This window comes from Epargyreus clarus, unplaced genomic scaffold, assembly GCF_041222505.1.
Source record: "Epargyreus clarus isolate Ecla_fem2 unplaced genomic scaffold, WU_Ecla_fem_2.2 ptg000014l, whole genome shotgun sequence".
Classification (NCBI taxonomy): domain Eukaryota; kingdom Metazoa; phylum Arthropoda; class Insecta; order Lepidoptera; family Hesperiidae; genus Epargyreus; species Epargyreus clarus.
The window spans coordinates 2345336-2415267 of NW_027332222.1; the positions used below are offsets into that span (position 1 = coordinate 2345336).

Sequence of the window (69932 nt, forward strand, 5' to 3'; positions counted from 1 at the left end):
CAAGTTTTTGACGAAACAACAGATTCTGTACTATTATAACAAAAAACAATATAACAATCACATTAATTTCATTTTAATATTAAGTGGATGTATCAGAATCAAAAAGAGTTCCGGGTTCGATAACTGGTGAGCCAATAATTATTAATATAAATAGCAGTAGTGTGTACGTTGTGGCAACGCGTCGCCATGCGCAATCGAATTCAATAAATAGTCATCGTTATCTGGAAAAAATCGTAATATTTTATTTTATCATTATGACATATTTAGTTCCTATCACAATATGTTCTTTTCCGCATATTACTTTTACAAAATCAACTATATGTGTGCTGATGAGGCCCTTTGTGGGCTGAGTGGTATGTTCAGGAAAGACGCTTTGTAAACCCACATTCCCACACTAGGATTCCCTGGGTCGAGAGTGCCATGGTCACGTAGATCCGTAACAGAAATGTAAATTCATCATTTAGATATCTGTCTGGCCGGGGATCGAACCTAGAATCCTCAGGAGTCAGACCAGTTTGGTGACCGCTGCGCCACCCGAGCCGTCAAGGATTTTTATTGTCAATTTTGACAATATATTGAAATCAGAATCACTAAAGAAATTGGTTAAATAAATGTGATCTTAGAGTAAACACATTAAAGTGTATCATGCGCTATGAGCACGTACTATTAACTAGAAGTACTAGAACACACAATGATTCTTACTACCTGCATAGAATAAGCCATCTAGATGGATGGATGGACTAGAACATACAATGATTCATACTACCTGCTTAGAATAAGCTTTCAAGTTTAACATTTTGTACATCTCCTTTAGCAACGCTGACATCCGTGATTCGTATAACGACGCAAAACAATTATCCTTTTCCTCTAGGTGCCCTCCGTCCAATGTCAAAGTTCTAGCCTTTAAATCTTATATATAAAATTGTCGTGGCACAATGTTAGTTACCGTACCTACTCCTCCAAAACGGCTTCACCGATTTTCACCAAATTTTATTTACATATTCAGTAGTTCTGAGTATCGGCTACTATCTATTTTTCATACCCCTAAATGATAAGGGTTATTCATCCTTAACATTTTTTATTTATATGTAACACGACGTTTCCCAGATCAGCTAGTAGGTAAAGTATAAATTCAAGCACTTGTAATTATAACCTAATACTTAATCAGATAGACATCAAAACTATTTAGTATAATATATCTTTATACAAACTAAGGACCGATTTAAATCAGTCAACAAACCACTAACTACTTACTACGTTATCAATTTCGAGTAGTAGTTTAGATAAATATAGTTTTTGCTATCAATTGACACAAGCTAATGAGAAACGATGTTTCAATTTGATTACTTAAAGTCTACTCTCTGTCTAGATAGGATTTGTACCTACTTATAGATACTTGTGAGGTATGCGTATTCTTTGGTGACAGGAACCGTCTAATTTCACAGAACAAACACACCCACACCAGTTGTGTCAAGCGTTGTTATGATTAGATTTGAAAGTTATGGTAAGACTGAGACTTACATTACAATGATTACAATTTATGCCATCGTGGTGGACTATGTGTTGGATTGGCTAACTGGTGTGGTAGACCTTACACAAATTTGTGACAGATTTATTACAATCCTATTTCTGATCGATAACAAATGTTCCTGGGTGGCACTATCCACTTATGTACTACCGACAACTGGGACTAATATAACATTATATAGTCATACCTACAATCCCTCCTTGCCCGGGCAAATCATTACAAGATATAAATGAGAATAAAATACTTTACAGACTTCCGAAATGATGAGGAGAGCCTAACAAGCATCAGAGCGTTCTGGGCGGAGTGTTTGTCTCAACGCATGAGTCTGGCTTGACTCTGTGCATGAGAGTTTCCCTTTGACACCAGTGATTGACGATTAATATTAGGAGTAAGCTGTGGTCAAAATTCGTCAGTTAAAAAAGTATAGGCCGCGCCAAACTTATAGTCCGCTTTGAAGTTGTTGCACGCAGGTTTAGTTAGCACATACTCCGTAACTTAAGGACACACCAAGCAGCTATGTACTCGGGGGCGAGAGCGGGCAGCGGAGGGTGCCGGGTTCCGCACTGTCATCGTCCCACTAATATCTACAATTTGCTATTGCGACGCGACTCGTTTATATTTTCGGGGCGGACTAGCAATTTGGCGCGGACTATAACTGTATGAGAAAATCACCTCACTCTCACTTGAATTCCGCTGCACGTGTGGCGATGAAACACAAATTCTACAAACATGCATTTTATTACGAAAATGTATCAGCACAATACGTGAAAAGAACACACTAAAACGACACGGAAACCCACTGCGTATTAATTTCTAGATATTTTGTTTACAAGATTGAACATGCAATCCACCTGATGGTAAGTGGTTACTGTCGCCAATAGACATCTGTAACTATGGTTCCATATAAAACAGGTCCTATGCGAACGATACGTGGTTTCCCCTTTTTTTAATTTTTAACGAGGGGGACCTTCAAAAGATACCCGGTGCCGTGGGAGCGACACAGGGTTATGTGGGATATTTACCGCACTAAAATCCCCACGGTGGCCGTCCTCGGCACTGCGTAGAGGACTCCGGGATCTCCAACGGAACGCACCCGGAGTCCACTTGGCGCGTTGCCCCGTCGGGCTCCGCCCAGGTGAGCTTGAAACTCACCACACCATCCGGTATTCACGACGGTATGCGACCACACATACCGCCGTCAATCCCGGGGTTGCTGGCCGGGCGGGGCGGCGTTGCCTAACAACGGTTCGGACCCAATTTTTCGATGCATGTATGTTTTATTTAGACATTGTTTCGTGAATTCATTGAATTAGCATGAGTTTTCAACCGAACATTTGTTCTATTGAATTAACCGCTCGATCACACATTGGAACCTATATACAGTATCTCTGGTTGTAAAGGAATTAAAATTTGTCATTGCTATGTACGAAGATCAACTTATATTGAGGGTACTGTTACATGATATTTTTTTAATAATATTGAATTAGAGAACGAGCATGCAGTCCATCTGATGGTAAACTGCAATTAATCCTAGAAATGTTAAATTAGATTCCTACCTGAGACCAGCCAATGAATGAATGAATGAATAGAAAGAAAGAAAGAAAGAATTTGTAAAAAAAAATGTGAGCCGTCACGGGACGCCTGACAGATGTGAAACATCGACATTATTTTGTAAAAGTAATATGCAGAAAAGAACATATTGTGATAGGAACTAAATTTCACATCAAAAATTTAAATTGGCTCCAATATATTAGTAAACTCAAGAATCTTAGCTAGTTATTTCAATATATTACTAAAATCATAAATTATAAGTATCAATAATGAATGTTTCACAATAAATGCCACTATGATTAGAAAAATTAATTAATTTTTTAATGTTCATATTTATAACAAATAAGAAAAAACTTTCGTGCGCTGCACGCCATCAGCTGATTTTGAAATACAACTCTGTCAGTCTTAATAAATTTATTCTCTGAGAAGAATGAAATTAAAATTAATTAATAATTTAAAAACATTGTATGCAATGAAATTTATGTGAATTTTAATCTACCAAGATAGTAGATTTTACATTTGCTGGCGCTCAAAACACACCAAATATACGCGTGCTTAATGCACAGATAAATGCATACTTTAATTATAAAAAAATAATTAACTTATTGATGACTTGATGGTGTGTCATAGTGTGATTTTGCTTTCTTTGCAGGAGGCTGATCACTTTCACTCTCTAAATTATCACGGTCAGACATTTTATTATTAGAAAAATAATTTGTTTTCAAGCATTGATCTATAACCTGAAGTTACGCCGCAAGCGGGCAAAACTTGAAACATACAAAATACGTCAAGTGGTGTAAAACGAGTTAAAACGACTCCAGTCGCTCTCGCGCGGCGTATTAATACACACTAATGTCACTGAACACGTTAAACGTCATTATTTTGAATTTTAAGCCTCAAAATGCCTTCTTGTGCAATGCGTAAATGCAAAAATTATGCTCGAAAAAGAAACAAGCTTCATGGAATCACCTATCACACGTAAATAAAGAGAAATTATTAAATTTTGTTTATTTTTCGTGTTCGATCCGCCATGATTACGTGAGTAACCAGAAAGAGACAAAGTATGTTTTTGTCAATGAAAGTGATAAAGACGCAAAATGCATGGTCATAGATCAACAGAACAGAAGTGACATTTTATTGAAGCTCACGATGTTCATAAGTCGTATGTTATAGTTTAAGATCCCACTGCTTAATTTTTATATTAGTGTGTTTTTAGTCAAAATATAACTTTTTATAGTTTATTTTAATAAAATAAAAGCGATATATGGGAAATTCTGTATCCTAATCTCTAAATTTTCTTCGATACCTGTGGTAAATAATAAAAAATATTACCATAAAATTTATATAGGATAGTATACGGTATTTTAAAATTTCTTTAATTGAATAAATTAACCTAAACATAATTTAATAAACAATCTTTGTATAGCCTGAAATTAATCCTCAAAAAGACCACGGTAAGATTCGAATCTTATATATGTATAAAATTCGCATGTCACGATGTTAGTTACTTTACTCCTGCGAAACGGCTTTACTGATTTTCATCAAAATTTATATGCATATTCAGTAAGTCTGAGAATTGGCTACTATCTATTTTTCATATCTCTTAAGTGATAAGGGTTGTTCACCCTTAACATTTTTTTTATTTATATGGCAACACAATGTTTGCTGGGTCAGCTAGTACATAACATTTATAAAATGTACACAACTTTGCAATTAATGGTCGTGTGTAAAATAAAACTGAAAATAATAAACATAAATTAGTAAAGATACTTCGCCGCCTTGAAATTGAATGAAGCCACAAACGGCTTATTAGTAAGTTCTTTTTTTTAATTCTTGACAAATAAAAACATTTTTAGAGAAAATTTACAAATAAATAACTAATACTGCGTAATTTACATAATAAATAAATAATTATTTCAAATATTTTAGGGACATTTTAGCACGGAGACGTGGCAAAACTTTTTTACGCAACTATTTCAATTCTCAAAACTAGGTACATTTTCTTGTTAGGAGTGAGTAATCTTTACTAATCTATGATAATAAATATAAACAATTTTTAAATCGTATATTTTAAACCAGTCGATACATGTGTATAGATACATTCTTTCAAATTATATATTTATATAATAATAATTTATTTAGTTAAACTGTACTATAACATTTCTACGTAAACGATGTACTAAAACTATTATCGACAGTTTTGGACATTTTTTACCTTCTGTTCCATTATTTCATTGTCTTTGACAAGCATGCGTATCAATGGGAAAACCACCATACGTCCCGTTTTTAACGGGACAGTCCCTTTTTTCGATGCTTCGTGCCGTTGTCTCCGAAATGAACCGTTGCCATTGTCAATTAAGTAACAGTAAATATTATAATTATGAAAAAAACATGGGGTGCTCCATTTATCAGTTTTCATAAAGCGCCCCACATTTTTTGCACAATTATACTATTTACTTTTCCTTAAATGATTCCTAGATTGAAAATTATTTTCTACTTTTTAGTTAATTTTATCATAAAATCGTGTTTTTTATTATTTTTAACTATATTTTTTCAAGTAAAAAGTATTTGACATAAAAAAATCCATGTCCCGTTTTGACTGAAGTAATCATTGGTCACTATATTCCATTGTCAATATTTACGTTTGCGTACACTTGAAACGCAAGGTCAAACACTAGTTGTCTTTTTTTATCACATTGTTCTAATAGCTCTGTCCCTTATAGAACATTTGTCTATGTAGTTAAAGGTAAGCGTCGCCACGCCAGAAATCTTTTTTACGTGCGGCTATAGATGTTTCACATCAAAAAAAAAATTGTAAAAAAAATGAATGAATGAATAAATTTATTCATTTGTAAAAGTATGCGTTTATGAAGTTGTTCATACATAGTTATTGTATTCGGCATACTCTACCGGTTGATCCAAGACGTTACAACTGATGACTAAGTAGGAACGCCTCAAATTCGATTCGAACATAATATCACTATACAGCATTACTATAAAAGCGTCAATACTACTTCGGTGTATACTCGGGCAGGCAGTGTTGTACGGGGTCGGGTGGAGTCTCGTCCGTTAGGTAGGAGCTGAGTAGCACGGGAGGACATATCGGCACCAGCCATGCCGCGTCCCGGTCTGATAGCGGACACCGCTTGATATCCGCGAAGCAGACTGTCACGCGTTCGTCCGAGTATGGGGGCCTGTGAAGAATTATGTTAACATTACTTCAACTTGGTGATAAGAAAATATTTTATCTAATGCATGACCAGTGCTATGCATTGCGCTAATACATGCACTAATGCAATGCAATGTACTGGTGCGCAAGTGCAAAGTCCTCAAAACGAAGAGTCCAGTAGATTTGACTCATCATGTCTGGTGGTAGTACAGTACGACCTTCTTTTTTAACACGCTTTTATTAGCTTCAGACGTATGTATGTTGGTATGTTGGTATGTTAGTATGTAACGGAATCTTTGAACATGATTTTAACCCCCTTCAAAACGTCGGATTAACTCGAAATTTGGCATACTTATTAAGGACCGATGACAATTCAATATTTTAAACATTAATAATTTTGTACCATGGTCCTTATCAACATCCTCAGGATTAATGATTTTCGAGGCGAGATTGTTCAAGCACCTTCAGCAAAGTTCATCGCAACTTTAGATTGCAAATAGGTAATTATTGCTATTTAGTTTCAATAGGCGTAGCTTTTATATCGTGATTTTTAGTTTAGAAAATAATAATGTTATTTCCCTATAACTCAAATGTTCTGAAACATATCTATAATGCCCTCTTGTAGAATGATTTTTAGGATTCCGTACTCAAAGGTTAAAACGAAACCCTCTGCGGTCTGTTCGTCTGTCGTTGGGCTTTATCTCTTAAATCGTAATAGATAGACACTTGATTTTTTTACAAACGATGAATAATGGTGGTCGCTATAACGAGAAATACTAAAAATTAATAAATAATTATAGTTCAAAAAACTAAAAAACACGCTTTTATGATAAAATCAACTAAAAAGTAGAAAATAATTTTCAATCTAAGAATCAATTAAGGAACAGTAAATAGTATAATTGTGGAAAAAGTGTGGGGTGCTCCATTTATCAGGCTCGAAAAGCACCCCACACTTTCACGTGGGAGCGACGCTGGGTTATGTGGGATTTTTACCGCACTAAAACCCCCCCCGGTGGCCGTCCTCAGCGCTTGGTGGAGAACTCCGGGATCTCCAACGGAACACAACCGGAGTCCTCCGAGCGCGATGCCCGGTCGGGCTCTGCCCTGCGGGAGCACTTTACGCTCCTCCCGCACACCTGGTGTTTACGACGGCATGCGCCCACATATGCCGCCGTCCTTCTCGGGGTTGCTCTACGGACGGTTTGAGTTCCCACTCTTGCCTCCGGCAACCCCGAAAGCCCCCTTTTAGTCGCCTCTTACGACAGGCAGGGGATACCCTAGCCCTATTCTAGTCCCAGAACTACAGGGACAAGGAGTGTATTAACCTACTGTTTTATCCAGAAATTCCTATGAAACAATCAAACTGAGAGCTAGCAAGGCGTGACTGCTATACCTATGTAGTTAACTAGTATGGTATTACATTATCTAAACTAATATAAGGCAAGTGTATGCAGACTACATTTGGCAGGTAGCCCGGCGTTACCTGCCAACAACGTGACGTCACGCTCAAGTCGCGAATACTAAACAGGATGCATTTAATTAGGATTGCAATTTATTTTTACATGATTTAAGTGTCAATAGTTTAGCACTGCACCGTCATTTTTAGTCACCGCCGCACATACATACATAATGAACAGTAGGTACATGGGTTCCCGTCCTTATAGTTCCGGGAGCAGAATAGAACTACGGTATCTCCTGCCTGCCGTAAGAGGCAACTAAAAGGGGGCTTTCGGGGGTGCAGGCAGCACGAGTGGGAGCTCGAACCGCCTGGCCAGCGAACCCGGGATGGATGGCTGTGATCGCCACCGTCGTACCCACCAAAAAACGGTGTGACGAGCATCCTGCTCCCTGGGTGGAACCCGACGGGGCAACGCGCTAAGAGAAGTCCGGTTGCGATCCTTTGGAGATCACAGAGTCCTCTATGCGCCGAGGACGGCCACCGGTGGGGTCTTAGTGCGGTAAGAATCCTCCCACGGCATCTGATGCCTTTTGATGGTTTCCCATCATTAAAAAAGGTACATGGGTTCCACCTAAAGCCAAGCATAATAGCCTCTCCTCAGAATTAAAATGGTCGCGTCACAAGTCGTTCACACTCTACTCAAACACAAGAGCTCTATCACGCTAGAAAAATGCGTGAAAATACTGTCTACATCTAAATGTGTACCTACTGTATACTGCCAGTAACCGATTAACTAGATCATTGAAATTAGTACTTAACATTTAGTTAAACCTACTAGCTTACTAACTAGCAGAAAATCGCTCACAAAATCGTCGAAGACCGCCCTCTGAATCGAATTCCGAATAGAATTAGAGCACTTCCAAAGAGGAAATAGAAAGTGAGCAAGCGCGCTGGCGCTAATAATTTATCTTTACGAGCCATTACTCGGGCGCAGTCGGGCGTCCGCTTCGCTGTGCTTCGTATTGATGAATGTCTATATAGCGGCTGCTATAGAAGGAAATGAAGGAATAATCTATATTTCTTTTTTCAAGTGCCATGTTTTAGAAAAGGAATGTAAGATTTAAACAACTATTATTTGCGTCCTAGACAAGATATAAACATGCAAAAATGGATGCATTCATCTTCACATTACAATCGATGTTCCGAATTCAGAAGATGTGTGACAACTACAGTAACTGCTGCATTAAATCATCACAGAAATAAATAATATAATATAATAGCTAGTAAATTCGCCGAAAACCGCTCTCTGAATCGAAATCCGAATAGAATTAGAGCACTTCCAAAGAGGAAGTAGAAAGTGAGCAAGCGCGCTGGCGCTAATAATTTATCTTTACGAGCCATTACTCGGGCGCAGTCGGGCGTCCGCTTCGCTGTGCTTCGTATTGATGGATGCGGATAAAGCAGCTGCTATAGACAGAAATGAAGAATATACGGATAACCGTATCAAAGACAACAAGAAATGAATCGTTAAGACGCTCGTTTAATCAGGGTGAAATAATACAAAGCAATTTTTACAATAATGCGTCAGATTTACTTTTCTCCTTTAAATTGAAGAATAACTGCTTGCAGATCTATGTTTACAGCGTATGTAACCATACCGGTTTCGCACGCCGAGGTTTCCATGTTCGATTAAGCTGATTTCTAAATTTTTTTTCTTTATCTTCTTGGATCTTTATGTTTATTTTATTTATTTCTTTACAGTATTACAATAGCGGAGGACCATGCAGTCCATCTGATGGTAAATGGCTACTGGACTTTATGAATGGCTACTACATGGACATCTGTAATCAACCCCAGGTAGGATTAGATGTTCCTACCAAAGGTCGGCCACAGATGCCCCGCTACCCCTGAGGACTAAGCTGGAACGCCTCGGTAAAGTATGTCTTACCCACCACACCCTTACCACACCCTCCAAACCAGAACACAGCAGTGCTTAAAGCTGCTGTTATGAGGCAGAAATAGGAGGAAATGTGGCGGTGGTGCCGCCGGAGTAGAACCAGAAAGTGTTCTACCACCTTAAACAGATACTCAAATTTAAATTTATTTCTTTATTTTCGTGGCTTTTTATGTGTATGTTATTATCACACTTATAACAAATCATACACTTTATGACGGAAACACACACTACGGCGGAAATGAAGTGGCTCGTAAAAGCCCGTCCTTACAAATAGCACTACTTACTTTCTTTAAAACACTTTTCTTTGATTACATTCTGCAAAACGTTTTCGAGCAGATTTTTAAGTATCCCCGTCAAATGAAACGCATTTATAAATCATATTTTTGACATAAGCGCTGACATAAACTATATAAACTATAATGTATGTCAAAAATTGAAATGTAAATAATGCGCCATACATAAAGTGCCTGAATACGTATGATAGCAATAACAGTATAAATGACATTTAAGCTTGCTATTATATTACTTACCGATGTCTTTAAGTGACAAATCCATTTACTGCAAGTGCTACATGCATATAATTTTAATGTCAAGTATCTTGTTTATGAGGCACATCGACCAAATGATAAGAAACTGTAGCAGATGTATTTTTAATATTCGTTATCATAGTAGCCATAAAAGTACTGGTAAATTCATTGTGAACATTTGTTATTTCTACTAATTACGGTTCTATAAATAAAATGATAACCTATTCTTTAAATATTTGTTGTAAAGCGGCCACCTTTACCTTACACCTTTACACCTACTCTAGAAAAAAATCATCTATAACGCATCTATAACGTAAAGCATCTATTACGGCTATAACGAGAGAGCCCTATGCAGACGGACAGACAGGGGAAGCTTAGTAATAGGGTTTTGGCAAAGGGAGATCTCCCGCCGGGCTAGATGTTCATGCCCGGGGAGTGGCCGTGCTCCAACAGTCTCAGTTCGGAGCTTTTATGTTAGCCAGAGTTATGGTTTAGCCAGATGTTTAGAAAACTTTGATAGCGTGATTCAGCGGCGCCATCTCTTGACGAGTAGCGGGAAGTAACTACATCACCCCATTGCTCAGACCGGTGGTCGATATCCGATGATTGTGATCCGTGAAGTCTTTGTCCAGGTTTGCAAGCCTCTCGGAACGCCCTCGTAAGTATGCAGTGAGTCGAGATGTGAGGAAGAACCGAGGCCTCAAAGTTGGGGCGAAGAGAGATGGCGAGTTGGGCTACTTGAGCCGTCCGGGTATTCGCGGAGAGCAACTGGACCAGGCACAGGAAGTGTCTTCATGATGAACTGCGATGCACCTGATGAGCTGCTGAACGGATGCTGTGAAGTTGCAGTCCATTCAGGGAGTGAGGTTGCCAAAAAAACCAGTGTAAAGCTCTATGTAGTGACATTTGTTTGGTTGAATTCGGTGCGATGGTTTGGTAAATATAAGCAAGAACATTTTAAACATTTTTGCCAACCGTTGTGAAACTGACCTACGACAACTCGTGGAGGAAAAGCCTAGTGGAGGAAAAGCGGCCTTTTAATCGAGGAGTCTGGCCCCATGTTCATATCCCAGGCACGCAATATTACGTATTATAAATTAGTTGAGACTAATTTAGGCAATAGTTCATTACGCTAGTCAAATACGGATTATCACTTCACACTTCTTTGCTATTTTTTACAGAACTCTCAGGCGTATTTACAATATTTTTAGTCGCAATAACACACTAATAAGTTCATGATAACATGCAAATAACATCGAAAAATCACAGATATCTGAGATTCTATCTCTAGACCTTCAAAATGCAGACCTAAAATACCACTAGACGCTCTACCACTCTGGCTTTCTCTTATTGTAACAGGAATTATAACTAAAGAAACGAAGAAACTGCAAAATATCTTAAGAAATTCCCTTAATAGACAGATTCCATGTTTTGATGAGAACACACGAAGCTAATGAATATTCACGGAACGAGGAAACTTTTCCGTTAAAAACTAATGAAGCCAATTTACTAATTCGGCAACTTTCCGAGGAAATTGATTCGAGCAACGCAAAAACGAAAAGTAATGTTCCGCCGACGCTTTTCTTAATAGTGATGGACCGTATGGTAATTATGGAGGCATTTCTCGATATTTTTTTAAATATATACGAGTATTATATTCATAAATGAAAACCCTTTGTGGTTCGACTCTGGCGGCACCACCGCCACACCTATTTCAGCCTAATAACAGCAGTGTCAGGCGCTGCTGTGTTTTGTTTTGAAGGGTGTGGTAAGGGAGGCATATATTTCCGAGGCGTTCCAACTTAGTCCTCAGGGGTAGCGACGCATCTGTGGCCGAACTCAGGTAGTAATATATATCTAATCCTATCTGGGGTTGATTACAGATGTCCATGGGCGGCAGTAGCCACTTGCCATCTAAAGGACTGCAGGCTCGTCTGCTACTCCTATATTATAAAAACAGACATACTTAGCCGAGACGTTTCTACTTAGACATCAGCGGAAGCAGCGCATCTGTGGCCGACCTCGGCTAGGACTCTTATCTTATCCGGAGCTGCTGACAGATGTCCATAGACGGCAGTAGCCACTTACCATCTAAAGGACTGCATGGTCGTTTGCTATTTCTATATTATAAAAAATATAATAAATTCCCTTTTTTTCTGTGGATATGTAATACGGATATCTTAATGTATTGGCACTCCTGAGAGACTAATATGATTGCATTCTAAACATGGTCGCAGGTGAATTTCGTGGAGCCTTTTGTAGTCCGACTCTAGAGGTATTAACATTACAGCAATTTCTGCTAAATGCTGTTTTGTTCTGGTTTTGCATCTTTGATCAACTTAAGACTATTGTCTTATTTAGATTTGGACGGTAATGACCTTGCTTCTACAATAGAATATGTTTTGGTGGTCAATAACATGACAAAATACTTGAAGTAACCATCCGATTGACCCATATAGCGACAAGGTCTCTGGCATGTCGCCAGAGGAAATAGATGACCACTTAATTGCAGATTGACTGCGCGCCTAATACGCAAATTAATTCCTTGAAATAGCAGGTTTGCATGATTGCTATTTCCAAGATATATCTGTGTTTGTTACGGATGGCTTCAAAGACATTAATGCTTGTATTATTGTAGAAATCCGAAGTGCACGTGATAGATATACGCTACCCACATCAAAAATATGTTCATTTGCTAAGGAAACATACCCATATACATAATTATCTTATATTATTTTTTTGGCAACACAAATTTATACGAAATCATTCCATGTCATTTGTATGTACATTGTAAAGATTTTTTTATAATATAGGAGTGACTGACGAGCGTGCAGTCCACCTGATGGTAAGTGGCCACTGCCAACCATCTGTAACCAACCCCAGATAGGATTAGATATTCCTAACTGAGGTCGGCCACAGATGCGCCTTTACCCCTGAGGGCTAAGCTGGAACGCCTCGGAAAAGTATGTTTCCGTTACCGCACCCTTCAAACCAGAACACAACAGCGTTTAACACTGCTGTTATGAGGGACAAATATTCCCGTTGAAATCACTTCAGCTGTTCTTAAAATTTTATAAGCAAAATACTTATTGTTTTTGCTTCTCCATATGAATGCCCCATTCCTATCCGAAGCTTAATTTGTGAGTAGCAGAAAGACAAACTGAACAAGCGATTAAGTCATAATAAGCATATTGGAAACGTAATGAGTTTGGAGCAAAATTTTCGCATGTAGGCATGGAGTAAATTGGTAAACTATTATGTTACAGAAATTACTACCATAAGTATGCATTTGATTTCTTTTACAAATTAATTTGTCGTTAACATTAACTTTTATAAATTTCAGCAGATCCTCAGTATTCAATTTCTCTGATTTCATTATTAAATATAAAATAGTAAAAATAAAATGTTGATTAAATACACCGTATTGTGTCCGCTTACATTATTGTTTAATCTTCAATTCGAAACCTTTTTATTATCACAAGGAAAAAAAGAAAAACTACAAAAACAGCGACATTTTTTTATTTTCTCCAGATAGGTAATACGAATAAATACAAATAATAAAGAATCATACTTTTAGACAGGGAGACATACTTTTTCGAGACATTTAAGCTTAGTCCTCAGGGGTAGTGCCGCATTTGTGGCCGACCTCACTTACCATCAGGTGGACTGCATGCTCGTCTGCTACTCTTATATTATTAAAAAATAAAAAGTTAATAATAAAGTGGCTACTGCCGCCCATGGACATCTGTAATGAACCCCAGATAGGATTAGGTATTCCTACCTGAGGTCGGCCACAGATGCGCCGCTACCCCTGAGGACTAAGCTGGATCGCCTCGGAAAAGTCTGTCTCCCTTACCACACCCTTCAAACCGGAACACAGCAGCGCCTAACACTGCTGTTATTAGGTAGAAATAGGTGTGGCGGTGGTGCCGCCGGAGTCGAACCACAAAGGGTTCTACCACCTTCGAAACTAATTTTATAACCGTGCAGTTTGTTTATTTATTTTGTCTGTTTGCAATTATACTGTGTGTTGCAATATTCTTGAATAAAATATTTTCTTTCTTTCTTTCACTTACCATCAGGTGGACTGCATGCTCGTCTGCTACTCCTATTTCATAAAAAAGCCCGTAAACGGAGATACATATAGAACCAGAAACAGGATAGAACTCAACCAAAGTTTTTAGTTAAAAGCAACTTTTCATATTCGACGTTTCCATCCGAAACGATAACTTGCCGCACTTAATTACTTTTCTGACAGGTAATTACGCTGATAATTTTCGGTGCCATTTGTTAAACTGTCCATAGGCACTGGTAATGACACGTCCGATGTTTAAACGGTAATTTCCCAAACTGATACGTCATATTTACTAAATTATGGCTGCTCATTTTTAAGCAAGGTTTCTTGGTTCCATTTTTTTAGTATTTTTTTATATAGTAGTTACAATTGAGGTTGCTGTCCGCTTGATGGTAAGTGGCCGTTGTCGCTCATGGATATTTGTAATGAACTCCAGATAAGATTTGAACCCTACCTAGTTGTATTGCTACCTTTCTTTTTGTTTTCGAGGGGGAAACCTTCAAAAGGTACCCGACGACGTGGGAGCGTCGCCGGGTTATGTGGGATTTTTACCGCACTAAAACCCCCCCGTTGGCCGTCCTCAGCGCTTGGTGGAGAACTCCGGGATCTCCAATGGAACACAACCGCAGTCCTCCGAGCGCGATGTCCCGGTCGGGCTCTGCCCTGGGGGGAGAACTTTGTGCTCCTCCCGCACACCTGGTGTTTACGACGGTATGCGACCACACATGCCGCCGTTCTTCCCGGGGTTGCTCTCCGGACGGTTCGAGCTCCCACTCTTGCCGCCGGCAACCCCGGAAGACCCCTTTTAGTCGCCTCTTACGACAGGCAGGGGATAGTTGTATTGCTACCTAGGACACTGAATTAACCCATTTATTTTTTTTTTTTATTTTAATTAAACGTAAAATATAACATGAAATATATTTTTAAGTATGTTTCTTTTAGCCAAGTCCATTAGAAAGCTTAATTTAATTCCTTCAAGCGTAAAACATTTAATTAACCCACTTCTAGCCGTCAGACAAATGTGGATTCTTTTAAAAGAAAATTGAGAGCGCCAGACATAAATCATGTCCTAGGAAAGAGTTATCAGATCACAGATGTTCAAAAAATTTGCCGCGAAATGAAACTTCAACGTCGAGCAAGTCTGGAGTTACGGAGTAATCGTTTTCCGCTCATGTCGGGTTTCATCTGCTATCTGGGGGCACGGCAGTGCGCTTGCCAATTTCAGTATTGTATTGCATTTAAGAAATTATATCCCTGTACAAACGTTAGGGGGTTTTCTCAAAGAGTAGAGTTTGAAATATGAATGTGGGCGCGCCGGTAGGTAGATCTACAATGGTATCTCGATTCAACTAATTTAACCAATATTTATAAAAATATAGTTAAAATAATTAAATGAATAAGCGTTAATGCCACCATAGTAACAATAACACCCAAGCAAAACACCAAACAGTTCAGAGCACCACCGTGCCGTGCCCACTATTGGACAACTTCTGATCTGTTGACAGTTGCGCGCCCCTTTTTTATACCATGACACAGGTAGCCAATTGTTAATACGGAGCGGTAGTTCGAAATTAATATCATGTGATTTTAAAAAAGGAATATTTATATATGAAATGAATCATTCTCCCACATGAACGCCAGGATTCATGTCGACACTGTCACAAGAAACCAACAGGATTAAGATTTAAATTCCTGATGTCGTGAAAGAGATAAAATGGTATAGTATATATTAAGGTGCATAAATATGTTCTTATACTCTGTGTGAATGATTTTTAATATGTATGGTATAAAATACTGCTTTAACAATTTTTCCTTTGCGCACTTGTAATGAATAGAATAACTTTAAAATGAAGGAAATTTTCATTATTTTTAGGTGTAACAAAATATCAAAAAGTTCTACAGTGATGATAGATGAAATCGCCTTAAAATCATACTAAGACTAACAAAAAAATATGTCTTATTGTTCTCGTAAATATTACATAATTTCGCACCGTTACATTTAACCACTTTTAGTATAATAAAAGGCGTTTGTTCCATTTATAAAGAAATATAGCCTGACTTTGTAATCTTAAATAGCACAAAAAGATCTGGCGATAAATAATACACTTACTTTTATATACATCCGAACAAATAAACAGCCGTTAAAAGTTGTAAAGGAAAAAGTATTTCCATTCGGGCCATTAGGCGGTCATGCGGTGCGACCAGCCCGAGTTTGTAATGCGGTTTACGTTGTATGCGGTATTGTTCGAGATTATCGCCCTTGTTTAAAATTTCTAGACGTAAATGTAGGTTCAATTATTTTGTTATAAATTTGGTTTGTTTGTTGTGTCGTAAAATTGTTTTTATTTAATCGTAGTGACAAAATTTGCATTTCTGTATGTAATGGGTACTACCGCCTGTAGTTAAACGTTGTAAATATTTTTTTTATTCGGGCCATTAGGCAGTCATGCGGTGCGACCTGCCCGAGTTTGTAATGCGGTTTACGTTGTATACGGTATTGTTCGAGATTATCGCTCTTGTTTAAAATTTCTACAAGTAAATGCGGGTTTATTTTTTCTATTATAAGTATGGTTTGTTTGTTTTGTCGTAAAATTGTTTTTATTTAATCGTAGTGACAAAATATGCATTTCTGTATGTAATGGGTACTACCGCCTGTACTTAAACGTTGTAAATATTTTTTGATGTGAAACATCTATAGCCGCACGTAAAACCGATTTCTGGCGTGGCGACGCATGGTATATATATACAGTCTATATGCAGTAGTGTGTACGGTGTGGCGACGCGTCGCCATGCGCAATCGAATTCAATAAATAGTCATCGTTATCTGGAAAAAAATTGTAATATTTTATTTTATCATTATGACATATTTAGTTCCTATCACAATATGTTCTTTCCTGCATATTACTTTTACAAAATAATGTCGATGTTTCACATCTGCCAGGCGTCCCGTGACGGCTCAATTTTTTTTTTTGTTTATTCGGGCTAGTAGCCGGTAATGCGGTGCGACCTGCCCGAGTATGTAATGCGGTTTACGTTGTATGCGGTATTGTTCTAGATTATCGCTCTTGTTTAAAATTTCCACAAGTAAATGCGGGTTTATTTTTTCTATTATAAGTATGGTTTGTTTGTTTGATCGTAAATTTGCTTTTATGCGATTGTAGTGACAAAATATGCATTTCTGAATGTAATGGATAGGTACTACCGCCTTTAGTTAAACGTTGAAAGGATTTTTTTTAATTCGGGCCATTAGGTCATGCGGTGCGACCTGCCCGAGTTTGTAATGCGGTTTACTTTGTATGCGGTATTGTTCGGGATTATCGCTCTTGTTTAAAATTTCTAGACGTAAATGTAGGTTTGATTTTTTTGATATATGTATGGTTTGTGTGTTTGGATGTTTTTATGAGATTGTAGTGACAAAATATGCATTTATGCATATACGTACTGGGTACTGCCGTCTATTTTTTTTTATAATATAGAGTTAGCAAACGAGTATGCAGTCCACTTAAGTGGCTACTGCCGTCAATGGACATCTGAAGAAGGCATGTATCTGTGTCTTTGCTTACCTGTACTTTGGTACCCTGAGGACTAACCATACCATTACCACACCCTACAAACCAGACCACAGCACCGCTTAAGTCTGAAAATCTTCCCGAGTGTTTATAATTTATTATCGATTTTTGTACAAGAAGGTTCGAGCTTCTTAGGTATTCAGTTAGCGCCTTAATTACGGGAACACCTGGCTCAGCTTAACTAGACCAAAATTACTGAGGTCTCGCCACTTGAATAATGTAGGCTCCACAAAACAGGAGTAACGATCTAGATGATTGACGATAGAGAGTATTAAAATTCAGATCTAATTAAATTTCGCTACCCAATCTTGATTGAAAATTCTAGGCAATTATTTAGTTGCTTTCGATAGACAAAATATAATGATGAGGTGGTCCATTATCAAAGTACTTTATTTTATTCATCGTAATAGTATGTTTTGTTTTAGTAAGTTTTTTTTTATAATTCAAGGAGCAAACAAGTATCAGTATACAGCCGTCCATTTGGCATTTGTAACCAACTAAAAATAAGAGATAATCTGTCTGAAGGCAGTAACAATAGCGTTACCACCTCTGGGTATAAGGTGCCTCATATGTAGGTTTCTTAGCCTTCCACCTTCACGCTAGAAATAGGTGTTACGATGGTCCCCGCTCGAACCATACTGATTGCTCAATTGTTCTGAGACGACTGAAATTATGTCATCTGAATGAATGCTTACGAAACAATGGAAACTCAACTCAACGTTCAAGACTCTATTCCCCTACACACATGTATCTAAAGTCAAAATCCCTCACATACAAAGGTTGATCTCATCTTCACACTCGAAAGTACAATGTCACTGACTCGAAAAGAAGACGAATTTGATATTTCGCCGCAATCAGCTTTAGACATAACATATCAATACAAAAGCACTCCTCCATTATCGGTTGGCGTCTATTCAATGCTGGCATCAGACGTAATAATAAACGCAAGAATTCCATTACTTTCATTCTCATTTATTTTGGAAGATGTCCATAAGACTGGGTACTCGTAATAGTGCCTACATGGGGTCATGAAAGCTAATAGCGTTTAATATCAGACTTTTATAAGCAATAACAGCATTAACTGAACCGTTACCTTAACGGCAGGCTTCGACCCATTTTACCAAATGGAGCCCAGATGTCCGGTATTGTGGACCGGCTTGCCACACGGTTCCTCTTCTGGTCTACTGGTTTTTGGATACATATATAGGTACTTATCCCTAATTTTAACGAAAAAAATATGAACACCAATTATTGTCTCACTTATGAATGATATAGCGCGTGAGGTGAAGTGAGAATTAGTAGACTATTAAAAACTAAGAATATTCTGGATAATTCTTAAGTAGGTATATAGGTTTCTTTCACCGCTAAAGCAAGAAAAACCAATTTTAATAACAGAAATTCTAAGAAGTTATTTGAGATTAAAAGCCGGATTCTTTGCCAATATAATCAAATTATTCGTACAATTAGGTTTACTTTTAATTAAATTATATGTCAGAGTCCTGTGCCTACTTGTACAAGTTTGATAAAAATCGATTTCAAAATTATTAGACGGACAGAAGCAAAAAGTCGACAATATTTCTACATTTCATATAATAAGGGAAGGAGCCCAAATTCAAATTTCGTTTCATTGGACACCACAGACAGACATTCAATTTCATTTATTCGTGCAGCCAACCACTACCCTTTCCAAATTCCATCGGATAACGGAAGTCCCGGCCATGAAATTATAATCTTCATTGTTAGTAATTCCGTGAATCCAAGCGGAATTAATACGATCGCCATTCGTTATCCTCACTCTGTTTAGATTAAATTTAGTTGATACTGGAACAATGATTTAGCGTCAGCAATATCCTACTAATATAAGAAATGCGAAAGTTTGTTTGTTTGTAACGCTTTCACGCCTTAAGTACCAAATCGAGTGTTTTGAAATTTTGTACACACGTTTTCCGGGTTCCAGAAAAGTAAGTAAAGAAAAAAGCACTGTTTCCGAGGAATTGAGAAAACAACTATTGTCATTGACCTTTATCACGAGCGAAGCCGCGGGTAAAAACTAGTAGGCTATAAACTATAAATCTTAATTAAAAAAGGAACTTCCGTATATGAACAAGTAACGTCCATTTAATGTTAATCAACAGTTAATTTAGTATAATGAATAATTGTAGAAACTTGTAAAGGTATTCGATTACATTTAAGCATTTTATAGGACGCTTTCTACACTCATGGATTCTCTCTGTCGACGATGCCAAGTACAAATACAAAGACGAAAACGCAAACACCCAGACCCAGAACAGCTAAGTAAATTCCTCATAAAGATATCTTCTTGGCCGGAGATCAAACCCGGAACCCTTTGCGCGTCACACCTATATGGATCCCGCTCCGCCAAGTGGGTCGACTCGAAAGTAGGAACTTAATAATAGGAAATTATAATAGACGGAATGAGATTTTTCACTTAATTTTATATAAGGAAACGATAACTTACAATAGTACAGTCTGTAATAGATTGTTGGACGTTAATTAAGCTTTCTATTTCGTAACTTCCTCACAATTCTTTGCTTGCTCTTTTTAACTTGTCCATTTTTATGTGGGGTCACCTCTTTGTGAAGGATTTTAGGAACTTTATTTGTGGTAGACTCTATTGTTTCTTCTCCTATAATAACTGTTTTACTACTCTCTGCTACATGATTAGTTCTAGTAGTATTGATCGCCGTTAGATTAAATATATTTGAGATATTTATTTCTAAATTTTCTTCATATTTTCTACCAGTCAGTTGTTCTACAGTCTTAATACTAGCGATGTTTTGTTTCTTAATTTCTTTGGATAATGTTGTCATCATTTCGAAATACGCAGCTGTACTGTTCACAACGGCTTTATCATTAGATTTATTTTGATCCGCTTTTACTATATTAACACCACGTGTTGTATCTTCCGTTACAACTTCAGTTACACTATTCATAAACTTGTCGTCGCCTTTATTATCTTCGTCTTTCAATTCACCCGACTTGCTAATTTTCAATCCTAATGTACTATTGACGCCCTCGAGGCCCCTCTCGATCAAGTTGTCGATCAAAGTTTCCAAAGAGAAGTTTGAAGCGTCCTTGTATAAATATAAAGCACCAATGTCTGAACCATTTTGATTTTCCCGTTTAGTTAAATATCTCTTGAAATACTTCGGTGTTTCCACTTGATTGGTTTCGGAGAACGTTAAGTAATTTGAATTTCTCTGATGATTGATTTTGTATGGCATTCTATTTAGTTGTTTGTTTGTTGGCCACCTAGTTTTGGATACGTCGACCTCCGCTCTCTTCTCTTTTGTGTTTTTCACTTGTTCTCTCAAATTATATTTCATTTCCAATTTCGGAAGCCTCTTGTATTTAAATACTATCTCTTTGAAGGGACTTGGGCGGCCTATTGGGTAATAATTTAAGGGCCTCTCAGGTTTACCTGCGAATTAATTAACTTTTATAGTAATTTTAATATTTAAAGAATCGCTGAATATAAATTGCGAGGTAATGCTATAGGCATAACTTTGTAAGTATAATGTACTGTAGTGTACTGTACTTTGCTTAATATATCTCATGAAATAATGTGTGTCTATTACTTTTTACTTCACAAATAAATATCTAACCTAACATGGTTTACGCTATATTCTTGAAAATAAAAGAAAATTTCGCGAAAATTTAAAAGACACTAAAACTATAAGAGATTCATTGGAGTGATTACTTGACTGATTTGAATATAGTTTTGGGAATATATTGGTATTTATTTATTTATTTATTTATTATTTATTTATTAATAGAATCGCCAACATACTGTACACTTATACATTAAATATAACACAAACTCAAGTAGGTATAAATCTAAGTGCCAGGACAATTATAGGCGACGACAACATGCAAATTAACAAATGTCAATTATATAAAAGCTATGAATTAAAAATACAAATATTATTAAATTACATAACAAACATAATATTGTGAAGAAAAATAATAATAAAAGATGTTATTGAATAAATTGTCATTTCAAAAATAATCAAGAATTTTAAAAATATTGCAATTAGATTGAATTGAATTAATTAATAATAAAAAATGCATGGTGTAATACAGTTTAAATATACAGTACAAAGGTAAGTGAAATTTAAAATGTCATGTAAAAAATAAAAAATATATATGTATATATTATATATATATATATTTAAATTAAATAATTATTATAATATATTACGTCTAAGAATATGCATTACTAATTTATTTAGTTGTAAACTAAAGATTCAAATAAAGAATATAAGCAATTTAGTCGTTCGTTATTAATACAAAAAATATCAGATAACTCACCAGTAACAGACGGAGCCGCTGAATTACCACTTCCCGTCACATCTATCAAGAAATCTTTGTCATTATCTACAAGGAACAAGGTCTTCGCCCCCTCGTGCTGTATCCTAGAAACTGGCGTCTCTCTCTTCTTTTCCTTCTTGAAGCATCCATTGGGATAGCAGTACGTGGGCTGGTCTGGACACATTTGCACGCATATGCATGCTGGAGGCGACCGGTGGAACTCTGCGAACACGATGTTGAAGAACTGCTCCACTAGCGCCGTGCCACGAACCTCACACGGGGTTTTTGGGTGACGGCCAGTTGATGTGAACTGGGTGCTGACATCTGTTAAATACGAAAATTATATTTTGAGATACCTAAGTACTACTGTTATGCAAAACTCAAGTAAGGCGCATAGAGAACGTTACATACATAAGTCGTCCATGATGGTAAATTTTATTGTAGTCACTATTACTTATTAAGAAAATAATCTTGGTTGTACTAGCTGTTAGAGTTATTAGAGCTACTGATTGCTTGGTAACACGGAGATAGCAGTTTTCGAAAATAATAATGAGTCAGCTATTTTTTGGAAGATAAGGTTAATAAGTCAATTTTGCAATAGCAAAAAAAAATTAAGCATACATACATACGAAAATATCCAAATATCATCATGTCAAGACAGATATGATGTAGGTATATACAGTTGTTATTGACGATGAGACGCCAAAATTCATATCGTCAGTCCAATCAACATTACATTTTTTGTAATATTGCGACGTAATAACTATTATTATTTTACCAAATAAAAAATAAACACTTAAATGTCAAGGTTAGCGTTAGTTAAATAACGATTAAGCGTCATGGTCAAGTTACTGATTATGCTCTGTTTTTAAGCAAACACGTGTTAGTGGTGGTACCTACATGTTTGTGTATTGTTTTTTCCTACGTTTCGTACCTTTGATTAGTAAAGATACTTCGCCGCCTCGAAATTGAATGAGGCCACAAAAGGCTGATTTGTCAGTTTTTTTTTTTTTAATTCTTGACAAATAAAAACATTTTTAGGGAAAATTTACGAATAAATAACTTATACTGCGTGATTTACATAACAAATAAATAAGTATTTCAGAGTTTTAAGGACATTTGAGCACGGAAACATGACAAAACTTTTTTACGCAACTATTTCAATTCTCAATACTGGTTACATTTTCTTGTTAGGAGTGAGTAATCTTCACGTAGTCAATGAGGGCAAAAGGGTGGTGCATACGACATGCAATTATCATGATTCTTAATTTATTTTATCATCCATATTGGTAGCTGATTGTTGCGAAGTAGTTTTAATCTTAACTTTATTTTTGGGTACATTACTTCAGAATAACAATTCTTATAAAATTTTAGTATTTCAATAATAGCCACGAACGCAGATGTTCTGGAAAATGAGTAAAGAACTCATTGCGGCCTCGCTGTAGTTATCGAAGACTTTCAACTGTTGTCGCTAATGAAAATGCTGAGAACTTTCCGAAACTTCTCGCGTGGGAAGTTCGAAAATCATTGATTGAAACTAAAATTATAACTATACATTCTTCTCGAACTGGTTATGTATTCGCCCTTTTATATTAAAATAGCAAACGAGCATGCAATCTATCTGGTGGTAAGCGGTTACTCCCGCTTATGGACATAATTAACCCCAAATAAATTTAAGTATATCTTGCTTACCACACTTTCAGACAGGAACACAGCAGTACTTAACACTGCAGTTATAGTTAATAGAGCGGCGGGGCCTCCAGCGCAACAGAAACTTCTAGGATTTTAGCATAAATCGTCATCATCAATGAAATTTTTCATTGGCACTACTTATTAATGCTATTAAATTATGATGATTTTACTTACATTCCAACATTAGGCAGAGAAGAATATGAACTTGTATTTTCATTTTGGATTCCTTGTGTACAAATGGTCTAGAAACTCTACTATATTTTCATTCACTTTATGGAGTGAGTATAGTATTTTGCAAGTATTATAAGGAATTATACAAATATTAATATAAATGACTTAGTTAGTTATATACTATAATTTTACCACGTTCATTAGCACGTTTAAGAGAAATCGCAATGCAATAAGTATTATTTAAATGTCTACCCGTAATTTCAAAATAATTACACTTTCCTCAGGTCATGTTAATTTGCAAACCAAAACAAAAACATAGTTTTCCGTATTTTAGATTATTATTTTGGTTGTCCCTAGGGGTCAATTTTGAAATATAATATATACATGCGAATATTTACATAGCAAAAACAATCATACTTGGTCAGCGCGGTTGGCTATAGCCCGTCCCACTCTGAGTGGAGAACCGTGCCCAGCAATGGGACAGTAATAGCTTTACGACAAAACCGATTATACAGAACATTCGTGAAAGGATAAATATTGTATATTACAAGGAATGCCTATATATTTTTTGTTACAAATTTCAGAGCTCCTACGACATTTAAAGTTCGCGGAATGGTCCACGTAACACAAGCCGTTGCTATCAAGTTATGAAAGTAGAGAGTCCATAAAAAATATTTGAAATTTTTCACTAAATTTTTTCTGAATAGTTAATCACTTTATTACGTCAGTCTTCTCAGAATTACACTGGATACTGAGCTGAAAGGAATACGTACAAACACAAAGTATTGTTTTGGAAAATAAGGAAGCCGTTTCAATAGTGTTTCGTGTAAATGTTTGAATCTTTTGTCCTGTTGCTCATCTGCAGAGTTTGTAATCAATTGTCTATTTATAACTATTAAGTAGTCCGCGTAAAACTACTAGTCCGCTCTGAATATAGAAATGAATCGCCTCGCCACAACAAATTGTATGACTACACCTGCTCGCAACAACTTCAGAGCGGACTAGCAGTTTGGCGCGGACTATACCTGTATGCTTAAAACTGGTAGATTCCTTCAGTGTTCTGCAGTGCCAACACCATACCTAAGTTTACCATCATCATAATCCATTACTATCTTTCTGCTGGACACAGGTCTCTTCTCAGATTGAGATTGATTAGTATTGCGGATTGGCAGAATTTACATACCTCTTGAGATTTTTTCTTTAAATATCTCAATTATACATTTACTCGCAATGCTTTCCTTCATCGTTAAATCAAGTAATAATTAATTACTAATCCGCACATAACTTTAAAAAATCAGAGGTAATTAGGATGCGATTCGGACCCATCGATCGAGATACCGAGTTTAAAGTAATGTATTAATATTTTTTATAATACTAAAATAAATAAATAATTAAAAAAAGTTTGTAAACACATAGTTTGTAAAAACAAACTTTTTACTTACGTCGTTCTGTTTTTTGTTTGACACCCATATCATAAAAAGGGGTGACAATTTTCAAGTGCCGCCCAGGCACTAGAGAAGGTGAAAATTAACTTTTCACTTGAGAATTCGTATTAAGCGTATATTTATATATCTATTTACGTATCAATATGTTAGCATAGTATATAAAATTTCCCACGCCCAGCTGTGGGCATCTAGTGGATAAAACATACGTGTTTACCAAATTGAATAACATTTGTCATGGAGATACTTAAGAAGTAAAAGTCATTCTGACTCGCAAACTAATCTACGCCGTAATGATTACCTAGTCAATTAATAATAAATAATCAACTATTATTTATAATGTCAAATGACAACACCTGGTAAAAGTTATTTTTGCACTTTTGGGGAACAACAAGACTTTTTTCACTTTACCATAAGAAAAATAAAAATACTCGTAAGACATTAACAGAAACCTTCAAGGGATTTTCACGCAATTAATTAAAACAAATTAAAAGTTTACTCAAACGGAACTTTTCTTCAAAGCTTCACCAGAGTATCCTACAGCATGTTTTTTAAGAATAATCCACCTATATTATATATCTTTAACTACATTTTATCTTACTTTGTAAGACTATTTTGGAACAGCAGTTTTTCATAAATCTTACATTCATGCAGATATGCATTAGAATAACAAAAATACATTATAAATACTAAAGTAACTCTGTCTGTCAGTTTTAATATTAATATTGAAGAAATAATATCCTTTTGTAATTATTTACGTTTGAAAAGCCTTTGTTCTCAAAATAAATAAATTATTAAAGAAAGAAAACACCCACTGCATCAAAATAATTAACTCAAAAGACAAATATATTATATAATACAGAAATTAGACATTGGGTGCTGCAATTTGTCTGAGCAAATTTAACTTTAGTAATATTTGTGGATAACCGATTTCCTGTAAGGTAGAGATTACATATTAGTTGTTGGCCCGTACTATTAGAGTCCTAGTTAAGGTCGGTCACAGATGCTTTGATTCTAAGATTATATTGGACCGCTACCTTACCACCCGAATACTAATGTTTAACACACAGACGTATATCTAAACAAATACAGGTCTGTGTGTGGTCAGTGCTTCTAAAGTCTTCTTTAAACGGTTTCTCAATACAGATTACTTAATTCATTTTAAGAGTATTTTGCGCTGAAATATCAATGAATAATCCTTACTAATATTATAAGCCACAGAACCGATATTAATGAAATGTTGTACAAAGATAGTCTGATTGATTAATCGGAGAATCGATCTTTTGGACCAAAAAGTCGATTATTTTAATCGATATTCGATATTAGTAAGGATTGAATCGTAAACTATGCCTTTGATCAAGTGATGATCTTTAGTAAAGTTACAAATTTAACCAAGGTACGAATTTTTAGTTTTATGTATGTTATATTATTTCTTTTAAACGCGGGCGAAGCCGCGGGAAAACACTAGTAATACATAATATAACTTATACCAATATTTATCTAAACAAACTGTAAAATATTTGATAACCAGTCACGGTGACAGTTCAAGATTGTAAAACTACTATGCTACTTATATACGCCAACACGTGAAATGATTTATTCTGTACAAAGATCTTGACTCCAATTAACGATAATTATTATTGTCACTCAAAATGATTGTACCGATTTTATTAATACTAATGGCAGTGTTGTGTTTCATATACTTCAATGGAACCTATAACGAGAACTATTGGAAGAAATGTGGTATACCCTTTTGCTCAAGAAACAAGTATCTGGGACCACTCTTCGAATTTATCTACTCAAAGAAATCAGCATTTGAAATTATACATAGTATTTACAAATCAAACCCAGAGGCTCCAGCAATCGGTGTCGCTTCATTTTTTGGACGTGCCTTATTAGTAAAGGACCTCACCAATGTCCAATATGTCCTTGCGACAGATTTTAATTCCTTCAGTCATCGTGGGATTGAAATAAACGAAGGCGACCTCCTAGCTGACAGTGTAATATTTAACAATGGAAAGCGATGGAAGCTAATGAGACAGCACCTCACCCCGTTATTCACATCGAGTAAACTCAAAAGTATGTACTACATTATGGACAAGAGTGCTCAAGACTTCATTGATTATTTGAAGAAGAACCCCCAATACTTGAAGGGCAATGCTTTTGAAACTCTATCAACATTCTGCAGCGCCGCTATTGGAGCATCTGTATTTGGAGTGGGAACAGAGTCCATATTCGATTCACCATTTCTGAAAATGGCACAAAAAGCTTCACAATCCACACTAAAGACTAATATATTTTTCGCCATATCGAACGTGAGTCCAAAAATTTCAAAATTCTTTGGTGTCAAAATATTCAAGGAACATGAAAGTTTCTTTATTGATGCCATTAAACAAATTATACGTGCACGAGAACGTGATAATGTCAAGCGACATGATTTCGCAGATATATGTGTGAGTTTGCAGAAAAACGACGTTTTAAAGGATAACGATACAGGGTTAGAGATGAAACCAACCGACGAGTTTCTCGCCGCACAAGCGTTTTTCTTCTTCATAGCCGGAGTTGAGCCCAGTGCGACAACTATGCATATAACTCTTATTGAGTTGGGCAGACATCCTGAAGTGCTAGCGAAAGTGCACGAGGAAATCGACAATGCATTCGAGAAACATGAAAACATAACACACGATGTTCTCTGTGAAATGGAATACCTCGATATGGCGATAAATGAAGCTATGCGTCTTCATCCGCCTATCGGATTCCTTTCGAGGCAATGTGTAAAGGACACCGTCCTACCAGTTGGTAACATAAAGATTGAGAAAGGTACCAATATGTTTATTGCTACATACGGCATGCATCGTGATGAAAAATATTTCCCAGACCCTAATGCATTCAAACCTGAGAGATTTTCTAAAGAAAACAAACATAATTTCATGGATGCAGCGTATATGCCTTTTGGCAAGGGGAATAGGATTTGCATCGGTATGAGGTACGCACAGCTGCAAGTGAAGGCCGGACTAGTGCACCTGCTACGTAATTACACAATAAGGACTATCCTCGATGGTAGCGAAGTGAAGTACAAGAGAGAATTAGGGCAACTACGAGTAAGTAATGCTGATTTGAAATTTATTCCCCGAATTTAAGGTCTCGGGAGGAACTGACAAATGGAATTTATGTAAGAAATATTAAAGTAGGTAAAAGATTTTTGTGTTTAAATTACAAAAAATACATATAATGATATCAACAATTTTCTGATAATTAATGAAGTTAAAAGTTTAATTACGATTAATAATATAAGTACTTGTACAATGTTTACAATTATAAGGTTTATTTCAAGCAACTTTGTCCCATCACTAATACATATTATATTCATTAAAACTTTTTGCGGTGCATATTTTGATTTATAATAATGAGCTCGCTTATACCATTATAAGTCATCTTATGTGTTATCTTCATTTTTATATAGATAAATTTGATATGAGTATCAAAAATGTAGAGTTTGAAATGTCTATACATTAAATAATAAAAAATGAATATTCACAAACCAGTAAAAACATTGAAATCCTTAATTAATTTAATGTTTATAGTATCAAATCTATATTTTTTTTGTGTTAAAATTAACCATATTATACACCATTAAAGACACCAATGACCAATGACGACCAATTATCAGACAGCATGTGTATTCAACTGCGTAATAAAAATAATTGACTTGTATATACTTAATCTTGTATAAATAATTATTATTTAAACTGGCAAAATTTCTTTGTTAAACGAAGTATCGAAGCGAAATCACTTATAAAGAGTTACAATCTAATTATTTTTAGGTGATGCGAAGTTCACATTAAATCTAGTAAAAAATTAAATTAAATTAAGGTGCGAGTACGACTTACACTTTGCCAATTATTTTCCTATTCCAAACTGTACCCTTACCATGAGTTTTCAAAACATCCAACAATGTTACGTTACGTTGACTCAATCCATTATTCTGTTCCGTTTGCTTCAGTAGACTGAGTAAACGTAACAATAAGTAAATGCTCAAGTCTTTTTGTCTGCCTCACATGTTCGCAAAATATGAGAGACAAAACATAAAGGGCCATTTTGTCAATTTAGACATTTCAATGTTACGTTACTGACACTGGGCAAATATGTAAACAAATACTAAAACACTTATATTTATCAAAACGTAAAAACCCGTGGTGAGGGTACTGTAGATCTTTTACTTTCTGAGACCAAAAAAAGTCTATATTTATCTTTTGCTAAAATTCTTTAGACTTTTAGAATAGCAGTTTCTCAACAAGGACCTTAGCTACAAACAAATGCATTTGAAAGATAAAAATATAAATAATGAAGAAATAAAATAACAATTATAATTATATATAAATTTATGTTTAGAGAATCCTTATTCTAAATTACTAAATTATTGAAGAATTAAAACCCCCAAGTGCTAAAAATAATTAATTAAAAAGATAAAACAAAACAACTACACTAATGAAATAAGTATGTTAAAATAAAAATTTGAATTGTTAAAATAAAAATTTGAAAATATTAGGTACTGCCATATATCCCCGCAAATGTAACTTAAGTATGTAATTTTTTAGCAAAATTCAGTTATTTCACTCTAGTAAGCCGTCATTCAAACAGTAGGTTAGGAACATATTAATCGAAAATGGTGGTATTACTTAAATTAATTATATATTATTTACATATACATCCCAGGGATATCAATTTGTATGTATCTTTTTATTATATGTAATTTAAAATATTGTTATAATATATCATTTTTCTTTTTTATATTGTTTCAATTATTATTATTGTAAGGTTTTGCTTTGTAATTATTACTATAACATAAATTATAAAAATACACACATGCACACATTTATACACATTAATACAGGACCTACTGGTGGTTAGTTATACATTAGAAATATAAAGTAATTAGTGTTAGCAAGTGATCGTACTTCATTATTTGAAATATAAATGTAAATCCTTAATTGGCTGTAGGTAGATTAAGCATGAAAATTGTGTTATACTTTGAGAGCTGTGGGTTTAAATAAATAGAAATAAATATTTTTTTGTAGATAACCGACTCTCTGAAGGGCAGCGATTATCTATTCATTGTTGGCCTCCTACGATTAGAATTGTGGTTAAGGTCGGCCACAGATTCTAAATTAAATTGGATCTCTACTTTACCATAAATTTCAAACTAGGACACACCAACATTTAGTACTAAGTATAAAGTATTAATGTATAAGAGAAGTCTTCTCTTATATAATAAAAAATATACCAATATCTTAATATCAAGGTCAAACAAGTGATTTCAATAACATATCAATGAATAATAATAAACATATTATATAAAATAATTGTATATTGGTTAGAGAACATCGACATCTGAATGTTATGCGAGTATTTATGTAACAACATTAAAAATATTTGATAACCAGTCCCGCCGACAAGATTGTAAATGACTACGCTATTTATATACACCAACACGTGAAATGATTTATTCCGTGCAAAGATCTTGAATCGAATTGACGACAATAAATATTATTTTTGCACAACATGATTGTGCTTATTTTATTAATACTAGTGGCGGTGTTGTGTTTTTTATACTTGAATGGAACCTACAATGAAAACTACTGGAAGAAGCGTGGCATACCATTCTACTCAAAAAACAAATATTTGGGACCACTGTTTGAATTTCTCTACGCAAAACAACCGGGATTTAAAATTATGCAAAGCATTTACAAAACACACCCAGAGGCTCCCGCAGTCGGTGTCGTTTCATTATTTGGACGTGCCTTATTAATCAAGGACCTCACCAATGTCCAATATGTTCTTGCGACTGATTTTAATTCCTTCAGCCATCGAGGGATGGAAATAAACGAAGGCGATATCCTAGCTGATAGCATAATATTCAACAATGGAAAACGATGGAAGCTTATGAGACAACACATCACACCGTTATTTACATCGAGTAAACTCAAAAGTATGTACTATATTATAGACAAGAGTGCTCAAGACTTCATTGATTATTTGAAGAAGAACCCCCAATACTTGAAGGGCAACGCTTTTGAAACTCTATCAACATTCTGCAGCGCCGCTATTGGAGGATCTGTATTTGGAGTGGGAACAGAATCCATTTTCGATTCACCATTTCTGAAAATGGCACAGAAAGCTTCACAATTCACTCTAAAGATGAACTTTTTCTTCGCTATTGCAAACGCGAGTCCAAAAATTTCAAACTTTTTCGGTATCAAATTATTTAAAGAACATGAGGGTTTCTTTATTGATGCTATTAAACAAATTATACGTGCACGAGAACGTGAGAATGTAAAACGACATGATTTCGCAGATATATGTGTGAGTTTACAGAAAAACGATGTTCTAAAGGATCACGATACGGGGTTAGAGTTGAAACCAACCGACGAGTTTCTCGCCGCACAAGCGTTTTTCTTCTTCATAGCCGGAGTTGAGCCCAGTGCCACAACTATGTATATAACTCTTATTGAGTTGGGCAGACATCCTGAAGTGCTAGCGAAAGTGCATGAGGAAATCGACAATACATTCGAGAAACATGAAAACATAACGCACGATGTTCTCTGTGAAATGGAATACCTCGATATGGCGATAAATGAAGCTATGCGTCTACATCCGCCTATCGGATTTGTTTCGAGGCAGTGTGTGCAGGACACAGTCCTACCAGTTGGTAATATAAAGATTGAAAAAGGGACCACTATGTTTATTGCTACATACGGCATGCATCACGATGAAACGTATTTCCCAGAACCCAATGCATTCAAACCGGAGAGATTTTCTAAAGAAAACAAACATAATTTTATGGACGCTGCGTATATGCCGTTTGGTAAGGGAAATAGGATTTGCATCGGTGTGAGATACGCACAACTGCAAGTGAAGGCTGGACTAGTGCACCTGCTACGTAATTACACGATAAGGACAATCCTTCATGACAATGAAGATGAAGTGAAGTACAAGAGAGAATTAGTGCAACTAAGAGTTAGTAATGCTGATGTGGAATTTATTCCTCGCCTGTAAGACCGCGGATGCAACAGGAAAATAGGATTTATGTAAAAAGTTTTAAACAAGGTACATGTGTTTTATGTTCAAGTAACGAACAAAACATGGAATGGAATCAACAAATTTCTGATAAGTTATCATGTAATTAAAAAGATAACTTATTTTAATCACGTCACAAGTGCAATGTTTACGATTTAAATTTAAGCAACGTTGTATCATTGCTCATAATATTATGTTCATTAAAATGTTCCACACTGTGTATTTAATTCATTTATTAATGTATAATTGTGCTTATTTATACCATTAGGTTTAAATAGACCGTTAAATCTCATTTATACCAATTAAATATGTGTATTATGAAGTAATTATCATTTTATGTGTTATCTTTATTTGTGTTCTCTAGATAGATATTCAGCAACCAACATGTATAGTTTGATACATTTATACATTTAAATAAATAAATTGACTCAAATAAAATTAAAATCCTCAAGTTTTATATTTATAGTAACTTTAATAATATAACTGTCTGACAGCAGACGTGAGTCACCTGAGCGGTTATTTTTTGTTTCTTGTTAGTAAGATGATTATGACCTTGCAGTGTTTTGTTATTTATCACCACTTAAAAAAAGCGATATTATGTTTTATTTCAACGCTATTGCGTCGTAATCACCTTACTTCGTCGTAATCACTTGTAGATAATTACTATATATTATAGGAGCATTGACCGTGACTTCGTATATGTGGATGATAAAATAAAATAATAATACAAACTTCCACCAACCCCAATTTTAGCATATTCATCATCAACCCATCACTGTCCCACTGCTGGGCACGGGTCTCCTCTCAGAATGAGAAGGATTAGGCCATAGTCCACCGCACTGGCCAAGTGCGTATTGGTAGACTTCACATACCTTTAAGTTTTTTTTTTTATAAATCTCTCAGGTATGCAGGTTCCCTCACGATGTTTTCCTTCACCGTTTAAGCAAGTGATAATTAATTTCTAATACGCACGTAAATTTGAAAATCAGAGGTGCGTGCCTGGGATTTGAACCTCGGACCCCTCGATCGAGAGGCCGCGTTTCTTAACCACTAGGCTATCACTGCTTCATTAGCATATTAGGGGTTGATATTCTGAAGACGACGAAAAAGGGATTTAGTTATTTCTATACACAAATCAAAATATAAAATTTCATAGTGTTTGCTTCAGAATTTACGGAGTTTCTAACATATTTTCAGTAGATATTTTACCCCTTTAGTGGTGGGATTTCCAAACTGTGATCTTAATTAAAATATTACTTCTGATACTAAATTATCATAACTTTTAAGAGAATAGACAAATTTAAATGAAATAGGGACTAAGTGTTGTAAGAGGACACGGGATATGAATATGTTGCTAATCCATTGAATCTAATTACTAGTTTTAGTTTGATGAGATTTCAAACATATAATATCTGCAAGTTAGCAGTAGGTATGTCCTTTTATAAACTATAGTTTATAGTTATTTTATATTATTATTGATATATTGTAGAAACTTTCTACAACTCGTCGATAGATGGCAGCACTAGTATTGTGTATCACATTATCAACAAAATATGATGTACTGTTATCCCATCCCTAAATATATTCGACGAGCTTTTGCCCGCGGCTTCGCTCGCGTTACGAAGTAATATTATTAACAAAGAAGATTTATACAAATTTTCACCCCTTAGTTTATCCCTTTGGGGATAGAATTGATCAAAATCCTTTCTTAGCGGATGCCTACGTCATAACATCTACCTGCATGCCAAATTTCAGCCCGATCTGTCCAGTGGTTTAGACTGTACGTTGATAGATCACTATGTCAGTCAGTCACCTTTGATTTATATATATTTAGATTACGTACACATCACTGTATATGTAATCTTTTTTATTTATTATTCAAATTAGCAAAAACTTAAAACTTTGTACGGGCCACGACCGTACATTTTGTAGCATCAGCAGTTTACGCTACATTGATGCATTTAAGTTAGTACGCTAATGAGCTCTATCAATATCGGGCGCGTGCTCCTCTATCATTCACTATCATCTTAGCAATAGCAGCTCGTAATAAATCAGTTATTTCTATCAATCTCTATCATTTTCTATCATCCAAATATTGTATTGGGTCACGTCTCAACCCATACAAACTTGTAAAACACACTTCTGACATAATGATTAATTAACATAAAACAAAAAGTAGTTGCCATCGTTACTTTTTAAAGTAAGGTTTGTAGTAGTTCTATTAATAAAGTCAGAGACCAAAAGAAGGTAGTCGGGGCGGTACCTCCGTATTTTAGCCATGAAAAGTTCTACCATGAGTAAACCGTCTACGCCCTGTACTTATTTTTGAATGAAAGCTACTTGTAGGTAATGTAAATGATATTTGAAAAACCTTAAAAGAAGCAAATGATATTTATTGGTGATAATAATTGAAGTAAAAACGGTGGTCACACATCAGAATAAATTACTTGTGTTAACAACCTCTAAGTAATATAAGTAGGTATTTGATAAACAATCACTCTCTCAGTACATGATATTAGACTTGGTCGTAATAGTTAGCGACTGGGATCGCTATCTAATCTAGTTCACGGCGCCTAAAGGAACTAGTTCGCTCTTTTAGTTCGTTTGTTCCTTACCGAACAGTTGGGATTTGGGAACTGAGGAATAGATGAATTATTGAGCGAAAGATCTGCCTTTCTTGAATCAATTTGTAGATTTGAATTTTATAGATTTTCTAAAGAAAACAAAAATAATTTCATGGATGCAGCGTATATGCCATTTGGCAAGGGGAACAGGATTTGCATCGATTTCCGGGACTAGAATAGGGCTACGATAACTCCTGCCTGTCGTAAGAGGCGACTAAAAGGGGGCTTCCGGGGTGGCGGGCGGCAAGAGTGGGAGCTCTAGCCGTCCAGTAAGCGATCCCGGGAAGGACGGCGGTATGTGTGGTCGCATACCGTCGTGAACACCAGATGGTGCGGGAGAAGCGAAAACTGCTCTCCCAGGGGAGAGCCCGATCGGGGCATCGCGCTTGGAGAACTCCGGTTGCGTTCCGTCGGAGATCCCGGAGTTCTCCAACAAGCGTTGAGGACGGCCTCCGGGGGGGTTTTAGTGCGGTAAGAATCCCACATAACCCGGCGTCGCTACCACGTCGTCGGGTACCTTTTGAAGGATTCCCCCTCGTTAAGAAAAAAAAAAGGATTTGCATCGGTGTCAGGTACGTACAACTGCAAGTGAAGGCTGGACTAGTAGACCTGCTACGTAATTATACAATAAACACTATGCTCCATGCCAATGAAGTCAATTATAAAAAAAAGTTTGTGCTATTAAGAGTTAGTAATGCTGATTTGGAATTCATTCCAAGACTTTAAGATCTTGTAACATCAAGAGTCAAGACCTTATGCAAAATATAAACTTTTTGTGTACAAATTACAAACTAAACATAGAATGAGAAATTAGAAATTGATTTTCTAATTTGTTATAATCCGCGTCGCCATAGCAAATTGTATGACTACACCCGCTCGCAACAACGTCAGAGCGGACTAGCATTTAGGCGCGGACTATACCATAACGTGTAAGAATATGTTTTAGGTAATTTTACGCCGTCATTCAGTATATTATGTTCATGTCCGGTCTTCATAAATTACTAATCTAGTAGTTGATTATTGATTTATTTACTCATAACGTGCGTTTGTTTTCATTGCGCATAATAATTACTAACTAATTCAATTATAAATTTAACTTAATTAAGCTTAATTAACTCTTAAAATGTCATTTAAATTACGCAAATTTGTTTATTATGAATAATTATTTTCTCATGTTTTATTTTACGTTTATTCATATTATTTAGATAAATATCTTAATTATTAATATGTCAGCTGTATCTGTGGACCTCCCTCAATGTGGTGTCAAATATAACTACCTACCGAGAAATAATACTTTTACAGATATCTTATTTTAGCAACAAGTCTTTCTGTAATATTTTGTATAAAATAATCCTTTACAGTGCATCCATCCATCCATCCGTCAGCCTTTGAGGTCCACTGCTGGACATAGGCCTCCCCTAATTGGCGCCACTCCAACCGGTCCCGTGCCCTTTGAAGTCAACGGTTTCCCGCGGTCTTCTTTAGGTCGTCGGTCCACCTGGTCGGGGGGCGGCCTGTACTCCTTTTACCTACGCGTGGTCGCCACTCGAGGACCTTCCTTCCCCATCGGTTATCGGTCCTCCGAGCGATGTGGCCGGCCCATTGCCACTTCAGCCTGCTAATTTTGAGAGCTATGTCGGTAAGCTTAGTTCGTCTACGGATTTCATCATTGCGAATCATGTCTCGTAGCGAAATACCAAGCATAGCCCTCTCCATAGCACGCTGAGCGACTCTGAGCTTTCGAACTAGGCCTACAGTAAAGGACCACGTTTCGGCGCCGTAGGTCATCACTGGCAACACACATTGCTCGAATAATTTCGACTTCAGGCACTGAGGAATTTTGGACGAGAAGATACTCCGTAATTTCCCGAACGCAGCCCAGCCGAGTTGGATTCTTCGAGTGACCTCCCTCTCAAAGTTGGACTTACCCATCCGGATCGTTTGTCCCAGGTAATTGTACTCGTCAACAACTTCGAGAGGAGTGCCATCAACAACTACCGGTACGGGTGTGACATGGACATTGGACATGATTTTCGTCTTGTCCATGTTCATCTTAAGACTTACCCGTTGTGAGGCACTGTTGAGGTCTCCTAGCATTTTGCTGAGGTCCCTCAGCGAATCTGCCAAGATGACTATATCGTCGGCAAATCGAAGGTGTGTGATGTGTTCACCATTGATGTTAACGCCAAGACCTTTCCACTCCATCAGCTTGAATACATCTTCCAACGCAGCGGTGAACAGCTTCGGCGATACTACGTCGCCTTGTCTGTACAGTGCATAATTAATGTTATCTGTTTATATATCTATATTTATATTCGTTTATGTATAAAAAATAACAAATGATTACGTAACCTTGTATAAACATTATATTTAAATTGGTCAAAACTTGTTATACTTACAGATTTAAACAGCACAAAACAAAAACTTTTCATGGTCACTTTACTCATTAAGAACTATAGAACTGCCAGTAAATGCTATATAAGTGTCGAACGACATATATTATATGCCTATAGAAGCGCCTGATCTTACAAGAAGATCAAAATTGAAGGCACTTTACGGAACATTGCATGGAAGTTGATATTGCATTGACCACTTATGAGGGACTGAGCATCATGATGCACTTTTATATAATATTACAATAACAGACGACCATGGAGTCCACCTGATGACCACCTGCCGCCCGTGGACAGCTCTATTCAACCCCAGATAAGGTTAGATTCTTTCATGAGGTCGGCTATAGGTGTGCTGCTACCCTTGAGGACTAAGCTGGAATGCGTCGGAAAAGTTTCTCTTCCGTACCACTCCATGATGTCATGTCATTTTTTATTCAAGAGTTTGATATACCACAATATCATAACAAGTCCTTAGAAACTGTTTTTTACTGAACGCAAAGGTACACCAAGATTTTCGTAATTTACACGCTAATAATTGTGGATCTACTTTAAACCACACATTTTAAGTTATCATTTATTTTTTATAGCGTTTATTTTCCTTCATGACTTTAAAAAAATCTTCGTTATTCGCAAAAACATACATTATACAATCATATAGCGTATATTTGTTAATATCTTTGACCTTCATTTAGTTTCTTTCAATCTGAGCGCCGAATATTTTGCAGAATATTTATTACCTCTCTTTTGTGGTTCACCCGACAAACGCACACTCTATTAGCGAAGCTAATCACCATCTCTTATTGAAGTTTATGTAAATTAGTTTTTGAGCTAATGAAATTAAACAACAATACTTGGTCGTTATGATGACATCACACTTGGCTTTGAAACTACCTCCTTATGCAAAATGCACAGACAAGGACATTTTTACAAAGCTATTGTGTCTCTAGTTCTGTCTGAGATTCACATAGAATAGTAAAGATTACTCACTCCTAAGAAGAAAATGTAACCAGTTTGGACAATTGAAATTGTCACTGTCATCTATTTTCGTGTTTGAAAAATATTTAAAAAATGTAGTTTTTAGATCATTTACGAATGAAACGATATTTCTGATCTCTGATGTCCATTTACCAATATACGTAGTGCTCGCTACCTAAAAATATCAAAAAATAATCTCACGAGATTATATCGATATATTTTGAAATCAATTTTTCTTATCAATATCCTTTTCAGAAAACCATTTCATTTAATACCCACATCTAGGGGATGCATATTTTGCTCCTACATCTTCGGGAGCTTCGCATCGAAGCCAAACGTGAATGAAAAATTTCAGATCAATCGTTTGGGGCTACTTGTTTTTTTTACAATATAGGAGTATCAGACGAGCATGCAGTCCACCTGATCGTAAGTGACTACTGCCGCCCATGGTAAACTGTAATCCACACCAGGTAGGATTAGATATTCTTACCTGAAGTCGATCACAGATGCGCCGCTGCCCATGAGGACCAAGCTGGAATGCCTCGGAAAAGTATGTCTCCCTTACCAAACCGTTCAAACCGGAAGACCACGTTGGGGGTTGTTTAAAATCCAGTTGCAAGATTAAACTCTCACATACATAGGTACCAACTAACGAATCAAGTTAAATCTTATATATATAATTCTCTTTTCATAATGTTACTTACTCGTACCATACGGCTTTACAAATTTTCACCAAATTTTATATGCATATTCAGTAGGTCTGAGAATCGGCTACTATCTATTTTTCATACCCCTAAGTGATAAGACCCCCTTAACATTTTTTTATTTATATGACAACAGAACGTTTGCCGGGTCAGCTAGTAAAATCTAAAAATGACGCGTCTATCTATACAAAAATATACCTAAGTACCTTCGCTAAGTACTTATAAAAAATTGACTTTAAAAATGATATATTTCATATCACGGCGTGCGTAAATTGACGTTTTACGCACGCTTCGCGTGCGCAAAACCCCCATTTCCGACCCCGTAATATAAAATTTTATACAACACGCGGACGAAAAATGTTTTTCTGACTCGTGTGATTGCAGTCCTCGCCTGCGGCTCGGCCTGCAAACTCACACTTGTCAGAAAAAAATTTTTCGTCCTCGTATTGTAATGTACTATATTGTTACTGAACTGATATTCGTCGACATAGCTGCATGTCATATATTCGTCATAGACAAACAGACAGTTATTTTCTTATTAGAGAGATTGATACTTATCTACTCGCTATGATTACAGCGTTCCGGTCTATACGACCCGTGGGAGTGTCAATAGGTGGCTTAGGCGGCTTTCAAACATACGACATTTAATGAAATGTTACATTATAATATATCCTACAAATTGTAGGATATATTATAATGTCGTTCGTTTGTCATCATCACGATCGGCTTAGTCAAAGTAAAAAAAGAATTACGTAATGTAAGTCAATAAACTGAATTTTTAGACTATTCAAGGAATAGAGTCTATATAAACATTACGATTCTTACCATTACCGGGTAAATAAATTGATCCCACAAACAAACAGATTTTCCCATTCACAAAACCAATAAGGAAAATGAGATAAACAGTGGGCATTTAATAATTAAAATATTCTCAGTGTCATTATCAAATACTTGTCTTCCATCCTCATGCAGAAATACGCTTATCACGTCACTTACGAGCCTTCTTAACGTAGTAACTACACATTTGTACCTACTACTGTCAACACGATTTATCCTCAAGATAAAGTAGAAAAGATTTTTTTTAATTAATTTTTAATTCGTAAGTTATAGAATCGGAAACTATGCATTTGATCAAGTGATTATCTTTAGCACAGTTGTTGTCCAAGAGCCCACGAGGGTTTGGGAGTTGGTAAGACGAATTTTCGAAAGATGGCACCGCTGTCATTCCAATGCAGGTACAAATTTTCCATTTTGTGTATGTCATATTATTTCTTTAAAATGCGGGCGAAGCCGCGGGCAGCACTAGTAAAATATAAAAATAAACTGTCAGATATAAATGGACGGAATATGGATCACAGTTCGCCAATATTAACGGATACTCTTAAAACCGTATCTTGCATTGGGAAGTTATTTGATTACGTTTGTACTTCTCGATTTTTCTATTTCTCGAGGCGTGATCCTCCCAAAATGTATAAACCATATAACGTTTTAATATTGCATCTCAGTCGCAATTTGTGGCGGCCTAAACGAGCCTCGAAATCGGCTTGCTTTGAATTTAGCAAGGCGTAAAGGCTGGTGGTACATTCATGTGGCGTCAATTCAACTAGTTCTGTTGATAGCAACTCTGCTATAGTGTCACACACAGTTCGTGATTGACTGCAAGGAAGCGAGACGTGTTCAGCGTGAGTATTTTTAACCAGTGTTAATTCTAGCATACTATGTAACCTTTGATATAAATAAGCAAGCTTGAGTTTTATGGTACATATATACTGGTGATCTATATTTAAATTGAATAATTTTAAATTTAAAATATCTTTATTTTTCTGGGAAATCATGGTCGAAACCACTTACCTATATTACCTTACCCATGTAAGATAATTGTTAAGTTTAACTTCGATAATGCACATAGATACAGATTCATTAAATTAAATTAAAATAATTAAGTAATCTTTCAATGAAATGTTAGGTTTTGCAGGGTATGTTTATTATGATTTTTATTGAATTTCCTTGATTTAAACCGAATAACTAAATGAGGTCACTGAGGTGTCACGTGAAATAAGCGTTATGTTATTATGCGTATATAACCTTCTCTCTCTATCTCTCGTAGTTACTTATATGTTTGTTTACTTACCATTGTTTGTGTGTGCGAGTAGTGAAACTGAGGAACATTATTAGGGCCGGTTGATGGCCGGTTGTATAACTTCGACACTGAAGGTACTTTTAGCAAATTTGGTTTTTAATCACACGTAATATGTTCAATTCGTTGCAACCGTGCATTTTATCTTATACAGGGCACTGGGGTCCCCAACCCCATATTTCTAGAGATAAGTATAAAATAATCTCATTTCTTATAAAGTAATGCGCTTGAGTGACCTTGTACGTTGCATGCAGGTCACAGGCCAGCATAGTAACATATTAAAAACTGGTTTGTCTTTAGAAATCATTATAATCACATTAAGAATCTTTTATATAATAAATTAACTTGGATTCATCCTAAATGCATATTTATGAGACATGTCGATTTCTTATTTTTTTAATTGATCACATTCATTTTTTATAAGTGTTTCTACCGCCGGGGGAAGTTAAACCGGCTAGTGTAAACAATCTCTGTTTTACGATAAACTTCAAGGTAGAGTATAAGAGTGTTAGTGCCATACCAGTCAAAGCGGCCCATGTTAATAAATATAGGTACATTGTCGAGATAGCTTCCACATAGTTACATTGCTATGCGATGTGGTTGTGACGTGTGAACAGCATTAAGGATTCTGCTATCTTAACAAGCCATATAAAAAATACGCTACTTAGATAAATAAACAAAACTTGATCTATTTGCTCATAATTAAAACCACTTCAGGTCTTTTTATCTCAAAGTGTAGTAAAAAATCAGCAAATGCGTCAACTTTAATCCCTATTTAAACACAGCATAAGTTTGCTGCATAAATAGTAATATTTAGATAATCTTTTCGTACAGATAATACAACTTCATTTCTGTTGTAAAAACTTTATCTTAATCTAGGTTGAGCTTTATACGCGTTGAATAATCGAGATAAATGCGGTCATGAAGACCCCTACGGCCAACGACATTTCTCTTTAGATTTTTCTGTAAGTAGGTACCTATGTAGCGAATTTTGATGATCAATATCTAAATACGACTAGAAATTAACTTAATACGACGCTAACTGACTTTAAACTTTTGACTTAAGTCATGCTTATTAGAAATTAATGACCATTTTCTCACATGTACCTATGTAAATGACGAATATTTATAGTATTTTTAGGCCAGCGACAGATATGTATAAATCTTTTCATAAATAAGCCTAACAATAGAAGAGACGATTAGAATATTAAAAATATTTTTCAGGGAAAATGCCATTCAAAAGGCAATGGGATGCCAGCTGTCCGAAGACCTGGGACCAGTTCGAGAGAGACGGCAAGACCTACATCATCCAGGATTTGGCGCCTGAAGACGATGAGCAGGCGTTGGAGATTCTCATCAACTATATGTGTGCTGATGAGGCCCTTTGTGGGCTGAGTGGTATGTTCAGGAAAGACGCTTTGTACACCCACAGTCCCACAATAGGATTCCCTGGGTCGAGAGTGCCATGGTCACGTAGATCCGTAACAGAATTGTAAATTCATCATTTAGATATCTGTCTGGCCGGGGATCGAACCTAGAATCCTCAGGGATCAGACCAGTTTGGTGACCGCTGAATAAAATTGGTTAAATAAATGTGATCTTAGAGTAAATACATTAAAGTGTATTAAAGTGCTATGAGCACATCCTATTAACTAGAAGTACTAGAACACACAATGATTCATACTACCTGCATAGAATAAGCCTTCAAGATGGATGGATGGATGGACTAGAACACATAATGATTCATACTACCTGCATAGAATAAGCCTTCAAGATGGATGGATGGATGGACTAGAACACATAATGATTCATACTACCTGCATAGAATAAGGCTTCAAGTTTAACATTTTCCACGTCTCCTTTAGCAATGCTGACATCCGTATTTCGACTAAACGACGCAAAACAATTATTATCCTTTTCCTCTAGGTGCCCTCGGTCCAATCTCTAAGTTCTAGCCATTAAATCTTATATATAAAATTGTCAACAATGTTAGTTACCGTACTCCTCCGAAACGGCTTTACCGATTTTCACCAAATGTTATATGCATATTTAGTAGTACTGAAAATCGGCTACACAACGTTTGCCAGGTCAGTTAGTAGGTAAAGTATAAATCCAAACACTTGTAATTATAACCTAATACTTAATCAGATAAACAGCAAAACTATTTAGTATAATATATCTTCATACAAACTAAGTACAATTTAAATCAGTAAACAAACCTCTAACTACTTACTCGTACTACGTTATCAATTTCGAGTAGTACCTAGTTTAGATAAATATAGTTTTCGCTATCAATTGACACAAGCTAATGAGAAACGATGTTCCAATTTGATTACTTACTAGTCTACTCTCTGTATAGATAGAATTTGTACCTTCTTATAGGTATTTGTCAGGTATGCGTATTCTTTGGTGACAGGAACCGTCTAATTTCACAGTACAAATACACCAACACCAGGAGTGTGAAGCGTTGTTATGTTTAGATTTGAAAGTTATGGTAAGACAGAGATTTACATTACAATGTATGCCATCGTGGTGGACTATGTGTTGGATTGGCTTGATGTTCCTGGGTGGCACTATCCACTTATGTACTACCGACAACTGGGATTAATGTAACATTATATGGTCATACCTACAATCCCTCCTTACCCGGGCAAATCATTACAAGATATAAATGAGAATAAAATACTTTACAGACTTCCGAAATGATGAGGAGAGCCTAATAAGCATCAGAGCGTTCTGGGCGGAGTGTTTGTCTCAACGCATGAGTCTGGCTTGCTACACCGATGTAGACGGGAAGAAGACACTTGTTGCAATGAATGTGTGTGTTGTTGACTCTGTGCATGAGAGTTTCCCTTTGACACCAGTGAGTATTGACGATTAATATTACTCCTAATAGCTGTGGTCAAAATTCGTCAGATAAAAAAGTATAGGCCGCGCCAAACTTCTAGTCCGCTTTGAAGTTGTTGCACGCAGGTTTAGTTAGCACATACTCCGTAACTTAAGGACACACCAACGCAGCTATGTACTGGGGGGCGAGAGCGGGCAGCGGAGGGTGCCGGGGGCTCCGCACTGTCATCGTCCCGCTAATATCTACAATTTGCTATTGCGACGCGACTCGTTTCTATTTTTGGGGCGGACTAGCAATAAGTCGTGTATGAGAAAATCACCTCACTCTCACTTGAATTCCGCTTCACGTATGGCGATGAAACACAAATTCTACAAACATGCATTTTATTACAAAAATGTATCATCACAATAGGTGAAAAGAACACACTAAAACGACACGGAAACCCACTGCGTATTTATATCTAGATATTTTGTTTACAAGATTGAAGCAGCAAACGAGCATGCAATCCACCTGATGGTAAGTGGTTACTGTCGCCAATAGATATCTATAACTATGATTCCATATAAAACAGGTCCTATGCGAACGATACGTGGTTTCCCCTTTTTTTAAATTTTATTTTTAACGAGGGGGACCTTCAAAAGGTACCCGTTGCCGTGGGAGCGACACAGGGTTATGTGGGATATTTACCGCACTGGATTTTAGTGCGGTGGCCGTCCTCGGCGCTACGTAAAGGACTCCGGGATCTCCAACGGAACGCACCCGGAGTCCACTTGGCGCGTTGCCCCGTCGGGCTCCGCCCAGGTGAGCTTGAAACTCACCACACCATCTGGTATTCACGACGGTATGCGACCACACATACCGCCGTCAATCCCGGGGTTGCTGGCCGGGCGGTTCGAGCTCCCTCTCTTGCCGTCCGCAACCCCGGAAACCCCCTTTTATTTGCCTCTTACAACAGGCAGGTGATACCGTAGCCCTATTCGTCCCGGAACGACAGGGACATCGTGGTTTCCCCTAGCAACTAAATTGGAACGCGTGTCATTTATGATTTTTACGCACAACACAGCACCGTAAACAAATGAATTTTTTTTTTTTTTTTTTTTATTATATGAGAGTAGCAGACGAGCATGCAGTCCACCTGATGGTAAGTGGCTACTGCCGCCCATGGACATCTGTAATCAACCCCAGATAGGATTAGATATTCCTACCTGAGGTCGGCCACAGATGCGCCGCTACCCCTGAGGACTAAGCTGGAACGCCTCGGAAAAGTCTATCTCCCTTACCACACCCTTCAAACCGGAACACAGCAGCGCCTAACACTGCTGTTATTAGGTAGAAATAGGTGTGGCGGTGGTGCCGCCGGAGTCGAACCACAAAGGGTTCTACCACCTTCAATATGATATGAATATGGCAGAAATAGTCAATATGGAAAATGAAGTCACTTTGTGGTTGGCACGAATGTTTGTTTTATCTTATACAAGTAAACCAATACGTACAATATATTATGAGAGTACAAATATTAAGTAATTATTGGCGCAGCTAAAATGTACCATTCCTTTAAAAATACTGCATCCTGGCGAGGGGACGAAGTTATATAAATTGCATCATCTCAGTTTTACCACATCTTCTAAACTGTCACAAATCAGCAATACACTAGTGCTTTAACGCAGAAATAGATGTATGTGTTCGACTTCAAAAGAAGATTATAATAAGACAAATATTTGGGCACATAAAGCACAAATACCATCTACAAACAACTCGTCACATTCCCTATTGACCAACATTTGACACAACTAAAAATAACATGAGTACATACGTTTTGATTACGACTGATTTGATTACAAAATACGTTTTGATGGTTCTAACATTTCTAGCGCGTTGCCTAACAACGGTTCGGACCCAATTTTTCGATGCATGTATGTTTTATTTAGACATTGTTTCGTGAATTCAGTGAATTAGCATGAGTTTTCAACCGAACATTTGTTCTATTGAATTAACCGCTCGATCTCACATTTGAACCTATATACAGTATCTCTGGTTGTAAAGGAATTAAAATTTGTCATTGCTATGTACGAAGATCATCTCATATTGAGGGTACTGTTACATGATTTTTTTTATAATATTGAATTAGAGAACGAGCATGCAGTCCATCTGATGGTAAACTGCAATTAATCCTAGAAAGTCCAGTCGCGTTCAACACCTATCTTAGTCAGTCACGTTCGTTAGTGTCCGTAAAAAATAATCAACCCAGCTGTTTAAAGTTCTACTTGTTGCAAGTAATTAGCATCAGTGTATACTAAATACTTTGGTCTTCAGAGTGAATAAGTTTTTACAGTGAACTATTATAGCAAAGCTGGCAAAATTAAGCAAAAATGTGTGATAATACTCTCTAACGTTCGGATTACGAGGGTAGTGACTAGTGTTTTAAAATGACTAATAACTTATAAATCCATACTCTCTTAAAAAGTTATTTAAACAAAGGCAACGATACATAAAATTGGAACACTAATACATGAGACTCCGTGGTGTATTAATGCAAGAATTTTTGCCATTTTCGACGTTTCCTTAAACCTGGGTTCGAATCCTGCACAATATAAAAAAAAATTTTTTTTTTTTTTTTTTTATTTTTTTTTTCTGTGTCTGGATATCACTATATTGAGGAAAAGAAGGGAAGGAGAAAAATAAAAATGAATACCTGCTTTGGATGTAAAAAACTTCTAAAAAACTCGGAAAAAATTTGTTGCACGCAACTTGCTTGTGGCAAACATTTTCACTATTTATGTGTCAATCTGAGTGCGGACAACTATAAGAAACAGAAAAACTGGAATTGCCCCGATTGTTCAATACAGTTGCTTTCAGTCCAGCGCCGAGAGGGTAACATTGACTCAACGCCTGTGAAAATGTCATCAGCAACAGATGAAGTCGCCGAAAGCGAATTTACAAACGTTACAATTAGACGCCCAATATCATCCAACTTCAATTGTGAGACATGTAATACAAGTCAAAATTTTGTGTTACGCACAGAAATAACATCTATTGTGCGGGATGAACTTAGAACGATTATTAGGAATATCTTTGATGAGGAGTTTGCAAAAATCAGAACACAGATGCAAGGATTTCAAGAGTCGATTACTTACATTACTGGGCAATTTGATAAGGCTGTATCAGATATAAACCTCTGCACAGAAGCTGTAAAACAATTGCAAACTGAGAACACCTGTTTAAAAAATAAAATAAGCGACCTGGAATCAAGACTGTCGCAAGTAGAGCAAGATGCCCGTCAAAGCAATATTGAAATTCACTGCTTACCTGAGCACAGACAAGAAAACCTTTTAAACACCATTACTCAGCTATGCAAAGTCGTTTCCTTTCCGTTGTCTGAAAACGACATACTGTCCTGCAATAGAGTGCAAAAACTAAACTCGTCGTCTAAAAAGCCTAGAACTGTCGTATGTAAACTCACAAATAGACTTAAGAGGGACAACCTATTGGCGGCTGTTCTAACATTTAACAAAACAAATCCTAAACAGAAGCTTAGCACTAAGCATCTTGGTTATGGCGATATGGAATCCCCAGTATATGTTTGCGAACACTTGACGCCACAAAATAAGATTCTGCATGCGGCTACGAGGATTCGAGCAAAGGAAAAGCAGTACAAATTTGTATGGATACGCAACGGAAAAATTTTTGTGCGTAAGGATGAAACATCACCTGCACTAGTCATCACCCATCACGATTCTATACATAAATTAATACAGTAGTCATCGACGTATTGTAACATTATAAATATACCTTTTCTGTTTTTAAAATAATTTATATTTTTAACTTAATCAATTACTGTTATGATTAGCAACTTATCAATTTATTATCAGAATGTAAGGGGAATGCGGAGTAAACTGCTTGATATTTACAAAAATGCACTTTTATGCAATTATAATATTATTGTTTTCACGGAAACATGGCTTAATGACAAAATTTTTAATGCCGAAATCTTAGATGACAGGTATCAAATTTTTCGAAGGGACCGACAGTCATTAACGCTCAACGAGGGTAAGGAAGGTGGAGGAGTCCTTGTGGCTATCCAAAAATCATTAAACGCTTATCGAAATGTTCAGTTCGAATCCATGTGTGAGGACCTCTGGGTCACTATCGACTTACAAAACCATCGTAGAAATTCTTGCAGGAAATTACATTTGGGTGCAGTATACCTACCACCCCCGGTTAATAGTGATTATCTATCACGCTTTACATCAAAACTTGAGGGCTTTATTGACTCTCTAGATGAGGTCTTCCTTATTGGAGATTTTAATCTCAGTCAGATAGGCTGGAGGTACAACCAATGTAAGACACATTTATTACCTCAATATACTAATTCTAATGTATGTACAATATTAATAGATTTTCTTGACAGCGCTTGCTTAAAGCAATTCAACTCTATTCACAACAAACAAAGCAAAATTTTGGATCTGGTGCTCTCAAATAGTTCCCTTCCAATCACTGTTACAGCGGCAAATGACATTATTACGAAAATAGATGATTATCACCCTCCGATCCAGATAGACATTTCGACCACTATACAACAATCTCTACATCAAAATAGGAAAACAGTTTTTAAATTTTATAATGCAGATTACAAATTAATTGGAGAAAAGTTAAATGATATTGATTGGTACAATGAATTAGATTCTAGAAATACGGTTGATGAGAATGTTAATAGGTTTTATGTTATCTTAAATAAAATTATTGAAGAAGTTATACCTAAAAAAAAATCTGCTAAAAATAAAAATAATTATCCTGAGTGGTACACTAAAAACCTTATAAAGTTGCTAAAAGAAAAAGAAAAGCATAGATATAAAATGAAAAAATTTAATAATAAGCTAGATGAATATGAATACAATTTACTTAAAAACAGAACAAATGTTATAATCAACAAATCCTACTCTATATACATAAAAAACATACAAAACAATATAATAAAAAACCCAAAATATTTCTGGTCTTTCATTAAAAGCAAACGGCAAAACAAAAGTGACATACCACAATGTATGCTGCTGCGAAATAAGAAAGCAACCAGCGGTGAAACCATAGCTAACCTTTTCTGTGAGCATTTTGCATCCGTATATAAGAAACCACAAAGCATTGTCTATCCTTGTCACGTCTCCTCCAATAAACTAGGTGACTCGCGATCTCTGAACCAAATTTTAATACCAAGAACAAAAATTAAGTCCCTTATGAAAAAGTTGGATGTATCAAAAGGTTGTGGCTGTGACGGGATACCCCCAATATTTGTTTTAAATAGCGCCGAAGCCCTTTCTATACCACTTCATATCATCTTTAATCAATCCTTAAATATGGGAGTATTCCCGAAAATCTGGAAAGAGGCAATTATAGTGCCAATACCAAAATCTGGCGATAAACGATTAGTCGAAAACTATAGACCTATTTCAAAATTATCAGTCTTAGCAAAGGTTTTTGAGCAAGTCATCAGTCCCTACCTTATCTGGCATATAAAACAGATTTTAAGCGAACATCAGCACGGCTTTATTGCTAAACGATCTACCTCTACTAATTTGTTGTCATTTGTGGAAAAGTTATTGTCTCATTTAGGAAGTGGCAGTGAAGTTGATGCAATCTATAGCGATCTTAGTAAAGCTTTTGATAGAGTCGATCATGACATACTTATCCATAAGCTAAAAAATCAATTTAATATAGGGGGTTCAGTTTTGCAATGGTTCAGCTCGTATTTGAGAAATCGTAGGATGTGTGTTGCTGTAAACGGTTTTAGATCAGAACATTGTGTTCCTCAATCAGGAGTCCCCCAGGGTTCAATTCTGGGCCCTATTCTATTCAATATGTTTATAGATGACATTAAGTATTGCATAAAATATTCGGAATTTCAGTTATATGCAGACGATTTAAAAAATTTTAGAGCTGTTCAGAACAACACGGATCAGGAGTTGATGCAGCAAGACGTTGATAGTATCTCTGAATGGTGTAATAGAAATGGTATGGATATAAACATAGACAAATGTATACATATTAAATTCTCACGTAAACGAAGCAAATATAACAGTTTTTATAACATTTCGAAAGTAAGATTAAAAAGAGTGGAAGAAGTAAAAGATTTAGGCGTCTTAATCGACTCAGAGTTGAGATTTAAAAACCATATAAATAATACGATTAAAGTAAGTCTAAAAATGTTGGGTTTTATTAATCGTAATACAAAAGAATTTACGTCTGTATTAGCTCTCAAAACTTTGTATAGTATGTTAGTTCGTAGTCATATTGATTACTGTTCCTCTGTTTGGTATCCTCTTTACCAGAACGACATACAACGTATTGAAAATATACAGAAGAGATTTATCCGTAAACTATCCTTCATTACTGGAATACATAATTCGATTAAAAGCTATGATGACCGTCTGCGATATTTTAACCTTCTCCAATTGCATAAGCGTAGTGATCTTCTTAGGGTTCTATTTCTTTATAAACTATTAAATGAGCGAACTGACTGTCCGTTCCTTCTTTCTCGAATAAATATCACCGCTCCTAGAGTTAACGCAAGGATAAGCAATTTTAAGCCCTTATGTACGAGTCACTATAAAGCCAAGTACTTATCTAATTCTCCGCTGAATCGAGCCATGAAATGCTATAACTCTTTGTTTCAAAATGTTGATATTGACCTATTTTCTGACACGATAGGAAAATTCAAGAAAAATGTCTCGATAGCATTATGTAATATTAAGTAATTTTTGTCTTTTTTTTTTTGTATATTATTATCCATTATCTCTTAGTCACATGTTAATATAGTTTATAGCTTGCATTATACCGAATTTGTAAAGAAGTAATGTAACTTTTACTGTAAGATATGTTTTTTTTTTTTGTAAGGACGTTAGCGCGTCTGACTTTGATTGAACTTAATTGTAATGTTGTGCAGACCTATAATTTAAGTACATATTTTTAAACGTTTTCTTATTGTCTTATTAATATTAGATTAATTTTTATGTACTTAGTTGGTATGCCTTTTTAAATAAATAAATAAATAAATGTAAAATTAGATTCCTACCTGAGACCAGCCAATGAATGAATGAATGAATAAATGAATGAATGAATAAATTTATTTATTTGTAAAAGCATGCGTTTATGAAGTTGTTCATACATAGTTATTGTATTCGGCATACTCTACCGGTTGATCCAAGACGTTACTACCACTGATGACTAAGTAGGAACGCCTCAAATTCGATTCGAACATAATATCACTATACAGCATTACTATAAAAGCGTCAATACTACTTCGGTGTATACTCGGGCAGGCAGTGTTGTACGGGGTCGGGTGGAGTCTCGTTCGTTAGGTAGGAGCTGAGTAGCACGGGAGGACATATCGGCACCAGCCATGCCGCGTCCCGGTCTGATAGCGGACACCGCTTGATATCCGCGAAGCAGACTGTCACGCGTTCGTCCGAGTATGGGGGCCTGTGAAGAATTATGTTAACCTTACTTCAACTTGGTGATAAGAAAATATTTTATCTAATGCATGACCAGTGCTATGCATTGCGCTAATACATGCACTAATGCAATGCAATGTACTGGTGCGCAAGTGCAAAGTCCTCAAAACGAAGAGTCCAGTAGATTTGACTCATCATGTCTGGTGGTAGTACTGTACGACCTTTTTTTTTTTGTTTTCGAGTGGGAAACCTTCAAAACGTACCCGACGACGTGGGAGCGACGCTGGGTTATGTGGGATTTTTACCGCACTAAAACCCCCCCCCGGTGGCCGTCCTTAGCGCTTGGTGGAGAACTACGGGATCTCCGACGGAACACAACCGAAATCCTCCGAGCGCGATGCCCGGCCGGGCTCTGCCCTGCGGGAGCACTTTACGCTCCTCCCGCACACCTGGTGTTTACGACGGCATGCGCCCACATATGCCGCCGTCCTTCTCGGGGTTGCTCTACGGACGGTTTGAGCTCCCACTCTTGCCTCCGGCACCCCCGGAAGCCCCCTTTTAGCCGCCTCTTACGACAGGCAGGGGATACCCTAGCCCTATTCTAGTCCCAGAACTACAGGGACAAGGAGTGTATTAACCTACTGTTTTATCCAGAAATTCCTATGAAACAATCAAACTGAGAGCTAGCAAGGCGTGGCTGCTATACCTATATAGTTATCTAGTATGGTATTACATTATCTAAACTAATATAAGGCAAGTGTATGCAGACTACACTTGGCAGGGAGACCGGCGTTACCTGCCAACAACGTGACGTCACGCTCGAGTCGCGAATACTAAACAGGATGCATTTAATTAGGATTGCAATTTATTTTTACATGATTTAAGTGTCAATAGTTTAGCACTGCACCGTCATTTTTAGTCACCGCCGCACATACATAATGAACAGTAGGTGCATGGGTTCCCGTCCTTATAGTTCCGGGAGCAGAATAGAACTACGGTATCTCCTGCCTGCCGTAAGAGGCAACTAAAAGGGGGCTTTCGGGGGTGCAGGCAGCACGAGTGGGAGCTCGAACCGCCTGGCCAGCGAACCCGGGATGGATGGCTGTGATCGCCACCGTCGTACCCACCAAAATACGGTGTGACGAGCATCCTGCTCCCTGGGTGGAACCCGACGGGGCAACGCGCTAAGAGAAGTCCGGTTGCGATCCTTTGGAGATCACAGAGTCCTCTATGCGCCGAGGACGGCCACCGGTGGGGTCTTGGTGCGGTAAGAATCCTCCCACGGCATCCGATGCCTTTTGATGGTTTCCCATCATTAAAAAAAGGTACATGGGTTCCACCTAAAGCCAAGCATAATAGCCTCTCCTGAGAATTAAAATGGTCGCGTCACATATAAGTCAGAAGTCGTTCACACTCTACTCAAACACAAGAGCTCTATCACGCTAGAAAAATGCGTGCTGATGGTACCTTCCCGTTCGAAACATATCGGTTACATCTTTCTTTAGTATAAACAGTTACGATACAGGCAACTATCGTCCATTCTCAATAACCAATCAAATGTTTTTCCTTCAAAAGATCGACGTTTAACAATTTTTGCGTTCTAAAAATTATATGACAGGTTGACTATAAATATGGCGTACACGAACAAATACCTATATACGAAGACTGTGAAATGTTTAACAGAACAGTTATCTTACTGTAAATCAAAGATCTACAATAATCTACATACTGACGTATCGCTATGCGTTTGAGTTGAGACTTATATCCAATTAGAGCAACTGCTGACGGTATTGTGCATACATTGTTGCCAGGAAGGTATTACAAATTTACATAGCAATGTCTAAATAAGTATTAGCATAGCAATAGCAATAATTCTTAATGCAAAATTTACAATCAATTATTTTTTGTTTTATTTGGGTGAAATATTATTCGTTTATTTTGAATTTCATTCTACGTATGAAAAGTATTATTAAGATTCATAATCAATATACATTTAATACAATAATTCATTCATTCATAGTAATACTGTCTACATCTACTCGTAAATGTGTACCTACTGTATACTGCCAGTAACCGATTAACTAGATCATTGAAATTAGTACCTACTTAACATTTAGTTAAACCTACTAGCTTACTAACTAGCAGAAAATCGCTCACAAAATCGTCGAAGACCGCCCTCTGAATAGAATTCCGAATAGAATTAGAGCACTTCCAAAGAGGAAGTAGAAAGTGAGCAAGCGCGCTGGCGCTAATAATTTATCTTTACGAGCCATTACTCGGGCGCAGTCGGGCGTCCGCTTCGCTGTGCTTCGTATTGATGGATGCGGATAAAGCAGCTGCTATAGACAGAAATGAAGAATATACGGATAACCGTATCAAAGACAACAAGAAATTAATCGTTAAGACGCTCGTTTAATCAGGGTGAAATAATACAAAGCAATTTTTACAATAATGCGTCAGATTTACTTTTCTCCTTTAAATTGAAGAATAACTGTTTGCAGATCTATGTTTACAGCGTATGTAACCATACCGGTTTCGCACGCCGAGGTTTCCATGTTCGATCAAGCTGATTTCTAAATTTTTTTTCTTTATCTTCTTGGATCTTTATGTGTTTATTTTATTTATTTCTTTACAGTATTACAGTAGCGGAGGACCATGCAGTCCATCTGATGGTAAATGGCTACTGGACTTTATGAATGGCTACTACATGGACATCTGTAATCAACCCCAGGTAGGATTAGATATTCCTACCAAAGGTCGGCCACAGATGCCTCGCTACCCCTGAGGACTAAGCTGGAACGCCTCGGAAAAGTATGTCTCCCTTACCACACCCTCCAAACCAGAACACAGCAGTGCTTAACGCTGCTGTTATGAGGCACTAATATTCCCGTTGAAATCACTTCAGCTGTTCTTAAAATTTTATAAGCAAAATACTTATTGTTTGTGATTCTCCATATGAATGCCCCATCCCTATCCGAAGCTTAATTTGTGAGTAGCAGAAAGACAAACTGAACAAGCGATTAAGTCATAATAAGCATATTGGGAACGTAATGAGTTTGGAGCAAAATTTTCGCATGTAGTCATGGAGTAAATTGGTTTAGTATTGTGTACCGGACATACCTACAATAAGTATGCATTTGATTTCTTTTACAAATTAATTTGTCGTTAACATTAACTTTTATAAATTTCAGCAGATCCTCAGTATTCAATTTCTCTGATTTCATTATTAAATATAAAATAGTAAAAATGAAATGTTGATTAATTACACCGTATTGTGTCCGCTTACATTATTGTTTAATCTTCAATTCGAAACCTTTTTATTATTACAAGGAAAAAAAGAAAAACTACAAAAACAGCGACATTTTTTATTTTTTTATTTTTAAAAGCAACTTTTCATATTCGACGTTTCCATCCGAAACGATAACTTGCCGCACTTAATTACTTTTCTGACAGGTAATTACGCTGATAATTTTCGGTGCCATTTGTTAAACTGTCCATAGGCACTGGTAATGACACGTCCGATGTTCAAACGGTAATTTCCCAAAGTGATACGTCATATTTACTAAATTATGGCTGCTCATTTTTGAGCGAGGTTTCTTGGTTCCATTTTTTTAGTATTTTTTTATATAGTAGTTACAATCTTACAATTGAGGTTGCTGTCCGCTTGATGGTAAGTGGCCGTTGTCGCTCATGGATATTTGTAATGAATTCCAGATAAGATTTGAACCCTACCTAGTTGTATTGCTACCTTTTTTTTTTTTTTCGAGGGGGAAACCTTCAAAAGGTACCCGACGACGTGGGAGCGTCGCCGGGTTATGTGGGATTTTTACCGCACTAAAACCCCCCCGGTGGCCGTCCTCAGCGCTTGGTGGAGAACTCCGGGATCTCCAATGGAACACAACCGCAGTCCTCCGAGCGCGATGCCCCGGTCGGGCTCTGCCCTGGGGGGAGAACTTTGCGCTCCTCCCGCACACCTGGTGTTTACGGCGGCATGCGACCACACATGCCGCCGTTCTTCCCGGGGTTGCTCTCCGGACGGTTCGAGCTCCCACTCTTGCCGCCGGCAACCCCGGAAGCCCCCTTTTAGTCGCCTCTTACGACAGGCAGGGGATAGTTGTATTGCTACCTAGGACTCTGAATTAACCCATTTTTTTTTTATTTTAATTAAACGTAAAATATAACATGAAATATATTTTTAAGTATGTTTCTTTTAGCCAAGTCCATTAGAAAGCTTAATTTAATTCCTTCAAGCGTAAAACATTTAATTAACCCACTTCTAGCCGTCAGACAAATGTGGATTCTTTTAAAAGAAAATCGAGAGCGCCAGACATAAATCATGTCCTAGGAAAGAGTTATCAGATCACAGATGTTCAAAAAATTTGCCGCGAAATGAAACTTCAACGTCGAGCAAGTCTGGAGTTACGGAGTAATCGTTTTCCGCTCATGTCGGGTTTCATCTGCGATCTGGGGGCACGGCAGTGCGCTCGCCAAGTTCAGTATTGTATTGCATTTAAGAAATTATATCCCTGTACAAACGTTAGGGGGTTTTCTCAAAGAGTAGAGTTTGAAATATGAACGCCAGGATTCATGTCGACAATGTCACGAGAAACCAACAGGATTAAGATTTAAATTCCTGATGTCGTGAAAGAGATAAAATGGTATAGTATATATTAAGGTGCATAAATATGTTCTTATACTCTGTGTGAATGATTTTTAATATGTATGGTATAAAATAATGCTTTAACAATTTTTCCTTTGAAAATGAATAGAATAACTTTAAAATGAAGGAAATTTTCATTATTTTTAGGTGTAACAAAATATCAAAAAGTTCTACAGTGATGATAGATGAAATCGCCTTAAAATCATACTAAGACTAACAAAAAATATGTCTTATTGTTCTCGTAAATATTACATAATTTCGCACCGTTACATTTAACCACTTTTAGTATAATAATAAAAGGCGTTTGTTCCATTTATAAAGAAATATAGCCTGACTTTGTAATCTTAAATAGCACAAAAAGATCTGGCGATAAATAATACACTTACTTTTATATACATCCGAACAAATAAACAGCCGTTAAAAGTTGTAAAGGAAAAAGTTTTTCCATTCGGGCCATTAGGCGGTCATGCGGTGCGACCTGCCCGAGTTTGTAATGCGGTTTACGTTGTATGCGGTATTGTTCGAGATTATCGCCCTCGTTTAAAATTTCTAAACGTAAATGTAGGTTCAATTATTATGTTATAAATTTGGTTTGTTTGTTGTGTCGTAAAATTGTTTTTATTTAATCGTAGTGACAAAATATGCATTTCTGTATGTAATGGGTACTACCGCCTGTAGTTAAACGTTGTAAAGATTTTTTTATTCGGGCTAGTAGCCGGTAATGCGGTGCGACCTGCCCGAGTTTATAATGCGGTTTACGTTGTATGCGGTATTGTTCGAGATTATCGCTCTTGTTTAAAATTTCTACAAGTAAATGCGGGTTTATTTTTTCTATTATAAGTATGGTTTATTTGTTTGATCGTAGATTTGCTTTTATGCGATTGTAGTGACAAAATATGCATTTCTGAATGTAATGGATAGGTACTACCGCCTAGATCCCGGAGTTCTCCACCAAACGCTGAGGACGGCCACCGGGGGGGTTTTAGTGTGGTAAAAATCCCACATAACCCGGCGTCACTCCCATGGCGTCGGGTACCTTTTGAAGGTTTCCCCCTCGTTAACAAAAAAAAAAAAAAAAAAAAAAAAAAAAAAAAAGGTACTACCGCCTGTAGTTAAACGTTGTAAAGATTTTTTTTTATTCGGGCTAGTAGCCGGTAATGCGGTGCGACCTGCCCGAGTTTGTAATGCGGTTTACGTTGTATGCGGTATTGTTCGGGATTATCGCTCTTGTTTAAAATTTCTAGACGTAAATGTAGGTTTGATTTTTTTGTTATATGTATGGTTTGTGTGTTTGGTTGTTTTTATGAGATTGTAGTGACAAAATATGCATTTCTGCATATACGTACTGGGTACTGCCGTCTATTTTTTTATAATATAGAGTTAGCAAACAAGTATGCAGTCCACTTAAGTGGCTACTGCCGTCAATGGACATCTGAAGAAGGCATGTATCTGTGTCTGTGCTTACCTGTACTTTGATACCCTGAGGACTAACCTTACCATTACCACACCCTACAAACCAGACCACAGCACCGCTTAAGTCTGAAAATCTTCCCGAGTGCTTATAATTTATTATCGATTTTTGTACAAGAAGGTTCGAGCTTCTTAGGTATTCAGTTAGCGCCTTAATTACGGAAACACCTGGCTCAGCTTAACTAGACCAACATTACTGAGGTCCCGCCACTTGAATAATGTAGGCTCCACAAAACAGGAGTAACGATCTAGATGATTGACGATAGAAAGTATTAAAATTCAGATCTAATTAAATTTCGCTACCCAATCTTGATTGAAAATTCTAGGCAATTATTTAGTTGCTTTCGATAGACAAAATATAATGATGAGGTGGTCCTTTATCAAAGTACTTTATTTTATTCATTGCAATAGTATGTTTTGTTTTAGTAAGTTTTTTTTATAATTCAAGGAGCAAACAAGTATCAGTATCCAGCCGTCCATTTGGCATTTGTAACCAACTAAAAATAATTGATAATCTGTCTGAAGGCAGTAACAATAGCGTTACCACCTCTGGGTATAAGGTGCCTCATATGTAGGTCTCTTAGCCTTCCACCTTCACGCTAGAAATAGGTGTTACGATGGTCCCCGCTCGAACCATACTGATTGCTCAACTGTTCTGAGACGACTGAAATTATGTCATCTGAATGCATGCTTACGAAACAATGGAAACTCAACTCAACGTTCAGGACTCTATTCCCCTACACACATGTATCTAAAGTCAGAATCCCTCACATACAAAGGTTGATATCATCTTCACACTCGAAAGTACAATGTCACTGACTCGAAAAGAAGACGAATTTGATATTTCGCCGCAATCAGCTTTAGACATAACAAATCAATACAAAAGCACTCCTCCATTATCGGTTGGCGTCTATTCAATCTTGGCATCAGACGTAATAATAAACGCAAGAATTCCATTACCTTCATTCTCATTTATTTTGGAAGATGTCCATAAGACTGGGTACTCGTAATAATGCCTACATGGGGTCATGAAAGCTAATAGCGTTTAATATCAGACTTTTATACGCAATAACAGCATTAACTGAACCGTTATCTTAACGGCAGGCTTCGACACATTTCATCAAATGGAGCCCAGATGTCCGGTATTGTGGACCGGCTTGCCACACGGTTCCTCTTCTGGTCTACTGGTTTTTGGATTCATATATACTTATCCCTAATTTTAACGAAAAAAATATGAACACCAATTATTGTCTCACTTATGAATACTATAGCGCGTGTAGGTGAAGTGAGAATTAGTAGACTATTAAAAACTAAGAATATTCTGGATAATTCTTAAGTAGGTATATAGGTTTCTTTCACCGCTAAAGCAAGAAAAACAAATTTTAATAACAGAAATTCTAAGTTATTTGAGATTAAAAGCCGGATTCTTTGCCAATATAATCAAATTATTCATACAATTAGGTTTACTTTTAATTAAATTATATGTCAGAGTCCTGTGCCTACTCGTACAAGTTTGATAAAAATCGATTTCAAAATTATTAGACGGACAGAAGCAAAAAGTCGACAATATTTCTACATTTCATATAATAAGGGAAGGAGCCCATATTCAAATTTCTTTTCATTGGACACCACAGACAGACACTACCCTTTCCAAATTCCATCGGATAACGGAAGTCCCGGCCATGAAATTATAATCTTCATTGTTAGTAATTCCGTAAATCCAAGCGGAATTAATACGATCGCCATTCGTTATCCTCACTCTGTTTAGATTAAATTTAGTTGATGTTGGAACAATGATTTAGCGTCAGCAATATCCTACTAATATAAGAAATGCGAAAGTTTGTTTGTTTGTTTGTAACGCTTTCACGCCTTAAGTACCAAATCGAGTGTTTTGAAATTTTGTACACACGTTTTCCGGGTTCCAGAAAAGTAAGTAAAGAAAAAAGCACTGTTTCCGAGGAATTGAGAAAACAACTATTGTCATTGACCTCTACCACGAGCGAAGCCGCGGGTAAAAACTAGTAGGCTATAAACTATAAATCTTAATTAAAAAAAAATGTGAGCCGTCACGGGACGCCTGGCAGATGTGAAACATCGACATTATTTTGTAAAAGTAATATGCAGAAAAGAACATATTGTGATAGGAACTATATCTAGTTATTTCAATATATTACTAAAATCGTAAATTATAAGTATCAATAATGAATGTTTCACAATAAATGCCACTATGATTAGAAAAATTAATTAATTATTTAATGTTCATATTTATAACAAATAAGAAAAAACTTTCGTGCGCTGCACGCCATCAGCTGATTTTGAAATACAATTCTGTCAGTCTTAATAAATTTATTCTCTGAGCAATTGTTTTAATGCATTAATTTCAATAAGAATGAAATTAAAATTAATTAATAATTTAAAAACATTGTATGCAATGAAATTTATGTGAATTTTAATCTAGCAAGATAGTAGATTTTACATTTGCTGGCGCTCAAAACACACCAAATTTACGCGTGCTTAATGCACAGATAAATGCATACTTTAATTATAAAAATTTAATTAACTTACTGATGACTTGATGGTGTGTCATAGTGTGATTTCGTTTTATTTGCAGGAGGCTGATCACTTTCACTCTCTAAATTATCACGGTCAGACATTTTATTATCAGAAAAATAATTTGTTTTCAAGCATTGATCTATAACCTGAAGATACGCCGCAAGCGGGCAAAACTTGAAACATACAAAATACGTCAAGTGGTGTAAAACGAGTTGAAACGACTCCAGTCGCTCTCGCGCGGCGTAGTAATGTCACTGAACACGTTAAACGTCATTATTTTGAATTTTAAGCCTCAAAATGCCTTCTTGTGCAATGCGTAAATGCAAAAATTATGCTCGAAAAAGAAACAAGCTTCATGGATCACCTATCACACGTAAATGAAGAGAAATTATTAAATTTTGTTTATTTTTCGTGTTCGATCCGCCATGATTACGTGAGTAACCAGAAAGAGACAAAGTATGTTTTTGTCAATGAAAGTGATAAAGACGCAAAATGCATGGTCATAGATCAACAGAACAGAAGTGACATTTTATTGAAGCTCACGATGTTCATATGTCGTATGTTATAGTTTAAGATCCCAGTGCTTAATTTTGATATTAGTGTGTTTTTAGTCAAAATATAACTTTTTATAGTTTATTTTAATAAAATATATATTTTAATAATATGGGAAATTCTGTATCCTAATCTCTAAATTTTCTTCGATACCTGTGGTAAATAATAAAAAATATTACCATAAAATTTATATAGGATAGTATACGGTATTTTAAAATTTCTTTAATTGAATAAATTAACCTAAACATAATTTAATAAACAATCTTTGTATAGTCAGAAATTAATCCTCAAAAAGACCACGGTAAGATTAGAATCTTATATATAAAATTCGCATGTCACGATGTTAGTTACTGTACTCCTGCGAAACGGCTTTACTGATTTTCATCAAAATTTATATGCATATTCAGTAAGTCTGAGAATTGGCTACTATCTATTTTTCATATCTCTTAAGTGATAAGGGTTGTTCACCCTTAACATTTGTTTATTTATATGGCAACACAATGTTTGCTGGGTCAGCTAGTACATTTATAAAATGTACACAACTTTGCAATTAATGGTCGTGTGTAAAATAAAACTGAAAATAATAAACATAAATTAGTAAAGATACTTCGCCGCCTTGAAATTGAACGAAGCCACAAACGGCTTATTAGTAAGTTCTTTTTTTGAATTCTTGACAAATAAAAACATTTTTAGAGAAAATTTACAAATAAATAACTAATACTGCGTAATTTACATAATAAATAAATAAATATTTCAAATATTTTAGGGACATTTTAGCACGGAGACGTGGCAAAACTTTTTTACGCAATATTTCAATTCTCAAAACTGGGTACATTTTCTTGTTAGGAGTGAGTAATCTTTACTAATCTATGATAATAAATATAAACAATTTTTAAATCGTATATTTTAAACCAGTCGATACATCTGTATAGATACATTCTTTCAAATTATATATTTATATAATAATAATTTATTTACTTAAACTGTACTATAACATTTCTACGTAAACGATGTACTAAAACTATTATCGACAGTTTTGGACATTTTTTACCTTCTGTTCCATTATTTCATTGTCTTTGACAAGCATGTGGATCAATGGGAAAGCCACCATACGTCCCGTTTTTAACGGGACAGTTCCTTTTTCGATGCTTCGTGCCGTTGTCTCCGAAATGAACCATTGCCATTGTCAATTAAGTAACATTAAATATTATAATTGTGATAAAAAAACATGGGGTCCATTTATCAGTTTTCATAAAGCGCCCCACATTTTTTGCACAATTATACTATTTACTGTTCCTTAAATGATTCCTAGATTGAAAATTATTTTCTACTTTTTAGTTAATTTTATCATAAAAGCGTGTTTTTTATTATTTTTAATTATATTTTTTCAAGTAAAAAGTATTTGACATAAAGAAATCGATGTCCCGTTTTGACTGAAGTAATCATTGGTCACTATATTCCATGGTCAATATTTACGTTTGCGTACACTTGAAACGCAAGGTCAAACACTAGTTGTCTTTTTTTATCACATTGTTCTAATAGCTCTGTCCCTTATAGAACATTTGTCTATGTAGTTAGAGGTAAGCGTCGCCACGCCAGAAATCTTTTTTACGTGCGGCTATAGATGTTTCACATCAAAAAGTAACTTCCGTATGTGAACAAGTAACGTCCATTTAATGTTAATCAACAGTTAATTTAGTATAATGAATAAGGCTGAGTCTATTAATACGGTTACCGTAGGAATAATTTATAATTATTAATACGGGTACTGGACAAACAATTTATTATTATCCGATTCGAACCGGAAGATTTTGAGAAATCTCAAAAAAAGTAAAAAAAAAATTTTTTTGAAATGTTTTTTTTTTAATAACTTAAAAAAAAAAAAAAAAAAAAAAAAAAACCTAACCTAACCTAACCTAACCTAACCAATTGAATAAATGTACGAATAAATATATTAAAAAAAAAAAAAAAAAACCTAACCTAACCTAACCTAACCTAACCAATTGAATAAATGTACGCATAAATATATTTAAAAAAAAAATTGAATTTGTCACATTGTTTAAAGAAAAAAAAATAAATAAATGTACGAATAAATATATTTAAAAAACAATTGAATAACTGTACGAATAAATATAATTTATTAGTCCAGTACCTGTACAAATAGTCACATTGAATGAATAATTGTAGAAATTTGTAAAGGTATTCGATTACATTTAAGCATTTTATAGGACGCTTTCTACACTCATGGATTCTCTCTGTCGACGATGCCAAGTACAAAGACGAAAACGCAAACACCCAGACCCAGAACAGCTAAGTAAATTCCTCATAAAGATATCTTCTTGGCCGGAGATCAAACCCGGAACCCTTTGCACGTCACACCTATATGGATCCCGCTCCGCCAAGTGGGTCGACTCGAAAGTAGAAATTTAATAATAGGAAATTATAATAGACGGAATGAGATTTTTCACTTAATTTTATATAAGGAAACGATAACTTACAATAGTACCTACAGTCTGTAATAGATTGTTGGACGTTAATTAAGCTTTCTATTTCGTAACTTCCTTACAATTCTTTGCTTGCTCTTTTTAACTTGTCCATTTTTATGTGGGGTCACCTCTTTGTGAAGGATTTTAGGAACTTTATTTGTGGTACAATCTATTGTTTCTTCTCCTATAATAACTGTTTTACTACTCTCTGCTACATGATTAGTTCTAGTAGTATTGATCGCCGTTAAATTAAATATATTTGAGATATTTATTTCTAAATTTTCTTCATATTTTCTACCAGTCAGTTTTTCTACAGTCTTAATACTAGCGATGTTTTGTTTCTCAATTTCTTTGGATAATGTTGTCATCATTTCGAAATACGCAGCTGTACTGTTCACAACGGCTTTATCATTAGATTTATTTTGATCCGCTTTTACTATATTAACACCACGTGTTATATCTTCCGTTACAACTTCAGTTACACTATTCATAAACTTGTCGTCGCCTTTATTATCTTCGTCTTTCAATTCACCCGACTTGCTAATTTTCAATCCTAATGTACTATTGACGCCCTCGAGGACCCTCTCGATCAAGTTGTCGATCAAAGTTTCCAAAGAGAAGTTTGAAGCGTCCTTGTATAAATATAAAGCACCAATGTCTGAACCATTTTGATTTTCCCGTTTAGTTAAATATCTCTTGAAATACTTCGGTGTTTCCACTTGATTGGTTTCGGAGAACGCGGATGTTAAGCAATTTGAATTTTTCTGATGATTGATTTTGTATGGCATTCTATTTAGTTGTTTGTTTGTTGGCCACCTAGTTTTGGATACGTCGACCTCCGCTCTCTTCTCTTTTGTGTGTTTCACTTGTTCTCTCAAATTATATTTCATTTCCAATTTCGGAAGCCTCTTGTATTTAAATACTATCTCTTTGAAGGGACTTGGGCGGCCTATTAGGTAATAATTTAAGGGCCTCTCAGGTTTACCTGCGAATTAATTAACTTTTATAGTAATTTTAATATTTAAAGAATCGCTGAATATAAATTGCAAGGTAATGCTATAGGCATAACTTTGTAAGTATAATGTACTGTAGTGTACTGTACTTTGCTTAATATATCTCATGAAATAATGTGTGTCTATTACTTTTTACTTCACAAATAAATATCTAACCTAACATGGTTTACGCTATATTCTTGAAAATAAAAGAAAATTTCGCGAAAATTTAAAAGACACTAAAACTATAAGAGATTCATTGGAGTGATTACTTGACTGATTTGAATATAGTTTTGGGAATATATTGGTATTTAAATTAAATAATTATTATAATATACTACGTCTAAGAATATGCATTACTAATTTATTTAGTTGTAAACTAAAGATTCAAATAAAGAATATAAGCAATTAAGTCGTTCCTTATTAATACAAAAAAATATCAGATAACTCACCAGTAACAGACGGAGCCGCTGAATTACCACTTCCCGTCACATCTATCAAGAAATCTTTGTCATTATCTACAAGGAACAAGGTCTTCGCCCCCTCGTGCTGTATCCTAGAAACTGGCGTCTCTCTCTTCTTTTCCTTCTTGAAGCATCCATTGGGATAGCAGTACGTGGGCTGGTCTGGACACATTTGCACGCATATGCATGCTGGAGGCGACCGGTGGAACTCTGCGAACACGATGTTGAAGAACTGCTCCACTAGCGCCGTGCCACGAACCTCACACGGGGTTTTTGGGTGACGGCCAGTTGATGTGAACTGGGTGCTGACATCTGTTAAATACGAAAATTATATTTTGAGATACCTAAGTACTACTGTTATGCAAAACTCAAGTAAGGCGCATAGAGAACGTTACATACATAAGTCGTCCATGATGGCAAATTTTATTGTAGTCACTATTACTTATTAAGAAAATAAGTCTTGGTTGTAGTAGCTGTTAGAGTTATTAGAGCTACTGATTGCCTGGTAACACGGAGATAGCAGTTTTCGAAAATAATAATGAGTCAGCTATTTTTTGGAAGATAAGGTTAATAAGTCAATTTTGCAATAGCAAAAAAAATTAAGCATACATACATACGAAAATATCCAAATATCATCATGTCAAGACAGATATGATGTAGGTATATACAGTTGTTATTGACGATGAGACGCCAAAATTCATATCGTCAGTCCAGTCAACATTACATTTTTTGTAATATTGCGACGTAATAACTATTATTATTTTACCAAATAAAAAATAAACACTTAAATGTCAAGGTTAGCGTTAGTTAAATAACGATTAAGCGTCATGGTCAAGTTACTGATTATGCTCCGTTTTAAGCAAACACGTGTTAGTGGTGGTACCTACATGTTTGTGTATTGTTTTTTCCTACGTTTCGTACCTTTGATTAATAAAGATACTTCGCCGCCTCGAAATTGAATGAGGCCACAAAAGGCTGATTTGTCAGTTATTTTTTTTTTAATTCTTGACAAATAAAAACATTTTTAGGAAAAATTTACGAATAAATAACTAATACTGCGTGATTTACATAACAAATAAATAAGTATTTCAGAGTTTTAAGGACATTTGAGCACGGAAACATGACAAAACTTTTTTACGCAACTATTTCAATTCTCAATACTGGTTACATTTTCTTGTTAGGAGTGAGTAATCTTCACGTAGTCAATGAGGGCAAAAGGGTGGTGCATACGACATGCAATTATCATGATTCTTAATTTATTTTATCATACATATTGGTAGCTGATTGTTGCGAAGTAGTTTTAATCTTAACTTTATTTTTGGGTACATTACTTCAGAATAACAATTCTTATACAATTTTAGTATTTCAATAAGAGCCTGAACGCAGATGTTCTGGAAAATGAGTAAAGAACTCATTGCGGCCTCGCTGTAGTTATCGAAGACTTTCAACTGTTGTCGCTAATGAAAATGCTGAGAACTTTCCGAAACTTCTCTCGTGGGAAGTTCGAAAATCATTGATTGAAACTAAAATTATAACTATACATTCTTCTCGAACTGGTTATGTATTCGCCCTTTTATATTAAAATAGCAAACAAGCATGCAATCTATCTGGTGGTAAGCGGTTACTCCCGCTTATGGACATAATTAACCCCAAATAAATTTAAGTATATCTTGCTTACTACACTTTCAAACCGGAACACAGCAGTGCTTAACACTGCAGTTATAGTTAATAGAGCGGAGCCTCCAGCGCAACAGAAACTTCTAGGATTTTAGCATAAATCGTCGTCATCAATGAAATTTTTCATTGGCACTACTTATTAATGCTATTAAATTATGATGATTTTACTTACATTCCAACATTAGGCAGAGAAGAATATGAACTTGAATTTTCATTTTGGATTCCTTACCTACAAATGGACTAGAAACTCTACTATATTTTCATTCACTTTATGGAGTGACTATAGTATTTTGCAAGTATTATAAGGAATTATACAAATATTAATATAAATGACTTAGTTAGTTATATACTATAATTTTACCACGTTCATTAGCTTGTTTAAGAGAAATCGCAATGCAATAACTATTATTTAAATGTCTACCCGTAATTTCAAAATAATTACACTTTCCTCAGGTCATGTTAATTTGCAAACCAAAACAAAAACATAGTTTTCCGTATTTTAGATTATTATTTTGGTTGTCCCTAGGGGTCAATTTTGAAACATATATACATGCGAATATTTACATAGCAAAAACAATCATACTTGGTCAGCGCGGTTGGCTATAGCCCGTCCCACTCTGAGTGGAGAACCGTGCCCAGCAATGGGACAGTAATAGCTTCACGACTACAGAACATTCGTGAAAAGATAAATATTGTATATTACAAGGAATGCCTATATATTTTTTGTTACAAATTTCAGAGCTCCTACGACATTTAAAGTTCGCGGAATGGTCCACGTAACACAAGCCGTTGCTATCAAGTTATGAAAGTAGAGAGTCCATAAAAAATATTTGAAATTTTTCACTAATTTTTTTCTGAATAGTTAATCACTTTATTACGTCAGTCTTCTCAGAATTACACTGGATACTGAGCTGAAAGGAATACGTACAAACACAAAGTATTGTTTTGGAAAATAAGGAAGCCGTTTCAATAGTGTTTCGTGTAAATGTTTGAATCTTTTGTCCTGTTGCTCATCTGCAGAGTTTGTAATCAATTGTCTATTTATAACTATTAAGTAGTCCGCGTAAAACTACTAGTCCGCTCTGAATATAGAAATGAATCGCCTCGCCACAACAAATTGTATGACTACACCTGCTCGCAACAACTTCAGAGCGGACTAGCAGTTTGGCGCGGACTATACCTGTATGCTTCAAACTGGTAGATTCCTTCAGTGTTCTGCAGTGCCAACACCATACCTAAGTTTACCATCATCATAATCCATTACTATCTTTCTGCTGGACACAGGTCTCTTCTCAGATTGAGATTGATTAGTATTGCGGATTGGCAGAATTTACATACCTCTTGAGATTTTTTCTTTAAATATCTCAATTATACATTTACTCGCAATACTTTCCTTCATCGTTAAATCAAGTAATAATTAATTACTAATCCGCACATAACTTTAAAAAATCAGAGGTAATTAGGATGCGATTCGGACCCATCGATCGAGATACCGAGTTTAAAGTAATGTATTAATATTTTTTATAATACTATAATAAATAAATAATAAAAAAAAGTTTGTAAACACATAGCTTGTAAAAACAAACTTTTTACTTACGTCGTTCTGTTTTTTGTTTGACACCCATATCATAAAAAGGGAGACAATTTTCAAGTGCCGCCCAGGCACTAGAGAAGGTGAAAATTAACTTTTCAGTTGAGAATTCGTATTAACCGTATATCTATTTACGTATCAATATGTTAGCATAGTATATAAAATTTCCCACGCCCAGCTGTGGGCATCTAGTGGATAAAACATACGTGTTTACCAAATTGAATAACATTTGTCATGGAGATACTTAAGAAGTAAAAGTCATTCTGACTCGCAAACTAATCTACGCCGTAATGATTACCTAGTCAATTAATAATAAATAATCAACTATTATTTATAATGTCAAATGACAACACCTGGTAAAAGTTATTTTTGCACTTTTGTGGAACAACTAGACATACTCACTTTTTTCACTTTACCATGAGAAAAATAAAAATACTCGTAAGACATTAACTGAAACCTTCAAGGGATTTTCACGCAATTAATTAAAACAAATTAAAAGTTTACTCAAACGGAACTTTTCTTCAAAGCTTCACCAGAGTATCCTACAGCATGTTTTTTAAGAATAATCCACCTATATTATGTATCTTTAACTATATTTTATCTTACTTTGTAAGACTATTTTGGAACAGCAGTTTCTCATAAATCTTACATTCATGCAGATATGCATTAGAATAACAAAAATACTAACATTATAAATACTAAAGTAACTCTGTCTGTCAGTTTTAATATTAATATTGAAGAAATAATATCCTTTTGTAATTATTTACGTTTGAAAAGCCTTTGTTCTCAAAATAAATAAATTATTAAAGAAAGAAAACACCCACTGCATCAAAATAATTAACTCAAAAGACAAATATATTATATAATACAGAAATTAGACATTGGGTGCTGCAATTTGTCTGAGCAAATTTAACTTTAGTAATATTTGTGGATAACCGATTTCCTGTAAGGTAGAGATTACATATTAGTTGTTGGCCCGTACTATTAGAGTCCTAGTTAAGGTCGGTCATAGATGCTTTGATTCTAAGATTAAATTTTACCTCTACCTTACCACCCGAATACCAATGTTTAACACACAGACGTATATGTAAACAAATACAGGTCTGTGTGTGGTCAGTGCTTCTAAAGTCTTCTTTAAACGATTTCTCAATACAGATTACTTAATTCATTTTAAGAGTATTTTGCGCTGAAATATCAATGAATAATCCTTACTAATATTATAAGCCACAGAACCGATATTAATGAAATGTTGTACAAAGATAGTCTGATTAATTAATCGGAGAATCGATCTTTTGGACCAAAAAGTCGATTATTTTAATCGATATTCGATATTAGTAAGGATTGAATCGTAAACTATGCCTTTGATCAATTGATGATCTTTAGTAAAGTTACAAATTTAACCAAGGTACGAATTTTTAGTTTTATGTATGTTATATTATTTCTTTTAAACGCGGGCGAAGCCGCGGGAAAACACTAGTAATACATAATATAACTGTACGCGTACATTGGTGAGATACATATCCATTATCTGCATATTATGCCAATATTTATCTAAACAAACTGTAAAATATTTGATAACCAGTCACGGTGACAGTTCAAGATTGTAAAACTACTATGCTACTTATATACGCCAACACGTGAAATGATTTATTCTGTACAAAGATCTTGACTCAAATTAACAATAATTATTATTGTCACTAAAAATGATTGTACCGATTTTATTTATACTAATGGCAGTGTTGTGTTTCATATACTTCAATGGAACCTATAACGAGAACTATTGGAAGAAATGTGGTATACCCTTTTGCTCAAGAAACAAGTATCTGGGACCACTCTTCGAATTTATCTACTCAAAGAAATCAGCATTTGAAATTA

At 35.8% G+C, this 69932-nt stretch overlaps 7 protein-coding genes across 7 annotated transcripts in view; 5 read left to right on the forward strand and 2 right to left on the reverse strand.

Annotated features, from left to right (window-relative positions):
• Positions 1-20168: 20168 nt before the first annotated feature.
• On the reverse strand, positions 20169-24117 carry LOC140747162 (uncharacterized). The gene is made up of 3 exons (XM_073079437.1): positions 23974-24117; positions 22108-22431; positions 20169-21217 (listed from the first exon to the last, which is right to left on the reverse strand). The coding sequence occupies exons 1-3, from the start codon at positions 24014-24016 to the stop codon at positions 20286-20288; spliced, it is 1299 nt and encodes a 432-aa protein (XP_072935538.1). The 5' UTR covers positions 24017-24117; the 3' UTR covers positions 20169-20285.
• A 2899-nt stretch (positions 24118-27016) lies between these two features.
• On the forward strand, positions 27017-30201 carry LOC140747161 (cytochrome P450 6j1-like). Its single transcript, XM_073079436.1, has one exon. It carries the CDS (start codon positions 27065-27067, stop codon positions 28550-28552), a length of 1488 nt encoding a protein of 495 aa, XP_072935537.1. The 5' UTR covers positions 27017-27064; the 3' UTR covers positions 28553-30201.
• A 373-nt stretch (positions 30202-30574) lies between these two features.
• Positions 30575-33045, forward strand: LOC140747160 (cytochrome P450 6j1-like). Its single transcript, XM_073079435.1, has one exon. It carries the CDS (start codon positions 30975-30977, stop codon positions 32466-32468), a length of 1494 nt encoding a protein of 497 aa, XP_072935536.1. The 5' UTR covers positions 30575-30974; the 3' UTR covers positions 32469-33045.
• Positions 33046-40724: 7679 nt separating this feature from the next.
• On the forward strand, positions 40725-44203 carry LOC140747525 (uncharacterized). Its single transcript, XM_073080033.1, has 3 exons — positions 40725-40867; positions 42547-42720; positions 44016-44203. The coding sequence occupies exons 2-3, from the start codon at positions 42552-42554 to the stop codon at positions 44201-44203; spliced, it is 357 nt and encodes a 118-aa protein (XP_072936134.1). The 5' UTR covers positions 40725-40867; positions 42547-42551.
• Positions 44204-47067: 2864 nt separating this feature from the next.
• Positions 47068-48052, forward strand: LOC140747527 (uncharacterized). Its single transcript, XM_073080034.1, has one exon. It carries the CDS (start codon positions 47068-47070, stop codon positions 47926-47928), a length of 861 nt encoding a protein of 286 aa, XP_072936135.1. The 3' UTR covers positions 47929-48052.
• A 15322-nt stretch (positions 48053-63374) lies between these two features.
• On the reverse strand, positions 63375-66773 carry LOC140747165 (uncharacterized). Its single transcript, XM_073079441.1, has 3 exons — positions 66639-66773; positions 64778-65101; positions 63375-64318 (listed from the first exon to the last, which is right to left on the reverse strand). Exons 1-3 carry the CDS (start codon positions 66679-66681, stop codon positions 63381-63383), a joined length of 1305 nt encoding a protein of 434 aa, XP_072935542.1. The 5' UTR covers positions 66682-66773; the 3' UTR covers positions 63375-63380.
• A 2899-nt stretch (positions 66774-69672) lies between these two features.
• Positions 69673-69932, forward strand: part of LOC140747164 (cytochrome P450 6j1-like) — a 1635-nt gene continuing 1375 nt past the window's right edge. The window contains exon 1 of the mRNA XM_073079439.1: positions 69673-69932. This exon is cut by the window's right edge and continues 1375 nt beyond it. Within this exon, the coding sequence (XP_072935540.1) occupies positions 69761-69932 (172 nt within the window). The 5' untranslated portion in view covers positions 69673-69760.

What these genes read in the sequence shown, in the direction of transcription:
- LOC140747162 (XM_073079437.1), bottom strand. Translation starts at nt 24,016, where the DNA reads ATGAAAATACAAGTTCATATTCTTCTCTGCCTAATGTTGGAAT. An exon ending in TCTCTGCCTAATGTTGGAAT is followed by an intron (nt 22,432 to 23,973) that starts GTAAGTAAAATC and finishes CGTATTTAACAG; the next exon opens with ATGTCAGCACCCAGTTCACA. An exon ending in AGCGGCTCCGTCTGTTACTG is followed by an intron (nt 21,218 to 22,107) that starts GTGAGTTATCTG and finishes ATTAATTCGCAG; the next exon opens with GTAAACCTGAGAGGCCCTTA.
- LOC140747161 (XM_073079436.1), top strand. Translation starts at nt 27,065, where the DNA reads ATGATTGTACCGATTTTATTAATACTAATGGCAGTGTTGTGTTTCATA.
- LOC140747160 (XM_073079435.1), top strand. Translation starts at nt 30,975, where the DNA reads ATGATTGTGCTTATTTTATTAATACTAGTGGCGGTGTTGTGTTTTTTA.
- LOC140747525 (XM_073080033.1), top strand. Translation starts at nt 42,552, where the DNA reads ATGCCATTCAAAAGGCAATGGGATGCCAGCTGTCCGAAGACCTGGGAC. An exon ending in GGCCCTTTGTGGGCTGAGTG is followed by an intron (nt 42,721 to 44,015) that starts GTATGTTCAGGA and finishes AATACTTTACAG; the next exon opens with ACTTCCGAAATGATGAGGAG.
- LOC140747527 (XM_073080034.1), top strand. Translation starts at nt 47,068, where the DNA reads ATGTCATCAGCAACAGATGAAGTCGCCGAAAGCGAATTTACAAACGTT.
- LOC140747165 (XM_073079441.1), bottom strand. Translation starts at nt 66,681, where the DNA reads ATGAAAATTCAAGTTCATATTCTTCTCTGCCTAATGTTGGAAT. An exon ending in TCTCTGCCTAATGTTGGAAT is followed by an intron (nt 65,102 to 66,638) that starts GTAAGTAAAATC and finishes CGTATTTAACAG; the next exon opens with ATGTCAGCACCCAGTTCACA. An exon ending in AGCGGCTCCGTCTGTTACTG is followed by an intron (nt 64,319 to 64,777) that starts GTGAGTTATCTG and finishes ATTAATTCGCAG; the next exon opens with GTAAACCTGAGAGGCCCTTA.